The sequence below is a fragment of the Enoplosus armatus genome, chromosome 8 (assembly GCF_043641665.1).
Source record: "Enoplosus armatus isolate fEnoArm2 chromosome 8, fEnoArm2.hap1, whole genome shotgun sequence".
Lineage (NCBI taxonomy): Eukaryota > Metazoa > Chordata > Actinopteri > Centrarchiformes > Enoplosidae > Enoplosus > Enoplosus armatus.
Window position 1 is genome coordinate 24,518,593 of NC_092187.1, and position 71,449 is coordinate 24,590,041.

Genomic DNA, 71,449 nt, shown 5'->3' on the forward strand with positions numbered 1-71,449 from the left:
TTCCAGAAAAGAAAAAACAATAGAAGCTAACTGGGTGTTAAGACGGGGGAAATGCCTCAGGAATATCCAGGAAGTTTGCATAATAGATCCATTACTTTGAAGGTTTATCAGACACCAAAACAATGCACAGTGGTTTATAAAACTACAAGGAATATTTTTACAGCTCTTATTTTGGCCAACACAGCACCTTGGATGACACTGCATTCAGCTGTGTGGCCTGTGTTGTCATGCCAGAGGCCTCTGCGCCGACACAGTGTCCCCTTCAAATGAGTGAAATTAGTCCAGGACTTTATCGTGCTAGTCCGGCATGTTGTATTTTATGAATATATTACAATATTGTCAATAAAAAATGGATTTACAGAGAAAACCATGTGTATACAAGTTTGGTAATTGTCATGTTTTCTGGTAAATTGAGTCCTTTAGGTCAGGTTTCTATCTTGTTAGTATAACAGAGGTGGAAAAGACATTAAAAAAAACGGTGTTAGAGAGACTCACCTGTAATATAAAGTCACAGGTTCAATTCCCAACACAGCCTACAGCCAGGTAGAGGCCCTGCAGGTAACAACAGCAGGCCTCAGAACAGCAAAATACACATGGACAATACAATAGTCCTAATAGGCTTTACTCTATATGCATAGCATGACTACAGCTGTGCTGCAGAACACACATATACACATTTCTCCAGAGCTAATAACATGGACACACTCACCCCCCCGACACACACACACATGTTAACATACAGTATACATTAACATGGTTCGTTGTTAGTGACACACACAGCCGTGCAGTAATGAGCCGCTGTATGTGAAGCTTGTTTATTCATCCTGTGCAGGATGCAGCTTGTTGTTAGCGTGTGACCCGCGCCTGCTGTCAACATACATATTCAGACATTCAACCAACACACACACACTTTGACATATTCAACACCTACATCACCTGTTGGAGCAACTCTTCTTCACTGTTCAAGGGTAAAAACTAATTCTGCCATATTGGAGAGCACACACTACAAATGCCTTCACAAACACACGCACGCACACACACACACACACACACACACACACACACACACAGGATCCCTGTGCATACGCAGTACACACACCCTCCCATACACATTTAATGAGCCTGCGTATGTAAAGCATGTTTGTTCACCTTATGGAGATTGCTTTGCGTTCATGAATGCAGCCCGCTGGTGAAGCGTGACCTGCAACGATTCTCCGCCTGCTATCAACACACACGCAACATACAGAAGGCCTACAAACACGCGTACATACCTACAGTGCACTGCGCTGTTAGTCGAAAGATTTCACAACTAACATCTTTGTTTTGGTCATCTTCCACCTCTGTCATTTTACTCAATGATTCCCAGAAGTCTAGGGACATGGCAGCAGTGTTAGTCACGGCTTTACAACAGACTCCATTGGGACAAATGACCTCCACAAGACCACCTGGTTAATTAAAGTTATGAAACAACAGTCAGGAAACCAGACAGGATTTAAAAGAAATCCCTAATCTACCCATTTTTATGCAGACTACTTATTTGGAAGTGACAATTTAGGTAAACGCACCCAAAATACTGGTTGCTGTACTGAATATAATAGGTCCCAGCTGAACAATGAAGTGGCTAATGGACATTTAAAATTGATCATTTGGGGGAATAACTTTAATCATTACCTTTGTTTTCACTCAAAAAAAATAAAATACTGTCTGCTCATGTGCTCATATGAACTTTATAAACTTCATAAAAAGGTAGAATTCATGGCAGAGCTGTTGTATTGAGTTGCAATATAGAGATAATAAAGTGGCCACTAAGAGTTTCATGATGGCAGATTCATCTTTAAAGACATTTTTCAAACTTAACTAACACTTAACGTCTTTGGCTATTGGACTGTTGGTCAGACAAAACAATTTCAAGAGGTCACCTTGGGCTTTAGGAAAATGGTAAATGGTATTTTTCACAATTTTCTGACATTTTATAAACAATTAATCATTTAATTGAGAAAATGGTCGGCAGATTAATCCTTGGAGAAAATAATTGTTAGTTGCAGCCCTCGTGTACCCTCATACAACACGTTCATTCTCTTTGTGTCAGTGACGCCTGCTGCTGTTATCTTACTTAAACATAATAATTAAATATAATATAAATGAATACATACAAATAAATTAAACATTAATAATCCTTTTTTAAAATTTAATTTAATTTGATATTATTAAACTATTCGCTACTCTGCTGCGACTCAGTTTCCCTGCATCATTCTGGCTTTTAGAGATGCATAAACAGTATTTTCTTAACTCTAAACTGATATTTGGCATTTGCAAATTACTTAAAACTTCATTCATCCATTAAAATCACTTAAACCTGTACAGAATGTTTCCTATAAAGGTTATATTCTTCCCTGCTTTTGTGAGCGTGTGAAAGTCTTTGTTCTGCAACTATAATTGAATGTTTCTCATTAATCAACAGCACCCCCTAGTGGCAGGAGGCATGATGTGGCTCAACTGAAAACCTGTTGCGCCTCCTTTGATTCAGTTTGTTTCAAAGCGTCTTTAATTGTATTTCACCGCAGTTTTAGCTCAAATCATGTGGAAAGCATTCTTTGGTTCTTGCTCTTCTAAGCACTGTAAAAAACTTTCTTTTTTAAACAGGATCTTGAATGAATAATAATTCGCCTCTTACTTGATGACATCACTGTCTAATCCCTCTCAGTTCAGCTGCTGCAGACGGGCAGCAGCGAGTGTTTACATTAAAGTGAACATGAACGGGTCATTTTCTCATTATTCATTCTGTGCTTGTATAAAACAGCATGTGGTGCTGAAAGAGTGTTAGTGTTTATGTTAACGGGTTGGCTGTGAATACATTAGCACCATAGCTGACAGTATGACACACACACACACACACACACACACACACACACACACACACACACACACACACGGTGGAATGCATGCAGTCATTCAGACACACACAAACACACACACACTGAATCACAGCGGTGTGTCTTCAGCTACTGATTGCTCTAAGTCACAATTAACTGGGTCTTTTTTCTTTTTTTTTACAAATGAGAAACAGAATCAGGGAGTGGAAGAAAAGAAGAGGAGGGAGGCGAAGAGGGAGGGGGGGGGCAGATTAAAACAGGCATCGTGGGTGGGTTCGAAACAGGTTTGATTATTAATGAGGTATTAATCCACACACACACACACACACACACACACACACACACACACACACTCACACACACACACACACACACAGAGCAGTATTCTCCACAGGTGAAATGAAGGCTGCGGGTTTCATGGTCAAAAAACAACAACCTGAGGCTGTTAACAGGTGTGTGTGTGTATGTGTGTGTGTGTGTGTGTGTGTGTGTGTGTGTGTGTACACCTTTGTGCAAAGACTCAACCCCTTCCTCCCCACCAGGAGCTGCTGCCGAGTGCTGAGTGGGGGTGGGAGTGTATGTGTGTGTATGTGTGTGTTGGGGAGGTGTGGGGCGTTGGGCACTGGAGGGGGGGAGGGGCTGCCTTGGGATAACGTTATCCCTGTGTGCGTTTGTGTGCGTTTGTGTGTGTGTATCCTTGGGACAGGCCCACTGTGGCTGGATCGCCACACAATGGGATGGGTATGGTTGCCAAGGTAACCCCATCAGCCCAAGCAACCGTGGCAACTGGTAGCTAAGTAACAGGAGCCCAGCAACAAAGTAGAAGAGGGGGGGGGTTAGATAGGTACCTCTGAAGGGGTGAAATTATGGGCTGTGTGTGTGTGTGTGTGTGTGTTTGGGGGGGAAGGGAGGCGTGTTATTGAACTCAGGTTACATTCACATTCTGGATGCATGAAAGCAGGCAGAGGTTCACCTTCACAACACGACCGATTAACATGAACATTAACTGAGCAACGTACAAATGTGGAACGAGCCACCGCAGATCGAAGAGGAGCCTCTGAGAACAAGAGCCTCAACACTCGGTTCCTTGTTCCACCTGACGCACCAGCCACAAGGCTGCAGGTGCGTGAAGTAACAAGTGTACAGCAAAGAGTGAGAGAGATAGAGAAAGACCTACAACGTGGTCCCATAATGAACCGCTCTTTTAAATATCAGTCTGATTTCAGGGGTTGATTTAGCCACATAAAGTCACATTATTCTGTTTCAGGATTTAAACTTCTCGTCGTCATTGTTGCATGACCTCATCATAGCCGTCCACTAAGTAATTAGGCCAATAACACGATACAGGATTCAGAGTTCAACGCAGCCTTGATTTCTTTTTAACTTACAATTTACTATGAATGCAGCAAATTCCATATTTATTCTTACTTATGCATATAATGTGTCCCAATTCTTAGTTTTTACATATAACTTTAAAGAAATTCTCATAGATTGTTTGAAACGAAAATACTACACTGAAAAATAAATAAGCTTGCTTAACAAACATATAATTAAACTGTAGGATTAAAAAACAAAAGTCTAAATAAGAAGAACATCTTCATTAAGAGGTCAAGGACTCTTGAAAGTATATGTTCTGTTTTACAAGGAAAGTAGTGCAAAGGAGGTAGTACAAGGGCGGTTGAGTAAAAAAAGTAAAGTAAACACACTCAGCAACAGGAAGGGCATCAAATCAGAAGGTGCAGAGGCAAGAGGTCAACCGTTTTTAGCAGGATAGAACAGCACTAATGCTACAGCATCATAGCCAGACAAGATGGAAAACTGTTCTCTATATGCACTTAGAGGATGATGAGGGAATGAGGAACAGCTGAGCAGACAGGTGAGTGGAAAACTCACTGAAGGCAAGAGAGAGAAGGCATTCAGTCTGCCTGAAGTTTGGAATTCCACCAGCCGATCCTAATTTGATTTTTAGTAAAATGGTGTTCTACTTTCAATTTCAATTTCTTCCTGTTTCTACTGTACACAGCAAAAGAGAGTTTAATGGCTTTGCACAAGTCATACAGGATCAATACCAGCAATCCATCTTGTTAAACTCTCTCTCTCTCTCTCTCTCTCTGTGCATCTTTATCCTCAAATAATTTGGGTAGGAGCCCCTTCCTCCAGGGCTGAGGCAGCAGTGGAGTGTGTCGGGCCCAGATAACAGCTTCTCTGTCTGGCCTGGCCAACAGCTGGGTGGCCCCCCTGGTCCTTTAGGAAGGCGGTTTTCTCACAGTTTTGGGCAGGAAGACATTAATTACCATCGGCAGAGAGAGAAACCACTTTCTCAGTAAATCCATGTGAGGAAGAACTGAATGAGAGGAAGGCTGCGCTTATCAACAAAAAACATATGCATGACACACATGTACATACACGCACGCCACACACTTCCACAGCCTCCATGAACTTGACATTGCCATTTCCTTCCTCTGACTTTGTACAGGCAGGTGTAGTTCCTCTCCTTCACAGCAGAGGGCACCTCCCACTATTTTCCAAGGTAAAATATGGATGCTCTTCTATTATGTTACATTAATGTGTAATTTTAGAGTAGTGACCCCGTACTGCCCATAACTGTTATCAGAATCACCACATTTCCATCACTAATGTCAGTCCCTCCCTCCCCTCTGAGATCCCAGTTTGCTTCCTGCAGTATTGCATGTTATAATGACAAAATGGGAAATGTACATCATATACATACCTGGAATTTTTACATCTTGGCAGGGCAGGTCCTCCTTGAACATTTTGCAGGGGTTAACATCCATTTGGCCATTTGTGTATATTTGCTGAGAGGCTGTAGATCATTCACCAGGTTGGGAAAGGGTTGGTCTTTGTAGAAGTAATTTAGGACACCTGCCATCACCTACCAAAATAAATGCCATCATGGGTTTGAAATATTCAACGTAGCCTTGCATTGCTCAACTTTATGCTAACTAACAGGAATGTCCTTATTCACTTTTTTTTGTTATAATTAAATGGAAACACCCACAATGATATAAATATCTGCAGCAAAGTACCTTTAAGCCAGCAGGTAGATAGCAGCTAGCATTAGCCTTTAGCTGATGTTATGCTTACGCTTTATGAGCTACCTAACTACATTAACATGTAGCTAGCTTAACGTTTTAAAGCTAACACTAGTTTAGCTAACATTTACTACGTTTCAAATGTTGATGGTCTTTTGCATTAACTTTTGTCAATTTATAAAGTAGCCCAAGACAAAATGTTGAAGGTAACTATATGAAAATATGGATGGACAGTTCATATATATGATAACTTCCTCACTCTTGCTCTTCCTTTTCTCATCTGTTGATTAAACTTCGGTGAAGTAACGTCAGTTACCTGCGTGACGGCGCAGCAAGTGGTGCTTTAAACTGATTGGGTCACAGTACGGAAGAGACTATTTAAAGCGACGCCATTGGTCAGGGCTTATCCAACCCGGTTCCTTGTAGGGGCGGTATCATTTCAACTAAAGATCGGTTGCACCAACTAGTGGTGCGCGATACTGCATGTGGTATCGATCCGATACCAAGTAAATACAGGGCCAGTATCGCCGATACCGATGCCGATACTTTTTAATAATTAAGGTTGATACATCATCAAATTGCTAAATCTGAATGAATTTTCATGACCATTTAAGTGTTTTTGTGATTTTTATCATAACAAAAGTTTTTGTTCAGAAACAATAGAACAGTTACAAAACAATTTTTCCCCATACATTGTCATGTCTGGATGTTTGCTTAAATAAACAAAGTGCACAAAATTATCACTCGAGAACAAATTAAAACAAATTCTTTTTTTGAGGTATAGTGTTCAGAAACTACAATACAAAAATTAAATACAATTTCTCCCTTCATTGCGCTTCTTTTCTGGATTTCTGGACTCTGTGCTGCTGCATTGGTATCGATCAATATCAATACCAACGTTGGTATCGATATTATCGATATTTGGATCAATCCGCCCACCACTAGCACCAACAAGGATTAATTTAATCTGAGATTAGGGACCTAGTAAGAATAAAAAAAGGGGGGAGGGACCGTTAACCTTTGGCTGCTCAAAACGTTACACTGTTAGCTAGCTAACGTTCATTTCTATACAATCTCTGCTAACGTTAGGTACAAGGTTAGTTAGCCTACTCATGATGGCTCAGCAGAGGAGTTCTAATTTCTCCTTTGAGAAGAAATTAATGAAAATAACAGCAGAGTCAGGAAGAAAGAGACTTCCTGGCTGCAGCTGGGAGTCGCAGCATTGGTGGAGCAGCTGCATTTCTTTCACTGCATGTTTGACAGTTGGTCCAATCTTCCTGTTCAGCTCCATAACAGTTTCCTTGCTGAGCCGGTATCTTGAGAAAAATTCAGCAGCATCGTAAAAGTCAGTTGGGTTGAGTTTGTCCCTTAACTTTCTTCTAGGAACGTGATTATTTTTTCAGCCTTTTTAAAAAGTTCATAATGGATCACGTATTAAATTGGAGTTTAAAGTTTTGGTGCAACAGAATTAAATTTATTTAATTTTATTTAATTATATTTAATCAAGGTTTAGAGTAAAAACTAAACTGAGGTTTAAATTAAAATCTTCTTTACAGGTACAGTATGATACAGTATCATACAAATCATTATCAGTCTCTTCATTAAGTCTTAATTAATGCTGCAGCTTAGTTTGACATAAAACCATGATTTATTCCACAAAAGAAACATATACATATAACCCATTTGCATCAAGGCTTAAAGTAAAAACATTAATCATAGCCTAACAGCTACTTGAAGGTTTATTGGCATAAACTCCCACAATGTCACAATTCGGGTTTTCATCATTTACAAATATACACTTTGTTAAAACATTGCATGAAACATGACATATCTGTAGCATGCTTTATTGTTGTTGTGATTTCTGTTTTGTGTGTGGCCATGAGCTCTGTCCATCTACGTTTCTGCATGATGGAGTGTATCTCAGTCCACAGAGGTATTTAGCCGCATCTATCGCCCCTGTCATTATATTGTTGATGAAACAGCTCCAGCATGTGGCTCCTGATTAATATACAGATTATTGGTGGCATTGCGGTAAAAACTGTCTTGTTTATCTCCAGTTTAAGAGCTGCTTTTCACGCACCGTCAGGGAAGCAGCTCCGGGGTTTTGTCTTGTGATGCTGATAAAGATTAGAGTCTTGTTCCTCTGGTTTCTAGCTGTGGGAAAAACGGACGTTCAGGCACACAGATAATAAAACCCTTTATATCCAACCTGATTTAGGTCGACCGGTGGATTACACTGACATAAAACAGTGCCGCCGCCGCTGCTGCTGCATGAAAATGACTTAATGAAGTATCTTCATCACACACACTGTTACATAAGTGAACCAAACACAGCACAAATATTGAACTATAAACTGGAAATTCTGAATGCTAGTGTTGAAGACAACAAAAGTGAGATAAGAAGTAGGAAGTTCCCAAACAAACAAATTGATCTGGTGATTTACAGATCAAGAGACACATCTGTATCAATGCTGGGGTGAAGGGGTCTCTACAAGAAAAGAATATTAATATTAATTGAAACAGTCACTTAGAGATTACTAGGGAGATTTACCTGCAACAAGTGAACCACTTTAAAATGGTATTACAAAGCCATGATATATCAGGCCTTGTGCTGTATGTCATAGAAAAGTTACTACCAGGGCCTACTGCCTATAGGCACCCACCCCGCCCAAACTGGGGACTTAAAATGAGAATTTGTCACCTTGTTTTTGGTCTGCAGGAAGGCAGGTTTCCTACTCCACGACCGGCTAGAAGCCCCTCCACCTTAATAATGTCAGGGGAGTCAGAGATGGACACTTGAACCTGCAGGGGCTGCAGCCAAACAGCCTGCATAAACTTTATGATCTAACTGAGTGCGAGTGATGAACACCTTTATTGCATTGAACTCATCTCTCTTCTCAGGTTTTGCCAGAGACTTGCGGGACGTGGAGAGCCAGGTGGTGGCAGCCGACGTCACGACTGGACGCGTAGCCTCGGCAGTGGGGACAAGAGAAAAGGTCTCTATCCCACATTGTTCCACAAAGATGCACAGATTAAAAGACAATTAGGGTGTTTTTAAGCTGCTTTTAGGGGATGTTTGTTCCCCGTGTGACGACTAGAGCTCCTTATACTTCTGCTGATGAAGCTACTGCTTTACTACTTTAGCTTGTAAAACATGCCCAGGCACAGTCCTCCGTTTACCATGGAGAAAACATGTAGTCCCTTGACCCCAAACTCATGACCTCTGATGAACTGCACCGACAACAAAACATCACTCTGTCTGTCTTCTCCACCCCCTCCCCTCTCTCTCTCTCTCTCTCTATAATACATTATAGTAAATGTGTTGATCAACACCTTAAGAACACAAACACACATGTGGTGAATGTTGCAGGAATGTACACTTCCTGTGTGTTCTCAGCTTGGGGGCACGATGAGAAGGGAAGAACTCACTTCTATCGTTTGACAGCTGTGAGCTATTGGAGTTAGTTCCAATAAACTTCCTCTTCCCTATGTGGGTCCAACGGTAAAACACACACACACACTCTTATCAGGCCATCTATTCAATCTCTTCTTTTTACAAACAGACTCTTTCCCCAAAAAGCCGCTGGTTATTCCCCACTGGGAAAACACAGACGCACAGTAATCTGTATGGAGGCGGGATAAGCTTCTCATCTTCAAATGATTACTTAAATAACTTTAAATTACTTTGACTACACGACCAGGATTTCCACAGATTGACTGGTAGAAATACAGAAAGCTACTAGCTGTGTTTTGAAATGTTTCTTGTCATAGAGAGCAACTGTAGACAGGAAAGACAGATATAGAAGGTTTACACGTATCAAAGCTAGCTGGATTGTCAGGATAATTTCACAACAGAATGGTCTCCCCTCTGCATATAAACATATTGATGAGGTGTTACATATTTAACACCCACCGTGGATCACAAACTGTCAGTCGGACAGATACAGCTGAGGCTGGTGTCATTATATCTTTTTATTATCAACAACAAATCTCCCGAAGAGACTAAAACCAATAATGAAAATAAACATCTGAACTGTCACATCCTTCAGTAATAAACAATTTAACAATTCATTCATTATGGATCCCACATGGGGCAATACAAGTCTCAGTTCAGGGTTCAGTCACTGAGAACGTCCAACAAAACGAGGCGTACAGCCACGCTAGCATCTCTGTGAGGCTGTGTTGAGGCACAGCAGTGCTTTGAGCTAAATGCTAACATGCTCACATGATTAAACACGCTGATGTTTCACAGATATAACATTTACCATCTTAGTTTAGCATGTGAGCATGCTAACATTTGCTAATTAGCACAAAACACAAAGTACGTATTAGTTTTGTAGGTATTTGGACAGATTTTGACCTGACGGTGGCGCTAGAGTAAAATTCAGGGGGTTTACTGAAGTGATTACGGGTCACACTGAGCGGGACATGAGTGTCTGTACACAATTTCATGTAAATCCATCCAAAGGTTCCAACAAATGTTAACCTGCTGGTGGCGCTAGAGAAGTCAGACTGACTTGCATTTCCTTCCCTGGAGCCGTGCTGCTAGCTTAACAGACATCAGTCCATTTGTGTAGTGTAGTGAAGATGTAAACAGCTAAATGTATGAAACTAAAATCAATTTTTTACAATAAAGTGAATTTAAATAACAGACAAAGAATTGAGAGAAACTCAGGAGACCGTTGCTCTTTTCCTGTGTGGAAGAGAACATGCAGCAACATGTTGGGTCACACGATGAGAGGAAGGAGAGGCAGCATGAGCTGAGACAAAGGAGGAGGAGGAGGAGGAGGAGGAGGAGGGGGAGGGGGGGCAAACTGGAGGACAAAGTGAAAGAATGTGAAGGTAAAGATGAGAATTAGACAACAGAGGGGAATCCCTGAGAGGGGAGTCGGAGAGAAACCAGGAGTTTTGTTCCTTTTGTGAGCTCGAAGCTTCACGAGTGCTGCAAAAAAAAAAAGTCAAAATGAGAAAGACATTTTTGAGAAAGGGGATATTTGCTCAGTAAGTGGTTGCAGTATCAAGAAGAGGACCCAAAACAGGAACGTGAAGCAGACGGGTAGAGATATAATAACACTGCAGGTAGAAGAGAGATGAGTCTCGATTATTATTCAAGGTTAAAAACAAGCGGAGTGATCTCAAACCCTCCAGGCTAATAGATTCCTTCGCTGTCAAAAACAGTTTCCCTTGAAAAAACATGCTTTATCTGGAAAGCTGATTTTAAAGGTGTAATTCTATTGCTTGAAAGGTTCACAAAAGAAATAGTCTCAAGTGTAAAAGGGCAAATATCACTGAATATTACTACATTAAATGTTTTGTTCTAACTTTTTCTGTCTGTGTGCAAAAACAGCGTCAGAGATATACGAGTCAGGCGGCTCTTCGATATGGGAATGTGGTGTTTACCATAACTTTCCAATGGTGGGAGGCTTGAGGACATGTTTCAGGAAGACGACATAATGCTGCGCTCGTTTATGGCCGGATGAGGAAATGAGGAAACCATATGTTCAAGCAACCACGGACAAAAAAAACAAAATATGGACACCTGCAGTAGGTTCCCAACTGGGGAACAGGGAACCTTGAGCTCTGACATATATGAAAATAAAGCAGTTAGTTAGCAGTGAGATTTGATGGTACAGTTGCAGACCTCCGTTGGAGCGTGTTCAGACTGATCTCATGACTGCCTGGGGTACGTTTTAATGTTGTACATGGGAAGTTTGAAAGAGCACTTTTTAATAGGACACAATTGTCTGTCTGGATATGTACCTATATATGGCAGGATGTGTAACTAGATACAAGATTTCCTGAGGGGGAAAACTGTTGAGTGAAGTGAAGTCTGGGGCTCCAGACACTTATAATGGTACGCCACAAGGAAGAGCTGTAAGTCTGATCTTGCTCATGGGGGCAGTCTGACGGACAGACAGAAACATCACTCACTCATATCACAACACAACGAGCACTAAATAAAGACTTTCTCTGGAAAATGACATGTTATAAGTGAGGCTACCTGCTAAACATGTAAGCATGCTGTGTGCCTTGTTGTTGAAAGGTGCTATACAAATAAACGTGCCTTTCCTTGGTGTTAGCATTTAGCTCAGAAGTGTTAGCATGGCTGTTGACGGGGATATTTGCGCAGGATTTGCGGCCCTTTTTTAGGCGCTCAATTGTTTGTCCTTCTGAAACTACACTCGTGCAATATTTTAATGCGTTCCTGTTCAGTAGCGTTCGTTATTGGAGAAGGGAATGGAAAGGTACACACAGGTGCCAGTTTATTAGGTACACCGGGCTAAAGATTATTAAGTGGAATACTTAAGGGGCGGCATGGTGGCGCAGTGGTTAGCACAGGGTAGAGCGGGTTGGGGGTTCGATTCCCGGCTCCCCCCCGTTGTGTCGACCTTGCACGGCAGCTCGTCGCCATCAGTGAGGGCAGGCTAATTAACAGAAACACCTCATTGAACATTTATTCATTTAGCAGACTTTTTTGTAAAAAGCAACGTAAAAACGAGGTGCAATAAAAGCCACAGAAGAAGACGAGATACCTCATGATCTAGTGGGCAAACTGCCATGAAATGTGCTGAGCATATTCCTGAGAGTCAGACAGACAGACAGACAGACAGACAGACAGGCCACTGCTGGAACCACTTTACTGTCACAGACGTGTAGAAAACATCCCACAGGGCCAATACCTCTCAGCTAAATGCTGAGCTAATTACTGTACAGTGTAAAAGAATAGAAACGTTGAGGAATGACGAGGACCAGTAGACACACGTACAGCTGAGACGCTCAATGCTTTGAAATCTGCCTCAAGTTATATAAGTAAAAGTGGGTGGTATTTATCGCTATCGAGGCTTTCATCGCCACTCACTTTATCTACTTTCCGTCTATTATTGCTGCTAATTACAGCTGTGTTTTATTTCATTTCTAACAGAGTAATTAACGCTCTTGGGTGGAAAAGGTCAACGTGGTCTATCACATGTATCTGACTGTGTATGTATCCATTGGAATATGTGTTGATGTATGTATGTCGGCAATATCCTCCCGATACATCACACTATTATTCATGCAAAGAAACAACAGGACTGAACTTGATCCAACATGTCTGGGTGAGGTTAACTTTCTCTCTTCATTTTACGGTGTTTGTTTTGGATCAAAATGCAAAAATTTCCCCACAGGGATCACTGAGGTTTCATCTTCATGACAGGGAGGGAGAAAGTATCGATGAAATAACTGAAGCTTCCTCCACATTTCGCTTCTCAAGAAACTCTTAAGCTGCTGTTTAAGCTCAATGACGGGAGCGTACCTCATAAATCAAAGTTGGAAACACACAACAGAGTGTGAGAGTTTTTGTTTTTTTTTATTGGTAGATTTGAGTATAAATGTCTGGCAGTAAATTGTCGTTTTTGTGTTTTGCTTCAGTCACTGGGGGGCCGTCAATGCCACACACCGACACACAAAATGACGTAATGCATACCACACACTGCCCTGCAGCTACAGCCTGACACACACACACACACACACACTCTTACATTCACACACACACACACACTCAGCTGAAACACTCCATGCTGGCCTTGGCTCTCTCCATCTCGTGCAGGAAGTTGTAAAACTGAGGGAGTGTCAACTCTGGAAGAGATGAAGGAAGAAAACAGGGAGCAGTTAGTAGATAAACAGACTGAGATTAACTGTCTCCCATTACACAACAAAAAACAAATCAAAATGTCAGTTTTACTACTCCCTTTCACACTTCTGTATAAACAAGAATGTTTCATCCTGTTTCATTCTCTGTTCTGAAAGTGTCTCTAAAGGGAATCAGTCTCCGGAAGTGAAGAGTTTGTTGGGAATAAACGGATGAAGGGCATCGACCTCATGATGCCATTACAACAGTTAAAATCTGGAGGCAGGATTGCCCAGATTCAGGTCCTTCATTTGATCGGGACTATATCACCACCAGCAAGTTCACGCTAAAGGGTCAGTTCACTCCAATTTAAAATGAACAATCGAGGATGCGTTTTAGCTGAAACCAGAAGACTTTAAAGAGGAGAATTTGAATATGTGAATCATCAGTGTCATCGCTGTCAGTGAACTCATGTGACAGATGGACTTCCAGAGAAAAAAAACAACTACCAGCAGTCATAACAGAGACTGCATGCACAGCTTAAGAGCACAGAGGTCACACAGGTAACGTTAGCATTAAAGTAGCATATCAGATATTCTTGCTGTTTGCCCACACAAGAACACAGAAGTCCCCTCATTCTGGATATTAGTAGCGTTAGCATGAATGAAATCCCAGCTGTTTACCAGACACCAGATATACAGTATGCCAGATGCCTCACGCAGGGTATAAAGGCAACATTTCACTCATAAGACACAGTGTCAATTCAGGGTTTCATATTATTTGTCAGCTGCAGGGGATCACGAAAAGAGACTCTGCACACCTGTTGCCGACTTTTCTTTCTAGAAAGCCTAGAAATGTGTCTATTGTCGCACACTGGAACTCTAAAGGTGCATCAAACAGGTCACCAAAGCATTGATCACAGAGTCTCATTACTTTTGGGCTTTGCGCAGTTTTAGCAGAACAACAACTCGTCATGTTGATCTGCTCGTAAGCTCTCTGTGTCTTTCATCCACCATGTGTGGAAGCGTCTCACGATGACGCTGCTCTGGAACTCGTCTATTTGTATGTCATTTTGCTTTTGGTGCTAAAGCATTGAAAGATTACAGTTGGAAAGCTTTTTCCAAAATGAGCAACAGGAAGAGAAGAATGTGAAATGTGCATTATAGCCTCCGGACTCGGCTACAGTCTCCACCTCCACCTGCTTCTGTTTCTTCAAGCTGTTTCTTCCTGCTGATTATAAATACATGTTGCATGTGTTAAGCAACACAGCAGCAGATAGAGTTGAGGTAAGAAAACATGGGAACATATTTTCTTTAATCTGTTTCAGAGAAGAACCTGATTTACTGATTTGCTTCTGCAAATGGTTTCAAATATTTGAACAACTTCAGGTATGCTTGATATCTCCTGTCAGCAGTATATTTACCACCAGAGTGAACACTTCACTTGCAACATAGAATAAAAGAAGCACTTTCAGTCCATGTGTCTACTGTACTGCACAGCTTGAGATCCAGTCAGGTAGGAGGTTCTTGCCAAATACAATAAATTATATGAGTATAATTAAAAGGCTTTCAGTGCTGTTTGTGTCAGTAATGGCCCAGAGTCACTCACCCATGTAGACGTTTTCGGTGGAATTCCCCTTTCTGACCACCAGTTTCAACTGCAAGAGGACAACGTTTGTGTTACATGAAACTGAACAAAGCGGTGTGTAACTCTGTGTGTGTGTGTGTGTGTGTGTGGTCAGTCGAATGCAGGGTTGAGCGCTTTCACACCTGCAGAAAGATGTTTCCCACTTTCTGTACTTCACTGGTGCCGACAGTCACTGTGGGGAAATCACAGACAAGAACGCATTATTGTTTTTTCTTCAGTTTATCTGCCAGGTTACACTGTGCATCTAAAGTTACATCACGTGGTGTTTGCTCTGTCCTCTTTTGGTGCTTTCAGTTATGATTAATTGTTCAAAATCAATCCGTATAAATATACTGGGGGCTCAGGGGTACAGGTGCCCAGTGTTGCATGTCCTTTCCCATTTCCCTCCTGCGATTTCCTGTCATCTCTCTACTCTCGGTCGTCAAATAAAAGACATAAAATGCCGACCAAAAACAACAGTGAATCAAATGACTACGCGTAAAGTGAAAGGTGTCGCTCATGGTGAGAATCATCATCGACTCTGGTGCCCTGCCGAATTTTTTTGGCGTCTTTTAGCATTCATTTCGGTTTTAAAGCACGTTCACTTTCGGCTTCAGTCTCACCACAGCTGTTTTCAGACAAGACAAGCTCTGATAAACTCACTGTGCACAAAACAGCAGACAGACAAAGGACGCCACGAGCCGGTGATGAAAGTGAAGAATGAAGAAGCTGAAGAGCCACATATTTTTCTCAGGAGTTTGTGGAGAAACAAACACAACTCTCTTTCTAGGAGGTTAATATGGCAGTGCTGCCTCTCTATTAGCCTGTTTTTGAGTTAATCTGCCCTCTAGTGGCCAAAATGTGACTAATGCAGCTTTAAAACTCACTTTTAAATCACTGTAAATGAAGGGTTCCTCTTTTTTTCAGTTTTATTTTCGTTTTTTAAGTAGGCTTTTTGCTTTACTTATATTTCTTACCTGGGACTATAGCTGGGTGATGTACAGCCAAAATACGGATACTTTAAAAACAGTATCAGTATATAAATTATGAGGGACTTTGGTTATGATATTGTGCAATATCAGAAACATTAAATTCTACGTATTTTAGAGGTTGCATTACAGTTACTAAGAGATATTTCCTGAACTCATTTGACTGTTCAAGCTAAGCAAAATAAACCTTTTGATTTTGAAGATGTTTTTTGAAGGTAATGTGCAAGAAATCAAAGGACATGGACTCTTTTTATGCACTTTATGGTCCATTTTCATACCAACCTGTGAGACAAGCGGTGGCCATACTGGCTCTCAGAGCAGTCAAGTCTCCACAGATGCCCGACTGGATACTCGTGGGCAACATGCAGAGACACAGTCTCTTTGCCTGGCTGAAGGTGCTTTGCATGTCAATAACAGTACAGTCAAGTAAAGTTTGAACAGTGGAGTGCAGCACATATGGGCACTCCCCGTCCACCCCCCTCACTAACTGAAGCACAGTGTCTTTGAGCATGAAGATCAGCTCAACAGTAGCTCAACACAATGCTAATGACTCTTCTGCACGGTGAATTAGCATTTTGAATACCTGTGAGTCTAAAGAAGTCATTAGGCTGTATGAATAAACAATGAGGCCTGATAGAGACCCATCAGCTGTGCACATCTGAGGTGTTTAAAAGAGACTGAAGCCAAAACAAAGAGTTAGAGGACATAAGCTATGCTAATGACTGTGTTAGACTAGAGCCTCTGTGTTCATGAATATGTACTGGAGAGACAACTGCAGCCCCCCTGCTGCGTTCAGAAATAGTGAAGTTCAGAAGTGAACCTATAATTTTAAGAGCTAAATATGAAGCGATGTCTGGTTTTGCTTCGTCTTACCTCCAAACTTCCACTCCATGTCGACCAGCTGGTTGACCATCAGAGTCTGTCCGACAGCGAGCCTGGACAGCGCTGCATAGTGCTCCCCCCACTGCAAAACACAGCTACAAGTGTCACAAAGACTACTGTGCTCATAAAATGACATCTGGTGTGATATGAAGGTATCTTAAAGCACAGAAGGAAACATAAGATTCATGTGATTCTAACTGGTTTATATATATATATATATATTTTATCAGGGGTTTATGGAAAGTTACCTGCTGTGAAAAGTGAGCCGCCTTATCTTCGTTGAGTCCTGAGGAATCAACAGATAAAGCAGGTTTGGTTTCGTGTGTAAAATGTTAACAATAATAAGCAGCAATGCCGTGGGAATCAGGTGCCACCTTCATAAGACTTTTCAACATGACAGGTCGTCATATCCAGCAGCTTTACTTAACCCCTGCTTTCAAATGGACCCTGTTAATGATCAACTCTGCGGCGAAGGATTGGGATGTGTACCTAATGTCACCAGGTCTTCTTTAATCTGCTCGGCTGTCAGGTTCTTCTTCAGGGCTCCTGCGGAGAAAACAGGGGAATCACTGAAACCGAGACGGAAACTTTCTTGCAGCTGCAGCTTTTCTGTCACTTTATAGCTGAACTTTCACGAGTATCCAGTTGAGTGTCGTGGGAAAATTCAAAACTAGTTCATTCATGTATGTATCGTCTTGAGAGGAGATAGATGATACTGTAGATAGCAGGAGTTCTGACTACTAAAAGAAGGCAGAGGCACACGGAGTGGACGTCCACAACAGAAATTCCCACCACATCATCTCAGACCGGATCTACTGTGTTTGTCTTCGTCTCTGTTCAACGGACGGATGTGTGCGTTTCCCACCTTGTGGCACCAGGAGGACGCTCTTCATCAGGTTCCTCAGAGGACCGGCACTCATCCCGTGTTCCCCTGCAAACCCACTGAGCTGCTGCATGAACCCCTCCGTCTACACACACACACACACACACACACACACACAATTTTGATGTTAATGGGACTTTGGACTCAGTGATAAGCCTTGATAACTGAACCGAAGTAAAACATAGCCTGTCCTATTGTGTCTGTGTGCAAATGAATGCGTGCATGCATTCATGTGTGTGTGTGTGTGTGTGTGTGTGTGTGTGTGTGTGTGTGTGTGTGTGTGTGCATGCTCACCTCTTTAGGCTCCAGCAAGAACTGGAACAGAATTTCAATCAGACGAAGAAATTGCTGCCCAAAAGTTAAAAGATGAAAGTCTTGGTTAATGTCTGAAGAAAATGTTAAGCTGTGTTCGGTTTGAGAGTTTTATCAACAACTCACAGACCTTTGTTCATTACAGTGAGTATTGTTACTGCGTGAGAGTCCCTGTTTGATGTATCTATATGTATATATGACTTTAAATGACATGTATGTCATCTAATGAAGCTGTTTGTGTTGTAAAAATCTAAATTATATAGAAACTGCTAACTCATTCCAAACCATTACAGAAATGCAGTCTAAAAATCCTTCAGCAAGCTTCTTTCCTGGATCAATAAAGGTTCAATACTATTTAATGAATCTGGATAGTCTTTGGGATGAGACAGTGGAGGTCATGAGGTATTTCTGCAGTTTGAAGAAATACACCCTTCACAAACCACAGCAGTGTGACCTCAGCCAACTCATTTCTATGTCATCTTTCCATAAAAGTTAGAGAATTTTAATTACTAGGTTGTAAGTGAGTGTTGTTTCCTATCCACACCTGGTACATCTGCGGATAGGAAAATGAAATCAGGCAAAAGAAGAAGTATCCCAGCATCCTCCTGTGTCTCTATTATGGCACTTATATACAACTGAATGGCTGACTGGAGGTAACAGGGAAATATACAGAGTTTCTGTCCTGTAAATCTATTTCACACACACACACACACACACACACACACACACTATTCATTTCATTTATTTACAGTGAGCCACATCCGCTGCTGTCACATGACTCCCATGAGCTGCCACTGTCAACTGGTGTGTTCACTGACCGTCTGGACAACGAGCGACACATCCCGCAAATTCATATCCACGCATCTCTTTGTTCAAATTTAAAGCCTCAGCAACAATAGCAGCTATTTGACAGCTGTGCTCAGACTCAGACCCCAGGACACCAGCTGTGCTCAGACTCAGACCCCAGGACACCAGCTGTGCTCAGAAACACCGCGTTAGTTAAAGCAGCTGAACTGGCGTCCTTCGGTAAACCTGCTGTATTTACCTGCTCGTTGAATTTGTTCAGGTTCTGAAAGTCGGTGCTGACAGAATCCGGTAAAACATCTTTAGTGAAGTGAAGCTGCATCTTTTTTTTAATCAGCACAGTTTCTCTGAAGGACCGTCAGAGCTGCTCTGCTCTGTTGTGGAGTCCACTTCCGCGTTCTCCAATGCGCATGCGTTCCAAGTGTCAGTCTAGGAAGTCGATAGAAGGAATAAAGATATTTTATCATCAAATTGCGGTTTAAACGGCAAGCAATCAATTAAAACTGTCAGTATAAGAATATTAGATATTAAGTGACATTTTTCAGGTGCTTGTACTCTACTTGAGTATTTCCATTTACTTTCTACTTCTACTCCGTCTCTCCATCTCAGAGTGAAATATTTTGCTCCATTAAATTTATCTGACAATTTATCTGAATTTTACATACAAAACATATGATGATGCGACACGTTCACAGTGTAAAAACGCACCAGCAGCTGTAGACAATAATATGTCTGTAATAACACAACACGGCTGTATACTAATACTTCTCTAATGTTGCACTTTGAGTACATTTTGATGAGAATACTTCTGTACTTTTGCTTCAGTAAAAGAACCTTTCCTTTTAACGGAGAATTGTACATTTGTACTTTTCCACCACGAGCACATTCTGCTTTTACACAGTAGTATTAGTACTTTTACTTACTAGAAGAGTAGAAGTATCATCAGAAACATGTATTTAAAGTGAAAGTACTCATTACATGGCTCCCTACAGAATGTTATATTTATAGAAATAGATTTTTATGCTGATTAAAACTAAAATTGGCATGCTGATTCCAAAATTGCAGTCAGTTTTCTTCTAGCACGTCAAGTGTTTTCTCCACAGCTTACCCTCCAGATAAGCAAGATTCCACTGAATAGCTGTAGTAAGACTTGCCAGCTGATTACGATTGGACTCATCTACAGCTACGTGGCAACTTGTTTGTGCAGTCACAATTGAGACAGTGCGGTGAGAGGTGTGTGCAGCTCCCAATAGGTCAGTACTATCACACACATATCTGTTAAGTGCAGTATTTTTCATATTTCTTAAGAAAACGGGGATTCTATAGTTCAAAAACTTGACGTGATAGAGAAAAACTGAGCTCAGTTTTGGATTCCGCACCCAAAAATGAGTTAGAAACAGCTGTCAGACCTAACTCAACAAAAACTGTGTTCCCCAGCGTTATTGGATGATCAACTTTAAACAGTGGTGGAAAGTAACTTAGTACATTTACTCAAGTACTGTCCTTAAGTACAATGTTGAGGTACATGTAATTTACTTGAGTATTTCCATTTTCTGCTCCTTTTTACTTTACTCACTACTTACAGAGTATTTCTACGCTGTTGTATTACTACTTTACAAGTAAAAGTCCTGCGTACAAAATGTTAGAATTTTTACTCAAGTAAAAGTACAAAAGTATCAGCATCAAAATATACTTAAAGCAAGTAAAGTAAAAGTACTCATAATGCAGAATGGCCAATAACTTTGTATACTTTATCTGCCGGGGGATCATCAATCAATTTTATCTTAATCTATAATTTTATATCATAATTACATTTTGCATTATTCATTTAATTATGCAAACTAACTCAAGTTATCAAATAAATGCAGTGGAGTAAAACGTGCAATATTTAAAGTTACAAACTTGTAAAGTACAAGTACCTCAAAATTGTAGGCCTACATAAGCACAGCACTTGAGTAAATGTACTTAGTTACTTTCCCCCTCTGAACAGCTGTAAACATCTGGGCTACGCGTAGTTTCGTCTCCCCAGGGAAAAGAGAAAGTGTCAGAGTTTCTCCCTCTTTTGGTTTCTAAGGAAATATGGTGGAGCGAGGTTCACTGAGGGGGGGGGGGGGGGGGGGGGGGTTAAAGAGTAGTTCCTGTTCAGTTCTACCTCCTTGACAGAAAATGGGAGTTGACATTCTTACCTGGGAAAGCCCTGCTGGCTCTGAGCGACCAATCTGCGCCCCCCTCTCTCTGCAGGTCGGCTATAGATGGGCCGAGCCACGGGGAGGGACACTCAGTGTACGGCGGGAGAGAGAGAGAGAGACAGGCAGAGAGACAGACAGGCAGAGAGACAGACAGATCTGCAGCAGCATGCTCACGCACACAGACCGACTCCTGCGAGAGGACTAGACCGACTGCTGGCTCGAGCTCAAGTTCAAAGCTGACTTTTCAACTCTTTTAAAAAACTTTTCCCTCGAGTTTGACTCCAGACGACATCACGCACCCCCCACCCCCACCCCCCTCCTCGTTTTCCTGCCGTGGATGAGTGCAAGAAGCGTGGATGGTCATGTAAGTGTTTCACCGTGGGGAGGGCGGTTAACAGGGTTTATTGCAGACACGTACCGAGCGAACAGTGAAGGCGCTCCTGAGAGGAACGTGTGAGTGTGTGTGTGTGCGGGGTGTCTGTGCGGGGTGTCTGTGCGGGGCCAGGCTCGCGGTGTGCGGGGTGTCTGTGCTGCATCTCATCTTGCACCCAGTTACCGTGAGACAACTGGTTCAGACTAAACCTCATCAACATCATCATAATGATTCCCAGCTCACAGGGACTCGACCGGGACCCGCTTTATCTGGTTGAACGCACAGTTGGGGGTCACAGAGCGCCTCTCCTGCTGAACACAGTTGAAAGTACTTTTTGGCACTTTATGTCTTGTTATCATGCAGCGGGTGTTTCTGCAAAGACTCCGGTTGAAAGCGGTGCGTCGTGCTTCCTCTGATCTCGCGCTACAGGCTCGTTATTACGACTCCAAGCTGCCGGGAAGTGACCGAACACGGATTTCTTGTTATTTAAAAGGCCCCGTGGTGCTCCTGCAGGGGTAGCCGTGCAGCGGTGCTACACCTGGTTTAACCGCCCGAGTTGTTGGGTTTCTGGACTGGTTTCCTGGTTGTGGACGCGCTCCGGTGTTTCGTACCGAACATGTGGAGCTTCACCGGTTTATTGCTCTCTGGCCACTTCGGTGGGTTTATTGGAGAGCTGTCGGTGTGAGACAGGCTGGAGCAAATCTATCAAATAGAAATGATTCTCATTCACGTTGGGCTTCATTAGAAAGTGCAGACAGAAGGCAGAACGTGGAGGGGAGGAGTCGTTTGGGAAGTGAATGACACAGTTTGACTTTATTCAGGTGGTTGAGTCATTTTACCCGCCAGCACGAGCACACTTCAATGCATTTTCATAGCATTTAGTGGTGGAAACCCAAAAAAAGCTCCAAAGACCTGAGTATATTTATAAATATGTAAGAGATTCAGCCTTCAACACATCTCAGTGTCGGTATCAGGACGAGGGCTGCGAGTCTTTTTCATCGTCAGTTCATCTAGATTATTAATCATTTACTGCATAAAGTAACAGATAAGTGAAAGATAGTCAGTTTACAACAGACCCGGAACAAATGGTTGAAACTGATCGCTCACTTGTATCGGAAACAGACAAAAACTCATTGGCCTTTTTCTAAATCTTTCAAGAACATAAGACTTTGGGACTGAATGACTTGTTTTTTGCAGTGAGACATTTGTCTTTGTGGTACTTTACGTCCCTTTTTATAAACCGCAGGACGCCCCCTGCACTTGGTGTCCGGGTTCGCTGGATATTCATACATGAAGACACTCCCTGATGGCCTTTTGTATATTTTAACATCTTACCTTCATTCAGGTTTTGACAGTGTTTGTGATGAGTTTTTGGTTGTTGCTTTAGATTAATCCAGAGGGGATCAGATCTGTCACCACATTATTATTATTATGAAGCACATGAGTCAGTGGTTCTGATAAGATGATGACAGTTATTGATCAAGTTCCAGATCACACCTCACCATCCCTCGTGCAGACTGGATGGACTGGTCCTGACGGGGGCGTACTGGTGGGAATGTAAGTGCGGAGATGCATTTTACCAGTGAGGGGGGACAGCTCCATGTTGTGGTTACATTTGTTCATAGATAGTTAAAGTTAAAGACATTGAGGTAATAACACGAGTTCAGTGAAGTTAGTTAAAGTTATAGAAAAGACCCAGAGGCTGTGATTAACAGAGTTTCTGTGGTTCACCACATTTAGTTTGATGTCTTTTTATTTATGGCTGGACGTATTTCACGCTGTAATCTTCTAATTACTCGCGTGTCAAAGTAAAGTCAGAAGCCAAGTTGTCTTCCGGAGACGTTTTTGAATCATCTTGAACCGGCTGAACTCGGATCTGTGAGGACGTCTCTCTCTCTCTCTCAGCTGGTACCAAACGCAGCTCTTACTGCTACTGAACCCCATGTGAGGAAGACTATGCTGCAGTGACTCTAACAGTAGAATGAACGGAGGGCTGATTCATAACACATTATTCTGCTGCTTGTAATAAATGATCTCTGGTCTAGTTGTGTTTATAGTTCTGGTGTTTGGGCGGCTGAGTGGATGATGTTCTGTATGAGTCCAGTCTGTACAACAGGCGACAAAGTAGACAATGTATAAAGTGTAGGACTCCATCGGAGCTGGAAGGGGCCATAAAGTACATGACAGACAAGGAATGCAGCCCCCAGAGAGAGACCCTGAGGAGCTGACCCCCCCCCCCCCCCTTTAACACACACACACACACATTCATGCTCATACCCTTTGGGGAGCGAACAATCCCCTCTTGCAATGCGGTCCCTAATCTCTCGCCACCATACACAACTTTGATGTGAACACCCCCCCCCCCCCCCCCCTTGTCCTCCGTGTCCCCTTTCCGTGGGCCCCTCACTCTCTGCCCTCCATCCTTCCTCAGTTCTTCTAATTTATTCTGGCTTCCACCTCTCTCTGTTCCTAAAAGCTGAAACGTGTTTCTGCAGAGACGCTGTCCTGAACACCTTCATGCAGGAGGAGGATGATGATGATGATGATGACTTGGATGAATCACAGTCTGATGAGTGAAGCCTCTGATGCTTAATTACACACTTACATCTCATTCGCTGTTGTCCAAAGAGATTTACAGCAACACGTGCATCCAAACCACACAGGAGGAGGATCTCGATTCTTTCAAAAGAAGAACTAAAGTCTTGTTCAGAGCTACAGAACAAGAAACCAGACAAAGTGCTGACAGCAGTCTGAAGAGGTGGGTTTTCAGCCTTCCTCACCTGAGCTACACGTGTCCAACTAATCCACGCCTGAAGCTAAAGCAGAGAAACAGACAGCCAGCAGGTACCTGGCTGATGTGCTGGTTGTGTGTAGGTGAAAGGTCAAAGGCGTCAGCATCCTGTTTGAGTGATGAACCCTCTCACCTCTGAAGGGAGAGTCCCGCTCTGATTAACATTCAGAGACGGTTTACCGACCTCTGCGCGCACTGACTCGCACCGAGCGACACGGCCGCCTCGCTCCCGCCGCCAACGTGTGTGTCTGTGTTCACATTGTGGGGGCAAAACCCAAACTTATCCTTTAAGGGTGGGGTAAGTGCTGGGTGAGGCGTCTGATGGAACTAATGGAAAGGCTGTGTGTGTGTGTGTGTGTGTGTGTGTGTGCAGGATGCACCTGGAGGTCTCACTCTTTTGTGTGCAGTCCAAATATACACACACACCACACAGGTAGTACGTATGCATGTACTTATATACACACACACCACACAGGTAGTACGTATGCATGTACTTATATACACACACCCGAGGATTCTGGTTGTTGTGAGTCTGAACATTTATTGAAAGGAAAATCTCTTAAAACCCCAAAATGTGTCAGAAAGAGTTTAACAGAGAACAGAACAGCCACAGACCTCCTTATGATGACAAGATATTTATTTTATGTATCACTCGAAAACAGTGAAATCTAATCTGTCAACCACTTTGGGAGCCAATCATCATTCAGAGCCTCCCCATCAGTGGATTTTCTAATGCTGAATGCTGTGAGTTTGTGTTTAGACCTGCAGGTAATGTAGCAAAAACACCCAATCTGACGTCTTTTGTCTGATACGAACCCAAATTCAAACCGTTTACAAAGATTTATAACAGGGAAAAGCAACAATCCCACGTTTGAGAAACTGCAACCAGAATATTTTTGAACATTTTTTCTTTGATAAATGACAAAATGGCTGCCAATTAATTTTTAAATCGGTCGATTAATGGATCAATAGTTTCAGCATTATTTGTGTTACAGGCAAGTCAAGCGTATATGTACACATTTATAATGCTATCGTGACGTCTCTCACACAGTGTGAGCAGTGAAACAGAGCTCTGGTCAACGGAACAAACAGGCGTCGCTAATCTTTTTCTCCTTCGTGTGTTTTTTAAAACTGCTTTTCTTCGTGTTATTATTTGATTTCGTTTCTATGCGTCTTCAAACTAACAGACAGACTGACCTGAGGTCTGCCGGTCTCTCTGTACAAGCTTGTCTGACAGAGCTATCGACACCCCGCCTCTTTGAAACACACACACTTAAATCCACATTAAAATATGTATTTATGAGCACCAGCATGGAGGCTCAAAAGAATGTACAGTCACACACTGCAATAAAAGAATGCAGTAACATACATAATGCATGTACAAACGCATACACACTGCCTCATTTTGTTCACACACACACACACACACACACACCCTGACAGGCCGGTGTATCTGTTTACCTCAGGTTTGTATGGACATGTCAGATCTGCTCAGTCATGGAGAACTGGAGAGGCCAGCGTTGTCCTCTCCTGTCCCGGCCCTGTCTCTCTTTTTTCCACCTCTTCTTCTTCTTCTTCTTCTTCTTCTTCTTCTTCTTCTTCTCTGTGTTTCCGAGCAGCAGTCACAAAGCTGTGTGATTATTTCCTTCAGAAAGAAATCTGGGATTAAGTATCTGTTAAAGATGGTCAGATTTCACATCTTTAAATCTGGAGAAATCATACACTACACTCACACAACACACAACAGTAATTAGTGGAGACTAGAGAGATATTTTATACACATTTAAGGAAGCCCAGTTTGAATTGTTGTGCAGTGAAACGTTCAGGAGTTGACTTGACTGAATGACTCTCTTCCTTGTGCTCAACTGGATACTGTTCTTTCTCTGCTGCCTGTGAACTCACCGTTCAACACAAACATGCTGGTGTGAAAGAATGTTCTTATTCTGAGAAGCCAAACTCGGCGTCAGAACTGTAATTGATGATTGACTTTTGGAGCGGCCTCACTTTGAATCAGCTCCTGAGAGTTAGCTGGGAGGTTTCTGGACATCGGACGATTCTGCGCCTCACGATTGGGGTTCATTTTCAGTGAATATTCAGGAAGTAGTCTCTTTTTCTTTTACTGTAACCAAAAAAAACGTTGTCATTGAATGTGAAGTCACGGTCTGAGGAATCGTCGAGTATTGAGCCACAGTCCTGCTCTTCTTCTGGTGTGTTTTCATGTAGATGGTTTTTCATTCATAACACTAGAAACGTGCCTCAGTATATCATCTCTATATAGCCGAGTCCATCTTTAATCCATATTCTTTGCTGAATATATGTATATTTATATGATTATATATAGAGATACATTTTCAAATAAGCAGATGTTACAGCGGTTCTTCCCTTCAGATCTCGTGTCTTGGTCCTGGTATTGGTTCTGATCTCCAAGCAGAATCCCGCTCACTACGTTGTTAAATTTGCGAGATTCAAGACGATGCTGTGATATTGACTGTGGATCATTTTCAAACGGCAGTTTAATTGTTTCTGACTGGTTCCTGGTTTGTGTCTCGTCCAGGTTTGAAAAGGAGTCAGGACAGACACTGGACCAGTCGACCGCGACAGCGATGCCTTCCAACAAATACTCTGCAGCGATCATGGAGGAGAGCAACAACATGACCGCCACTGTGAGTCTCACACACACACACACACACACACACACACACACACACACACACACAGCCAGGAGAGGTCACAGTGTACCTTTTTCCTTTGTGTGTGTGTGTGTGTGTGTGGAAATAAGAGTTAAAGCCAAATCATTTACAAAAAACACAGTCGCCTCATTAACACCCACACACACACACACCCCCACACACACACACACACACACACACACACACACACAAAACCACTCCCCGGAACCCTCTCTGAGCCAGCTCTGTGGCCAGCATGTTATATGGGTCTAATTGAGAATGCATGTTGGCTGTGAGGGTGCATGCATGAGCAACACACACACACACACACACACACACACACCACAGCTGCATCTACGCAAGTAGGAAGTGGAACATGCGGGATAGATAGAAGGATGGAGGAAGGAGAGGAGACGAGGACGGAGGAAGGAAAGAAGGATGGAGGACGTTAGCGCAGCACACTAGCCTCTTTATATTCTCTGAAAATGGTTTCACTTCAAGTATTTAGAGGAGAAAAGACACACACACACACACACTCAAACTTTCACAATCTGTACACACACTCTTTCGCCCTCACACTTTCATAAGTTGCACACACACACACACACTCCTGCCGTCCGTTACTACTTCTTCCTCTTTTTCAGTCTCGTATATCACTCCGTCTGAGGGGGCCGTTTCCTTCCCTCCGCCATCTGCTTTTCTTTTCTTCTCTCATTTGTTCTCTCACCATCTCCTCTCTTTCTCTCCGTCTGTCTTCATTTTCTTCTTCAAAGTCTTCACAGCTTTAATCCCTCCGCTCTGTTTATTGTTTGCTCGTCTCCATGTTAACCGGTTTAGCCGCCGTCTCGTCATGTGTGACACGGAGACCGGAGTCTGGAGGTGTCCTCCTCAAGTTTAGACAGCTTGAAATTACTTATCGCTTTTCAGATCCTGCGCTAACGTTTGCACTTAAAAGTGACATGATCCGGTGGGCCACTTCATCCAGAACACTTCCTGTGTTGTCAGGAGATCCTTGTCATGAGTAGTGTTTAGCTGCTCTGGAGCTTTCGATCATATCACTTGAAATTTAAAGCCAACGTGGAGGACACGACTGGCTCAACTTCATCTCCTGATAAAGATCATGTGATGTGACCGAAAGCTCCAGCACAGCCAACGGAGACGTCAGCAGAAGACAACAGTCAGTAGTTGATATGGTCAATAATCAGCTGGATCATTGTGGAGACTTTTCGTCCCTCTACTCTCCCACATTCCTGAGACATCCTGTCCTCCCACTAAAGGGCTCTCGATGTAGTTTTACACTTCCATTATCTTTACAAAACATTTATTTAGGTTTAGCTTTCAGGCATTTTAAGCAACTAAAGTTCGAACTAACAGAGTTTGGCTGAGCCCCTTTCTCACTCTCTGGTTTGTGTCTGTCCAATCAGAAGCAGTGTTTTAGATCGGGCTTAGCGGTTTAGTTTAAAAGTTTGGACTCGCAGAAAGGTGTTTAGCCTCCAGGGTGGTTTGGGGTCAGACATAAATCCAGGCCTGAGTTGGTTAGACGAACACACATTCTTAGTTTCAGCAGCAGCAGCCTGAGGGCAGAAAGAGGAAACACAGCCTGAATGTGAGAGACGGTGTCAGCAGAAGAAAATAAAACTTTGGTCTGACTGCAGCTTGACATGAACTTTACAGTCCCGATGCCTTCAGTCATCGCCCAAATGCCCCCTTCTTAGGTTAGATTACATTTAGATTCAGGCCACTGAAGAAATACTGATCATCCCGTCTCCCAGACCACATGTGAGGCTGATTAGACACTCGAAAGTATCATGGCGTCATCGTTAATGGTTGGACTCGGGTCTTAGGCTCTGTTATGGTTAGGTGTAGCCGAGATTAATGGTTGGGGCCAGGGACACGGTTGGGTTCAGGATAAAGGGACCCTGTGCACGTTTCTTGTAAACAAACAAAAGTTATGTTTACATTCAGCGTTACTCACCAGTCTTCTTCTTCCCTGTCTTTGTTAGTGCACTGCTACATATTTTGGCACAGTACCGCCACCTGTGGAACAATATCAAACAAAACGGGGGCCGCTCATATAAACGACAAAACTCCGCAGGCTCCTTTAAGGTGGTCGGAGGATTCGACTGCACTGATTTCACTGTCGAAAAGGTGGAAGAAAAGTTGATTTTGTCTTTGAGTTGTGTAACTTTAAAAAATCTCAAACATGGCAGAAATGATCGAAGAGGACGGGGTTAGAAATGAATATTACATTGGAGGCCTGGTCCCACACTCTGAACTACCGCTGAGGCCTGCAGCATATCGGACAAAATGACCGGAGATACAAATTTACAACAAATTGTGGCGTTTTTTTTATTGCGCAGTTCTTTGTGAAGAAAAGATAACACTCTCAGAGCCTTAAACCCTCTCCCCGACCCACCCAACCCCCCAGGTGATGGTTTAGTGCACGCAGTGTCTTGGAACAGACCTGTTCAGATGTTAGCCATAGCCCTGAGTTTCTAATCATTTAGGCTCTGCTAAGATGTTTTGACAGCGCCGTCAGAGCGCCGCAGGGCAGACTGTTGCTCACTGTGGAATGTGTGTGTGTGACGTAGGTCGGCAAAATCCACACAGCATTGGGCTTCACACACTGCTTTAACACACACACACACACACACATAGAGAGCAGCATGCATGAGCTGGATGGGCACATGTTCCACACAGTAGGAGTGGTGATAGAAATAGTAGTAGTGGCAGTATTTTGTATTATAAAAGAGTGCAAAAAGGGAGGCAGAGGGGGGAGAAAGGGATCATTTGTGCTACTTAAATGCTTCATTGGGCATGTTCATGTCTGCCAGCAGCAAAGAGGAGGAGGAGGGGGGGGTGATGGATATCCAGGAAGGCAGGTTAATGGAGGATAATGATGATAGTGTATACAGCTACCTGGCATCATTTTCTGAAACTAGATGCAATTAAACATTTCACACAACAACGAATGTAACTGACGCTCTCAAGCTGGCAATACCTTAGAAGAGGGTGGGGGGGGTACAATGCTTCCAAGACTCAGGATGTGAAGGAAGTTTGAAACCAACAACTTATTTTAGCAGGTTTCTGTGCGTTTGCGTTTTTCAGCTTTTTTACGCTCCAAGAATTTGCGGCCACAAAGCCTCCATCTCGGCTCCTTTTCTCTGCGTTTTCCACTCATCTTTTAGAAAAGCCGACCCGCTCCGAGAGAGAGGGGGGGGAGAGAGGAGTAAGGATTTAAACAAAATGAGTTGAAAGGAGAAAATAAGAGAGGAGGGGTAACAAGAAACTGGGGGGGAGTTAGAAAGAGACGGGGGACAAGAGGGTTTTGTTTCTGCTGTCCGACAGTCCAAAGTGAATTTTAAGTGGATTTTCTGTTGTTGTAAATGATAAAGTTCAGTTTGTTGACATCAGTCTGGTTGGAAACAAATAGAATGAAGCCTTATGTGAGACGTAGTTGCTACAGTTCTTTGCTAATCACTTAATGATTGAAAGAGAGAAATGGATCCAGTCTCCGGACTTTTTATAAACGTGTCTGAAGTCGTTGTACTGCAGCCGGTTAGCTTAGCTTAGCACAAAGACTGGACACAGGGGGAAACAGTTAGACTGGAACAAAATCCACCTACCAGCAGCTCCAAAGCAGACTGATTAACATGTTATAACTTGTTTGTTTAAAGCGTACAAAAAAACAAAGAAAAAAAGCACATGCATATTTTTTTAGCATAGTTCCCAAAATGTCGACCTTTTCCTTTAATGCTGTCTTTCACACAATAAATAAATAGATGATTTGTGTCAGTAAAACAGACAGATATGTTGTAATCTACTCAAAAATCTAAGCGTGTAAACCATCACAAACCACCTCAAACTATATGAATGTATTTCCAGACGGGTTTCGGCCATATGTCATAGTGAGTAAAGACAGAGGCAGAATGTACAGGAGGAGGGGAACATGAGATCTTTTGAAGCAGAGGGACATTGTGGGAGGCGGACAGGTGGAGACGCCCGGAGGTGTGTGCTTGTCTGTCTTTATGTCTTGTCTGTTTGCAGCTCAGAGGACGTTGTGAGTTATGGGTCGTGTAAAAACCTGAAGATGCAAAGTAGACCAGAGAGTCAGTGAACAGCTGTATACACCCAGCTGTGGTAATGATCAGCTCCCAGGTGTGAATGTGTGCGACCTCCCTCTTCTGTCACTACTCCGTCAGGTTCCTAACAGATCGTATGTGTTGGCCAGGAGGAGTCTGCGTTCATTCAATTCCAGAAAGAAAATCTCCAAATACCCTGAGCTCGATTGTCCTGCGTCACCAAAGTTCCTAAAGTTCCTTGATTTGAACTTCTGATCCATTTTACAAAGATGCTGTAAATAAGACAACAACCACCTGATCAGGCAGCACACAGAATTACGACCCTTCGTGCTTCATGTCAAGACAACGTCCCGCATTTTAATTGTCGTGTTCAGTCGCTTATAATTTAACTTGTGAGTCAAAACGTTGCCAGAAGCAGATTTGTGCCTGGAGCCAACAAGAGGACGAGCAAAAGATGAAGCGCTCCGTCTTGTTGTCTTTGGCTTTCTTTCAGCAGCTGTGTGAGACTCTCTTTCACTGGAGTGCACTTGGTTAGATTTACCTGTCAATCAAAGGGGGGGGGGGGGGGGCACGCCTGAAATCAGAAGGACCAAACAACAGATCAACAAACCGACTATTCCTAGAAACGGAACATGAGATGAGTTGTTCTTCCTTTATTTATAACATTATCAGCAGGATGGTGATGCTGCTGATGAAGGGAGACACATGATATCTACATTATCTGTCCCACGTTGTCCTGCAGAAGCATCTTTTCTTGTCCCCCTGCACCTTTGGACTGTTTGTGGTCACTGCAGTGCAGACATCAGCAGGGGAACCCCCCCCCCCCCCCCTCCCCTCCCAGCAGAGTCATTATCAGTACAAGTCTTTTGCTGGGCAGCTGTCAGGTGTCAATGTGTGTAACTAAAACAGGAAGTCGCTGAAATGAGCCTCAAGGTCCGTGTGTCTGCACTTCTATCAGATTAGATGTTTAGATGTGTTATAGGAGCGTGCAACGTGCAGCTGTGCTGCAGATTGTTAATATATAATATAATTTTAGGCTTATGAAGAGACACATGTCCAGCTTTTATGGACTGGAAAGCAACGCATAGACTGCACCGATTTTCACCAGGATTTAAGCTTTTTGACATCAGAACAATTTGATAAATAATTGTACACGTGAATAAAACGAAATGAGCAGCCTTCCTTTCAAACCCGTGTTGTGTCGGAGACGGGGACACTCTGCAGCTCTCTGGACAGATGGACAGACTCTTACTTTACACTTCAGTTGTAATGCAGTACAAACATCTGTGGCGGCTCTTCCAGCAGCTGTTCCTCCCTCTGCTGCTCTTTGCCTCTTTCATCGCTCGCTCCTCACCTCCGCCCACCTCCTGAAGCCCCCACACTCCTTTTCATTTTCACACTTAGTCTCTCTCTGCTGTCTGTCCTCCACTCCCGAAATAGACGACACACTCTCAGCGTTCACGGTTTGTTGAGTTCACGGTTGGATAGAGGAGGCTTGTTGTCGTCGAGAGGTCGCTGGTTTGATTCCTGATGCGTCCAACTCAGCTGACGTACAGTAGATAACATTAGTTTAATACTCTGATGTAATGCAAGAGGCACTTAATGCTGTGTGTTCTAACGTCTGTTCATGTGAAAACAAAAGGAAATTAACAATTAACAGAATTTCATCTGAATTTAAGATGAATTACTGAAATTATTTATTTATTGAAAATGAAGATTTCTGCTTCCAAAAGTGACGGTTTTGAAAACAGTGAATCGATAAGGCGACCCGAACTTATTCAACAATAATGTTCATAGTCAATTATCAAAGCTTCTCAGATGTAAAGATTCGCTGCATTTCTCTGTTTTGTGTCAAAGTAAATTGAACATCTTTGTATTTTGGACAAAAGAACGGATTCATTCATGTTTGAAGATGAAATAAATATTTTAAAATATTAACTGAGGGGTCTCCAGCAGCAGCTCCGTTAGTGGTGGTGTTGGTCAGTGTATCTCACTTTGTAAACTCTTAACTACTTGCCAGATTGCAGTACATTTTTCTTTACGTATTTATGGCCCTCTGGAGATGGTCCCTAATGATTTTTGTGACTCCCGGACCTTTGGTCTCGAGCGGCCGTCAGGTCAGATTTTCTCCTTGACCGGGTCTTTAGTCCACGACGGGGTGCTGCATCTTAAAGACTGCTGTCACGAGCTCCGCGCCGTTTTAATGTCTGTGGTCTCTTGAAGATCATTCTTAATGTTCTTGGTTGACCCCGCTGACCCCCCCCCCGCTCAGTTTCTCTCCCCCTCCGTGTTGCTGTCAGCAGTTCTGACTCGCAGCCATCTTGGCACACACGAGTTCACTGAGTTCATTTGTTATAGGGGAAATTTGGCATCGCAAACACACTCACACACCACACGCATTCCGCCGGGTTTTACGACGTTTAGCAATCACAAACAGCCTCAGATACGCGTAGCTGGGATTTGCCTTAAAAAGTCAGCACAATCTCACAATTTTCCATCTGTTACACAGCTGCTCCGTCTCCCTCCTCCTCTTCCTCCTCCTCCTCCTCCTCCTCCTCCTCTCTGCTTCGTTCCATCTTTGTCTCTTTTGCACCAAATCCACATTATTTGTAAAATAAAGACGGTTTCATGTGAGCGCCCACGTATTCATTCCCTCCAGCTACTCACCACATTGACTTGTGTCCAGTTAGCTTGAGTGCTATTTTTGTAGCATGCCGGCTAACATTATTTAAAGGGTACTTCACATATTTGGAAACCTTTTCTTGGGTTAGATTGACAGGATTTATATTAATTTCATCTATGTTGAGTGGAAACAGGGTTAAACCGCTGTGTTAGTTAAACTACTCTGAAGCCGTTTTATTTATTTAACGTGTGTAATTATAGATCAATTAAAACAACTTTTGTGTTGTGGTTTTAGCAGCAGTTAGAAATATGATTTAATATCTATACATCATCCGAAGAGTTGTGTCCTCGTAGTGAAGTTGACCGTCCTGTCCTTTAATTCATATTTCACATTCAGCAGCTGTGTGTTTCCGTCTGGTTTCACTTGTTAACAAACAGCTACGAACGCGTGAAAGTAAATAAAATAGCTCATTTAAGCCTTTTCTTTTTCTGTTCATCTGGTGTGACTGCAGGGTGGCATCATGGGTAACCAGAGTGGAATAACACACAAACGTACACAAGAGGTTTAACTATCACTTAGACGGTGTGTGCTAACGTGTTAGCATGGAGTTTGGCTTTCTGAACACTCGATGTCGGAGAGCTGGTGTGTTGTTACCTGCGATCTCTTTCTCTCTTACGCCCACACACACACACACAGATGTACGTCACAAACACACACTTGTGCGCACTTATTCAAACACACACGTGTGTAAATCTCCCAGGTGTTACCTAAACACACAAGTACCACGGTTGCCACGGTTTCACGCGGCGGCGTTGAGGTGAGTGATGAAGCCCCGATCTGTCTTTACCTCTCTGATCCCTCGGGCAAACAGATGACTCAGCGCGTATCCTCACTCAGTCATCATCCGCGTCGTCGTTCTTGTTTGCTTCTCGTAGTGTTTGTGTTGAGTCAGGTGCTGCCCGGCGGCCGCCGACGTGCTGCTTTATCTGAATATATTGGCTCCACCGCAGGGTTAGTGTTTGATCCTGTAATCTTCGCACCTTTTCTGTGACTTCTACAAGAGCAGGGCCATGAATGTGTTTCATTAATGAATCCAGCGCCCGGAGGGAAGGGAGGGTTTGGCTCCACGCTGCAGAAGACATTCATGCCCCGGAGCTTTAGGTTTCAAATCATTTGTCTTATCAAGAACGGGTCTGTTGTGATAGCTTTTGTTTGGTCAACAGAAAAACACGACGCTTAAGTTCGTCATGCTTCCTTGTGTTTTCCATGTGAGACTTGCAAGACGCAGCTTGAACAAAATGCTTTGTGTCAGATGGGATTTCATGGACAGAACTCCTTAAAATATCTGTGATCCAGTGGTGAATATTCCTGGTATCTGATGTCAGTGATGCACTAACAGTATACTGTACAATATGCAATACGTGCATGCTAGCTGTTACAATAAGCCAACACGTGGATATTGGAAGTTTCCCAAGAGGTTTTTGGAAACATGTGACCCAGTTGGAAAGCTGTCAAAAGTGAGTCATCTGTTGCGCTTTGGGGATAAGATTTGGGGTGTTGAGCTCTCTGAGCCGTGACTCAACAGGCTTCATACCTGTGCAGCCGGTGGCTCCGGTGTTCGCTTCACATGCATCGTGGACGGCTGGCGGTCTTTATCTGAGGCTTTGGGGAATGTTGAGCGTTGATGTCAGCTCTCTCTCTCAGGTACTGAGTGTGCAGCCAGCACATCAAACACAACGTCAGCGCCCTCAGCTGTGGGGGGCCGGCAGGTGAAGCCTGTGTGCAGGTGTGTTGTCACTGGCAACACTTCCTGTTTGTCTCTGACTGATAATCCTTCAAGTCTTTATTCTTCATTGGCTTCTATAGAGTGGTTTGCGAAAGGAGCAATCATTTCAAATTCTTGTTTTAATAAGATGCTCAATGTTTCCTGCATAATTCTGTATATTTCACAATGTTAAATATTTAGTTTAGTCAGGAAGTTTTAAGCTGTTTGGTTTCTCACTGAACGCAGGTTTGTACTTGTAACTTAATATTAGTGAACTTCGTGTTTTCTCAAACGGTTGTTCATCCTTTGTACTGCTGATTTAGCCGGGAGAGTTTCACGTCCGTCCAAGCTGCAGAGGTGCTCCAGCTGTGTGTCACTTATCATCGTCAGTGCAGAAAACAAACTTTCAGATCCAGGGGTGTCTGAAATTTCTCCTCCCACTTAGCAACTCTATTTAACAACCATTTAAAACAATCACTGAGAGAGAGAGAACAGTTAAAAACAGTGATTTTGCCCATAACAAGGCCCAAACATCCTCCTCCTCCTCACATCAATCAATCAATCTGAAGTCGGGCCTCTCTTCGGTCAGCTGGCCGTTTATGGATCACCGTCCCTGACGCTGTTCTCCCTCCCTCCTCAGGCTCCGGTGAACGGAGACACGCCTCCGGCCGAGGGCCTATCAGAGAACGACAGCGGCGTGGAGCTGACCAATGAGAACAGCCCCCTGACCGCGGCCGAACCGCCCTCCCCCTTCAGCCCCAAGCAGAACGGAGACGCTGCCTCCCCTCAAGGTAACAGTGGCTGTGTGTTGAGGATAAACTGATTCCTACACTGTTCATTCAAACACCTTCATGGCTGAAACTTAAAACTCCAGCCTCCTCGTTTCTTGTGTGCTGCATTACAGACAGAAAAACAACAGAGAAGAAGTTTCTGTCTGCACTTTGTCTCGTGAAAATATTGAATTTCTCTTCTGCCATCTGTCTGACCTTCTGTTGGTGTCCTGCTGCGTCTCTTCCCAGATGGTAACCAGTGTTCGGGGGGGAGCAGGAAGAGAGGCAGGAAGAAGTCCGAGGAGGAAGAAAGTACCTGGGACTCCTACAGCGAGGTACGACCACACACGTGCTTTCATGGAAGCGTGTTCATAAATCGTCATGAACGTGACAGTCAGCCCACTGAGTGTGTGTTTATGTGTGTGTGTGTTTCCAGGACAAGTCTTCAGGAGCGTCTCAGTTGGGTTTGAGACAGACACCTCGACCCAGAACCATCTTCCAGGCCGGTCTGACGCCGCGCACACACAACAAACCTCGCCGACAGAACCGCAAACAGGAGCACAGCATGTTACTGGTAAACACACACACACATCAGCAGGTTTCTGTGCCCCGTGCAGAGATGTGTAATGATTACAAACATTGAACCATGTGTGTTTTCCATTTGGCTGCTAAAATACATTTTAATCTGCTAGTTCCTCTCCTTGTTTGTGCTTCTGTATCTGAATCTCTTTCCTCAGGCAAAACTATCTAAATCAGCTGTTGTCCCTCCTGCTTGTCACCACATGCCAGGATAAACACAAGCCTAGCCACGTGTCATTTTGACCCTCAGCACTTGCTGTAGTTTTTGGTGCACAGTTTTGCAATCCAGTGGAAAGTCATAGCAGACAGTTGAGTCAGTTCAGCTTTGTTTTTACTCCCCCCCCACATCCTGAAGTGAAGTCCAAAAATACTCATGTTTCCCTCCACAGGTCGTGCAAATCATAAGGAGCTTTGCATCACTTCTGAAAAAGAAAAGGCAGCAAATGAAAGTGTTTTTATAGCACATATATGTTTTACTACTTATGTATAAAAAATAATTCAGAGTAAATTCTCTCCATGGATACACAAACTTTTCCACCTCACCATAAAAGCTTAAGAACTTTTTGTGATATTTTGCCTTTTATTTCAAATTCCTGCCGTTTCCATTCACGCGTTTTTACGCTTTGGGTTTTTACATTTGATAAAAAGTCTCGTTCACACACTCACTCCCTCTCTGTCTGTCCATACACTGACTCAACCGGGCTGACGTCCCGGTTAGACACGTTAACTGAAAATCCTGCGAAGTGAAGCCGCAGTGATTTATAGCGTTGACATGGGTCGTTTGTGTGTGTGTGTGTGTGTGTGTGTGTGTCACACCTAACATCGGTATGACGGGGATAATGACGGCTGAGGGAACAGAAATGCAGCATAATTGTTGGTGCTGGTGTACCATCATGCTGTTTCCTCTGACCTCAGTTCATTTATAAATACATTGTTTTTATTGCTGTTAACATGCAGAACGTCTTTCTCTCTTGTTTCCTCTCGCACAAACTTTCCTGTGTAATAAACCTCTCTCTGTTTATCTCTCTCTCTCTCTCCGTCAGTGTGGCGGTGGTCCTCGGGCAGCTGTGGTTGTGTCCGGCGGGGTCCCCGAGGCCCCCCGTCTGGAGCTGATGGAACAGGACTCCAAGGACTCGGCCCAGAGCACCAGCACCTCATCCAGCTCCGAAATCCAGCCAGAGTACAATGTAAGATGTGTGTGTGTGTGTGATCACTGACAAACGAGTGTATGGAGGAGAAAGAAAAATAACAGGACCCGTCATCATGGGTTTGAGGCATCCTGCAATAACTCAGTAGCCATAGCAACGTTGTTCCTGGACAGGATTTAGGTCTGACTGACGTCTGATGATCTGTCCTCATGCCCGCTATGAAATGAATGCAGTAAATGTAAAGGACTTGGAGTGTTCGAGGCCTCGATGGTCTTTCTCCTTTGCACGGTTGGTCAGATATTCTATAAAAGTTCAGAATTTAACTCACAGACATCAGAAAAACACCTTGAGTGTGTGAAGAGTTAAGGATGAGGACAGACGGAGAGTCGGACAGCTAAATATTTTAAAAAGAGGAAGTGGAGGTTTGGCAGGAGGCGGGTAACTCCCTTCACTGACCACAGAACCCCCTCCACCTGGCCTTGTGTTAGTGCAGGTGGCCTCACGCACACACACACACACACACACACACACACACACACACACACACAGAGTCGGGCTGTGCTCTGTATCAATAGTTTCATTCAGGTCATGATGACCACCAGTCTGCACAGCAGAGCCGCTGTGTGTGTGTGTGTGTGTGTGTGTGTGTGTGTGTGTGTGTGTGTGTGTGTGTGTGTGTGTGTGTGTGTGTGTGTGTGTGTGTGTGTGTGTGTGTGTGTGTTTGGAGACACACTCAGACATACACACCATCTCACCGTGTGTGTGTGCTGTTGTGTACGTTGATGCGTCTCTTGTGTTTTTGTGTGTTTTCACTGGAGCCCGGCTGAACTCGGCGGAGCGCAGCATCCTCTAATGGAGTCAGACTCCATTACAAAGCCTAATGGCTTTTCTCTCTTAAGGCGGACTGAAGGATCTCATGGCCTGGGCTCAACTGGGATTTGTTTGCAAGCATAGAAATCCCACCTGCTCATAAACAAGCACACGTAACTTTCAAAAGGAAGAAGAATGGGCCAATTATGGTATTATCGGGGAGGCTGGATGTTTTCTTGAAGGGTCTGCCCACAAAAAGACTGACGTGCAAAGCTAACAGCAGAAATAAAGGAAACACCTGAGCAAATAAGGAAATCAGAGTGCACACACACAACACTGCTATTACTAAACTATGTGTTTTCAGACAGGTGTAGAGTGATGCCAAGGTGGACAAACACTTTTCACTTTATGTTCTGATGCTTTAAAGATGTGGAGTAAAACTCTAAAACCTCCTGATGCATGCAGGGAGACTCGCTGCTGCTCGTCTCTCTGCCACATGGAGGTCAAAAGTCAGAAAACTCCAGGCTGTTATTTTCATTTTCCCTCTTCTTCTCTTTCTTCTATTTTCTTTTCTATAACTGGAGTAGGGGTTTTCAGCTTTTGCATGATACAAATATCATTAACTATCTTTCCGTTATCTTCATTCTTCCTCTTTTCCGCCCTCCACTCATGTTTCCTCCTCTTCATCAAGACAAGAAGACATTTCTGCCAAAGCGTCCTGTTTTCTCTCCTCTGCAGTATCGGGGAAAGAAAAGTGTCAAATCCGTAACTTGACTCTTGAATCGCTCTACTCTCTCCTCTACACCCCCAAACCTTTTGTTTCCCGTTTCATCATGTTAAATCAAACCTTTTCTTAATGTCCTTCTTAATGTCGACATGTGTTGCTTTGGTAAAATAGTCCAAAGTACCGCGACCTTATCCTCTCTCTCCTCTGTAATCTCCCTCCGCCCAGGACAACAAGGGGTTTGGCATCGGCGAGCTGGTTTGGGGGAAGATCAAGGGCTTTTCCTGGTGGCCCGGCATCGTGGTGACGTGGCGCGCCACCGGCAAACGGCAGGCCAGCCACGGCATGAGGTGGCTGCAGTGGTTTGGAGACGGCAAGTTCTCTGAGGTGAGGAAGGAAGAAGAAACAGGCAGACTGAAGGAGGGATGGAGAGCGAAACCAAACAGTAGTTGTAGCTCTCGTTCTTTGTCTGATGCCACTTTTTTTTTTCCTCTCCAGGTTTCAGCAGACAAACTGGACTCCATCGTCGCCTTCCCCAAGTTCTTCAGCCAGGCCTCCTACACCAAGCTGGCCTCCTACCGCAGGGCCATCTTCCAAGCACTGGAGGTAAGCGTCAACGTGTATCAGGTGCAGCTTATTGAAATTAATTAAGCAGTTTTCTGTCAAAGAAAAGAATCAGCTTCTGATCGATTGAAATCACATTGGCAGAAAAGTATGAATCAACATAAGCTAGATGCTAGGTGCTAGCATGATTTAAAGCTGGTCTGGTGGTGCTTTCCCTGCCAAGAACACGCTGCTTCACTTGAAGTGCAGTTATGCATGTTCACACCATCAGTAGTCAAGTAAAACAAACACAGATGTGGGTCTGAAAGGGATTCCTCCACGCTATCTCCTCCACCTCATCCCGTCAATAAAATAAGAGCCAACAAGCGTCAGGCAGGATGACAAGATGGAGGAGAGACGGACAGGAAACACTGCAGTAAATATGTGATAATACCACAGATACTACATGTACTGTCTGTTAGAAAGTGTGGTCTGCTGTCCTAAATAGTCAAATGATACCTTTTGAAATAGTTTTACTCTTAAAAGTCTTCGCACCAATTTACAGAAAGACATCAAACAGAGAAATTGCATTTTTTTTCAAGATTTTTTTTACCCCCCTCGACTAAATCGCCATCATTTAGAAACGACTGGGATGAGCAGTGGTGAGGTGTGTTGTTTTTAGACATTTTGTCCAAATCCCGTGAAAAAACATACAGTATATATGAGGTCCAAGCTTTCCTCCACGTCATGAGCAAAATAGAAACGTGGGACCAGACTGACGGGCAGACGTCCTCACTTGTTGGCTGGTGAAAATACTTCTTTCTTTCTTTCTTCCGTCTCCTTAAAGACGACCAGCAGACAGATGTTTGTCTGCATGTGTGTTAGACAGATGTGTGAGTCGGACTGCAGGCCTCCTCATGCTGCTGTTCTCTCTCTCTCTCTCTCTCTCTCTCTCCTTGTGGCTACTGTGCTTTGTCTGCCTCGTTCGCCCCGTCGGCATCCTGTCATCCCTCTGTGGCGACTCGGCCCTTGACTGTCACTCAAGCGTCTCTTCAAGATAACAACTTCCTCTGTCTTCTTCTTCTCTGCCTGTCAACCTCTCGTCTCCGTATTTAAAGGATTAGAAAACCAGGAGGAGGTCTAACTGTTTGGCTTGGATTTAATTATAATGGAGTCTTTTCACAGTGTGCTTTGTCTACTTGTGCTGAAGTAAAGGGTCTGATTACTTCCTCTTTCATCTATTTTATTATTAATATTTTTGTCACATCTCTTTGTCTCTGCCTCTCACAGATGTCCAGTATCCGGGCGGAGAAGACGTTTTCTCCCTGCGAGTCCGACAGTCCAGAAGACCAGGTCAAACCCATGCTGGACTGGGCCAACGGCGGCTTCCTGCCCAAAGGGGAGGAGGGACTCAAACCTACGCACACCGCCGGTGAGCAAGGCAGCAGAAACCAGACTGTCGTATGCTGTTCGTCACAAAAAGCCGCAAGTGTTCTGCCTCCAAACGCACCATTTAGCTGGGAAATAATCCGTGTTTGTGTCCCCCTGCAGATAGTAACCCTCTGGACCACCAGGTCCTCGATGTTTCCCTGCCTGAGTATTTCCCCAGTGCGAAGCGGCCCAGAGTCAGCCTCTGTAAGACCAAGGCGGCCCCCGAGGAGTCCTACAGCAGAGGTACAGGTCAAAGACTCGCTGGACGCTGGATTTATATGTAGTTAAATAGGGTCTCTGTAAATGCTGGAACTGGAGTTATGTTGTGTGTATTTGTATTACTACTGTTATCAAATATATTTATGATATACAATTTTATTTTGAATTTTAATTTGTGCAATTATTATTATTAAGATCTTACTTTTTAAAATGATATAAATATTATTGTATAAATAGAGACATTTTTCCTTTTGAGACCCAGTTTCCATTCAGATTTTGGTGATGACATTAGACTGATAAAATAATATTACTATTAATGAATACTATTAAAGACTTGAAAATGCTGCAGGGATATGCAGGTTTTAGTTTCAATGCTTTTTGTTTGTTGAAGATATAAAAAGAAACTAAAATGAAGTGTTTGGTGTTTGTTCTGTTAGTTTCATTATCATTAGTTTTATATACAGTATGTATATATAGAGGAGGGTGTTTATTAACACAATGTGTTTCATGCTTTTGAACATTGTCCTCCTTTTCCTCTCAGAACAAATGGTGAATGAAGTTCTGAAGAATAAAAGAAGTATAGAAGGTAAAGACTGACACCTTCACTGTGTGTGTGAATCACTAATGTGAATTCATTTGTGAATGATCCACCGCCTCGTTTCACTTTGACCTTTCCGACTGTTGATTGATCCGTGGGTGTGTTTTTGCAGAGTTCTGTCTCTCCTGTGGAAAGATGAGAGCAGCAACCTTCCACCCGCTGTTTGAAGGAGGCCTGTGCCAAACATGCAAGGTAACATAAGATAAAACTTAATTCAACCCGAGGGAAACTGCCTCAGGAAAGAGTGCAAAAATATAAAACATCAATTAACAGATATCCAAAATCCACATAATCCCAATATACACAATGCCAGTGAGTGAGAAGTGGCAGAGAGCTGTGAGATGTGTAAACAGGATGAGGATGATGGTTTATGTTTCCAGAGGCTGATATTAATGCCAGACTCCCAGAATAATGACATTCACCACCACACACACACGCTCACACACACCTGTACAATATCAGCAGGTGAGCATATGATTGGCTTCAAGCCAGTAAAAAGGAAGTTATTTTGTTTTTAGTCGAGCATAAAGACACACAATACAGTAACAGAACGGACCAGGTCTCACATGTTAAGGGTTACATACCTGATGTTCACTGTGAAAATGACTATACAAGTTTATTAAACACTTCCTGCTCCTCCAGATTCAGCTTTTAACTGCTCGTATGTTTGAAGATGATTTTTTTTTTAAATGTCAACAGATGTGCTGTTGTGTTCGAGGGTTTCTCTGAAGCCAGATGTGTGAAGTCGTGTCAGTAAGTGTTTTGTTTTTCTCTGTGTGGTCAGGACGTGTACCTGGAGATGTCCTACATGTACGATGACGACGGTTACCAGTCGTACTGCACCGTTTGCTGCGGAGGTCGAGAGGTTCTGCTCTGCGGCAACGCCAACTGCTGCAGGTCCGACACACACACACACACACACACACACACACAGTACATACAATACATGAACTCCTCCTTCTCCGCCGAGGTGTCTGTCTGTCCGTTCACCTCCTCCCCTCTCCTCCCTCCTCCTCCAGGTGTTTCTGCGTGGACTGTCTGGACATCCTGGTTGATCCCGGAGCGTCTAACAACGCTCGGTATCTGGACCCGTGGCGATGCTACATGTGCCAGCCGCTGCTGCAGTACGGCGTCCTGAAACAGCGGCATGACTGGAGCCTCAAGCTGCAGGAGTTCTTCGCCAACGACAACGGACAGGAGTTTGTGAGTCCCTTTTGGTTTCTTTAAAGATGTTTTGTATAAAATCTGGCAATGGTTTAAGGATCTGGGATGTCAGAAACATATACTTATACTCTGTATCAGTGGTTTCCAGCCTGGGGGGTTGCAGGGAATAATTAAAAAGATGCTAATCTCTGCTAATTAATGAATGTAAGCAGAATTCAGGAAATACTGATTTTTGTTTGATCACTTGCCAGGAGCAGCTGGGTCAGGTCACATGAGAAAAACTGAAACTGCACCTGAACAAGCTAATGCTATCCAGTACAACAGCCGTGCAAAAAACACTTTGTGAGACCTTTGGAGTTGAATATTTGTAGTGAAATGTAGTTTATTCAGAGTTTTCTTCTTTATTGGATTGCATCATAATGTCACATTCAGAAGTGTTGTTTGTAATGTGGTGCATTTTACCATGAAACCACCTTCTGCCTAGTTAAGAACGAGCCTCCTAGATGCCTAAAATATGATTTGTCTTCTTCTGTTTTTCTTCCAGGAGAAACCAAAGATTTACCCAGCAGTCCCTGCAGAGCAGAGGCGACCAATCAGAGTCCTCTCCCTGTTTGACGGCATCGCCACTGGTGAGTGTGAGTGTGTGTGTGTGAAAAGAGACACTCAGTGAAATCATGTATTTGTACTGATGTCCTGATGTTTCATTCACCTAAAACGCAGCAGGTCATCATACAGAACTGTGTCTGTGTGTGTGTTTGTGGTTCCAGGCTACCTGGTTCTAAGGGACCTGGGTTTTAAGGTGGACCAGTACGTGGCGTCAGAGGTGTGTGAGGACTCCATCTCAGTGGGTGTTGTCAGACATGAAGGAAAGATCCAGTACGTCCATGATGTCAGGGACATCACAAAGAAAAACGTAAGAAAGAAAATCTGGGTTTCACTTTGTATTTTCCTTTGTGTGAAAAACTAAACTGTAGTGAAAACCGTTGAAGTGTCTGTCGCAAGAGACACTTCAACACAAACAAATGTAAAATGGTTTATAATCGGGTTGAAATATAAAGGGTTTAGGAAATTCATGTACTGACAAGTATATCAGAAGACTGCGTGTTCGTGAAGCTTTGGGGGAAATGTAATGGCTCTCGTATCTCAACACAAACAACGTCTGAGTGATTTATTACCTTTGAAAGCTGCTCAGGTGTCAGGGGAGATTAAATCAAGCGCACCTCAAGCGCTCATGTGTCAGCAGAGCGGCCTTTGTTTGTTTCTCTATTTCAGCTCCACGTCTCAGTTTCAGTTGTGTGTCTCTGTTAGACGGACGGTTGTGGTGCACGCCTCTATATTTTGACTACTTATAGATTATCATACCTGCACAGAATATTTATTGTGCAAAATTAAAGAAGTCCCATTGTGGAAAACATGCTTACTTTTTTCGTAGCGATCCCACTCTCATGTCTGAGTGTTAAGTCTGGAGCTAGAGCCAGGAGGCGATTAGCCTAGCTTAGCATAAAGACTGGAAACGGTGGGTAACAGCTAGCCTCAAAGTTCTCTAAAACTCACTTATCAACGAGTAGCATCTTGTGTCTTTTATCCGTACACAAACAGAGATTTAAAAACAACGATGCACAGTTTTATTTTGTGGTGAACAACAGTTTGTCCGCCCAGTACTTCTGTGCAGCATCTCCTCTGGTTGCCTGGCAACCTCACTGATAAAATGCTGGTGTCAAAAGGGGTAAAAGGGTACAAACAGCCTGAAAAGCTACAAATTGTTGTTGTTTATAAACGGATGCTAGCTAGCTAGGCTATGTCACAGACATTAGAGTCAATCTAAGTAATCTGATTGTATTATAACATGACACACACACACACACACACACACACACACAGCAAACAGAGGCGGGCAGCTGCAGTGACGTGGTTCAGGGCGGAGGACAAAGAGCAGCTTCAACCTCTGTAAATCCCCTCAGGAAGTCTTTCACTTGTTAGTCACGCTGTGTGTGTGTGTGTGTGTGTGTGTGTGTGTGTGTGTGTGTGTGTGTGTGTGTGTGTGCGTGTTTAGGGGTTCATGTCCCTTCTCCCTATTAGCTGTTATGTAAGAGATTAAGAGCACCCCACCTCCACCTCCTGTTCTCTTTCTCTCTGTTCCTTAATTCCTTTTTCTTTCTTTCCTCTCCTTCCTCTTTGTCCGCTGTAAAAGGACTCTTGTGTTCAGGGAAAGAAGGGGAAGGATGGGTTTGTGGGTGTGAAAGGGTTGAAGAGGACAAAGGGGTGAGCAGATGTTGGAGTTTAGACGGTGGGTTAAATCATTAGTCTTGTGCCTGTTGCTGGTTAAATGGATAAATTACATTTAGAGCTGAGTGGATTCATTGATTAGTCAGGCAACAGAAAATGAATCAGCACCTGTTTAGTTTATTGAATAATCGTCAAAGTAATAAAGTTAAAATGCCCAAAACTCACTGGTTCAAGCATCTTAAATATGAGTATTTGCTGTTTTTCTGATTTGTTTAGTCTTGAAAATAATCAGCAGATTAATGAAAGTAAGTGTTAATTGCAGCCCTAAAGATGTTTACATCTTCATTGAAGCAGAAATGTGAATTTTCTATCCTCATCATCACGTTGCTCCTTTTGGCAACACATTTGATGTGAGAGCCAGTGAGTTATTGAGAGCATACACCCACCAATCATTAAACATTAGTGAGGAAACATCTGCAAACATAAAAAAGTGTAGTCACCCTGAGTATTGGATGATTCTTGGTATTAAAATCTCACTGTTTTGTAAGTAAATGTTGTAGAAGATACACGTAACGCAGGAAATCTGTTAATCAGTCAGTTTTTTGTGCCAGTGTCATTTTGTTGTTTTATTCATGCAGTAGCTGTCGCTCCCTCAGTGTAACACTTGGTGGTGCTGTTTGTCTCTCTCAGCTGATGGAGTGGGGTCCTTTTGACCTGGTGATCGGAGGAAGTCCCTGCAACGACCTGTCCATCGTCAACCCTGCGAGGAAAGGCCTGTATGGTAAGTACCTGAGACTGTGATGTGTTTTTAACGCTTAATTTGGATTTAATCATACAAATGGGTTTGGTGACACTTATATGGCATATTTAAAGTTTGTTTTGGTTAATTACTCTTAATTTAAAGGCACCAATGTATCCAAGAGATGAGCAGTAATCCACCCCCCCGGTTTAACCTGAAAATTAAAGTCTGTTGGAAACCAAGTAATAAATGAGTTTAGGTGAACCCCTGGGAGATGGTTATAAGCACTGGAGCTGCAGGTTGGTGATGTTTTCTTGGGTTTCTGACGGTGTTTTGTTGCTCCAGAAGGTACAGGGAGGCTGTTCTTTGAGTTTTACCGTCTGCTGAGCGAGGCCAAGCCCAAAGAAGGAGAGGACCGGCCGTTCTTCTGGATGTTCGAGAACGTGGTCGCCATGGGCGTCAATGACAAAAGGGACATCTCACGCTTCCTGGAGGTGAGTTACAGGGACTGCAGAGTGTCAACAGCTGTAAATATCCCAAACATGAGCCAGAGACGCCCTAACCCCTGCAACCATTTACATTTAAACAAATAATGTTCGTTGTTAGACTAAATTTCTGCATAGAGGGATTTCACCTTTCATCCCCTGGTATTCGTTTGGTTTCCTGTGAAAGAAAGAATTATTAAAAACCAGAAAGTGCCTGAGGATCATTTTGAATGCCTTGCATTTATGATTTATTTTTTTTCTGCAGTGTAATCCAGTGATGATTGACGCTATCGAGGTCTCTGCTGCTCACCGTGCCCGATACTTCTGGGGAAACCTGCCGGGCATGAACAGGTTAGGAAAACACACTCAACTCAGAAACATATCTGAGTTCTGATTTCTCAAAGAAACAAAACAGACTCCTCAACTCTTAACATTGTTTATGTGACTTTTCTGTGGCGGTCAACATGTTACGACACAGCATCTAAGGCTAACTTACTGTCATTTACTCAAAAGACCAGTTTTATATTGTGTGTGAGTTTTGCATACGACAGCAGATATATACAGTATATAAATGTGATTACTCGTCTCTGTTTCAGGCCTCTTTGTGCCTCTGGGATGGACAAGCTGGAGCTGCAGGACTGTCTGGACCACGGCAGAGTTGCAAAGGTTTGATATAAACAGAATAAAGTCAGTTATGAGGGCGCATGTTTTTTGTGTGCAAAATGGTTTCTTGGTTGCACTTGTTTGACTGTGTATTTGTTGTTTCATAGTTTGGGAAGGTGCGCACCATCACTACCCGCTCCAACTCCATCAAACAAGGGAAGGATCAACACTTCCCTGTCCTGATGAACGGGAAGGAGGACATACTGTGGTGCACTGAGCTGGAGAGGTGAGCAGGAAACACACACACACACACACATTTAATGATGCTGACAAACGTTTGAACTTTTAAAATCAAATGTATGAGTGATTTATTTGGATGATAGAAATGTACATCGTGTCCTCCTGCTTCAGCACCACTGTGACACTGACTGTAATGGTGGCTGTGTGTTTGTCACCCTGCAGGATCTTTGGCTTCCCTGTCCACTACACAGACGTGTCCAACATGGGTCGCGGTGCCAGACAGAAACTCCTGGGCCGGTCCTGGAGCGTCCCCGTCATCAGGCATCTGTTCGCACCGCTGAAAGACTACTTTGCCTGTGAATAGACGCCACGCATCACCAGCAAACAGAAGCCACTCGTGAATAAACACCAGCTTTTCTATTGTGATGCTGGCTCTTTGTAAAGAGCTGGACGTTTTCTGGCCACTTTGGCGGGCAAATAGCCAGTTTCACTAAAAATCACTGTAGCTGGGAAATAGTGAAAGTAGCTGTTAGTTTCTAGATCCTGGTGATGATGCACTGCAGCCTTAAACACACATTACACACACTAACACAGAGATACAATGCAGCATAGGTGAGCACCTTTGGCTGTGGTTTATCACTACCGCATTGGGTGAGAAAGAGAGGCAGGGTCAAAGGTCAGGAGTGATTCATGGAAGAGCAGTGAAACCTTGTGACCCCTCTGCCTCGTTTATTAACATTAGGTCTTACAATGATTTTAATAGGATTTCTTTTTCTTTGTATTGTTCTTAAGTTGACAACACTTAGTAGTTGTAGAAAATAGAGAACAACATGGCACCTACGGTACAACTTCTCTAAGTGGCTCCGTATCAAACTGTGTCGGAGCAGCCTGCTGACACAGGCTGTTGATCTAAGGAAAAACACTTTTAAGCTCACTTGAACCAAAGTCTTAAGATGGACAGCTGAAGTCCTGCTCCCTGTTTGGTCGACCTGCTGTTCCACTAGCCTCGGCCTGAATGTATTTTCTCATTCATCGGCCTGTCTAGAAGAGCTGAAACATGATGCTTGAGTTTTCTGTCCAAATTCTAAGATAATGAACACATACAAATGTACGATGAAAGACGAGCATCTGTTCATTTTAACCTGAGATAAAACGCAGATTATTTTGTTAGCATTCACCAACAACATACCCCACGAGTCTTAGCCAGACAGGTACTGCGACAACAAGACAATCTACCTACACAGATTCAAATGTGGGATGAAACCCTTAGTACCATGTTTGAGGTTTTCACAAGACCAATGAAAGGAAGATATATTCAGCAATGGAAGCTAGTGGAGCGGAAGATAACCTGGAAATCAAGCAGGAGTTTGGCTTTATATTTAGATGAGTTCATATTCATAGTTTGTTGTGAGAAAAACAACATTTTTTACTTTCTGTCTTTTGCTTTGAGATGAGTTCATATGAACAAAATAGCTTCCTTAAAAAAAGAAAAAAAAACTTTTATTAGAGATTATATGAACATGTTTTTGTATAGATAGTGTAAAACGTTGAGTTATACTGTTGTAAGGTCACATCTCCCTGATAGCTACATACAAATACTTGAAACAAGCCAATGCAAAAACAGAGATATAGAGAATGGGTTTTTGTCTTTTGCCAACCATTCCAGACAGCTAAGAGTTATCCTACTGTAGATGTTTAGAGAATTGTTGTAGTTTACTGTAATGGTTGAATCGTCTCCATGTGTGGATGATCCTGGTTAAAATAAGTTCATTTGAATCCAGGAGTGTCACTGTGTGTAAATGTGGCTTTACAGCTGTTTCTGTTGCAGAAACAAACAAACAAAATGGTGGGAAACACTGGTGAACACGCAATATTATTTGTAAACTAGCACTGACTACTTAAACGTACTGTTTAAAGGAGTTTTTCCAAAACAAATCTGACAAGGGGACGGCCATGAAAATCATCTCCATGATGCTGGTTGATTCTGTGCTTTGTCCTGTGTGGTGCACATGCTGTGGTATACAGTCTGGATAAATACAGTCATTTAAGTATTTACCCTCAAAGTGAGAAAACGAGTCGTGCAAGTTATTGCAATAATGTTTAATACTCCTTAATAATGACAGGTTGGTAACAGTCTGTGCTATTTCTGAATTGTTAATGGATTGGATAGTAGAAGGTGTTTTGCCTTCAGTTACTAATACAATACTGTATTCTTCAGCATTAGCATGTTCACCAGACGCAGGGGTTTACTGGACAGTTTATTTTGGTACCAGTTCTCAAAAACTTGGTGTCGTCCTTTGAAATATCGTTTTGCTTTGATAACTGGAAGATTTTTAAATGCTGTTGGCTGTCACCAAATCATACTAAACGGGCATTACCTCAGACAAAGGGGCAACTGTACATCACTCCTCCTATAGGATCTCTGTTCTGTGAATATATACTGTAGCTTTCTGCTCCCATGTGCCCTGTATATATATATAGCTTGTATTTTATCACTGGAACTTTTTTACACAATGTTTTGCGTACTGTATCGATAGAAAGGTTTACAAGTGTTTTAACTCTCTTGTTTGACCAAGAACTACATTTTTTTTTTTTTTTTACACAAAATGCACAAGCCTTCATAAAGAACTTTTTACTTTCATGTTTAAGTGACCAGTTCCTTTGGAAATGACTCCTCTGTGGTGCTCAAAAGGTCCATTAACATGCCAGGAACCTGAGTTTTCAAGTCCTTTAAAGACCAAAAAGTAATTGTTTACATGCTTCATTAATACTGCTGAACTTGTTGAATGTTTTGCTTGAAAACAGTACGCAAATAATCCTAGTTTTTTTTCTTTTTGTAACTGCTCTTTAAGACTTCTTATACTGAGAACACATACGATATACTGTATATGAACAGTATAAAGCTTTCTTGAAATTTGTGTTATAGCACGATATAGGGCATATTAATCAATAGCTTTTTGATATATTTTATTATTTAGATGTAAACCATTAGAGTGTGATGTCTGAGAACAGTTTTAACCTTTTTATGCTGCATCATTTATCAGAATCACATTTTAGCATTTTATTTTCTTTGCTTTATTTGCCTTTTTATGAATCTACAGTGCAAAAGCATTTCAAAAGAACAGATTCTGTGCTATTTTTATACTTCATTTGATGTATTTTTTTTATGTTTGTGTACTTTCTATAGCAACCTATATATAATTTTTACTCAATAAAAAGCAGCTTGGCTGCTAAAAACCACTGCCTGTGTCCTGTGTGAAATGCTCATCAATTTGTGTACATTTATCTTTTTCTTTTTTTATGTTCCTCTCAGAGGTGAAAGGTCTGCAAGGGTCAATAAGGTTGCAAGTAAGGATTCTGTTCATTATTGGTTAATCCACTAATTATCATCACAATAATGACAAACTCAGATAGCTAACTTAAAAGCTTGTCTGAGCAACTGGCCCAAATCCCAAAAGTATTAAAAAGCACTTGAAAATGATTGGATTTTACATTATAAATAACTTTAATGGTTTATCAGTTGTCAATATCAGCATTTTATTTATCAACTAGTCCAATAATTGTTCCAGTATTAGTCTAATTGTGAATGTGAAATATATAGCAAAGTGTATGTTTTATTTACAGCAATAATAAAATAAAATAAAATAAATAAAACAAACAACATTTGAACAAACAACCAGTTATACATTAATTAATAAGGGCACATAAAAAGGTTTTCTCTTAAAAAAATCTCAATATCTTCTGGTCTAATCTGGTCGCCTCTGATCGAGTGAATTTATTCCACAAAAAAAGGAGCCTGATATGAAAAAGCGCTTCTGTCAAAAACTATTTATATTTGGGTTAATAGCCTGCATTTTGTCATCTGAGCTTAAGTGAGAAAGTATAAGGATTGAATAGTTCTGACATATAAGAAGGTGCTTTCCATGACAAATGTATATGTAATAAACAACAATTTTACAGTCTGGCCTGAATGAAACAGGGAGCCATTGAAATAATGACAGAATTTGTGTTTGTGGTCAAAAGTACAAAATGGCTGTACTTTGGACTACTGTTAATGTTGGACTGTGGAAGAACTGAGAGCAGGACATTACAGTGGGCAAGTCTGGATGTATGAAATAAATACATGAATTTCTGCACCTGATTGCGTTAGAAACAGAGGAATCTGGTCGATGTGATGGAGATGGGAGAAACATCCTTTTTTAATATTAATGTGTTTTTCCAATTAAGGTGAAGCGTCATCCAGGTTTTTGACTGTTGGCTTTGGAAGAATGTTCCTGCCGTCAAAGCTGAGGGTGGTGTTAGAAGAAACATTGGGCCCAACACTTGTTTAAACAAAGTTTAAACAGATAATCAGTATCTCCAGGCAGAATAGGAATGTAAAATCTGAGTGTTGTTGGCATAGAAATTGAACTTGAATTTCGCTGAAGACTGCCAATTGAGAACATATACAGTAAAGAAATGAAGTGGTCCTGATACAGAGCCTTGTGGTACGCCACAAGACAAAATGTGCCAATCAGAGACCTGCGTTCTGTCAAACTATTATGAGTACAATCACAACAGGAGTACAGTAAGTGATGTATTGTTGTGGTCAGTAGTGTCAAGCAGAACAAGAACTGAAGAAAAACATTGGCTACCCTCACTAGCTTCTGTAGAATCTATGGCAAAACCAGAATGAAGGTGATGTAATTAAGGAAATGACTGAATGAAACAAACCCAAATTGTCTGTGTGCGTTTTTTTTTTTGGTGAAGAAAATAATTACACATTAAAATATTTCAATTAAACACTGTAATAGTCACCTAAATGTTTAACTGGTGCATTACCAGCTGTACGGCGCTGTGTGTGTCGGCTAACGTGTTAATAAAGGACAGGCGTGAGGTTAGCCACAGTTGAGTACGCTAAAGTTAGCTACAAAAGCTATCCAGGTAATCTTGCTAACCTTGCTAGCTCAGCATGCTAACACAATTGTTTAAATGTGACTTTCGTAGCATAGTTGTTAGCAAAGTACATACGCTAACTGTTACGTGACGTTATTTTCTGATCACTATCAGATTAATGAGCGCAGATTGGTATTTTTTTAAATATTTCTAGCTATTTATACTACGTTAGATTGTCAATCACTCATTTTAGAAATACTGAACTGGCGGAGCGGTAACGTTAGCCGAGCCGGGAGCGAGGGGTGGGTTTAGGGTTTGGAGGTCTTGTCGAGCTGATTACTGTTTAAATACCCACAAGAAACTACATGGAGAGGGTGAGTAGACGGTGTTTTTCTCAACCGCATACTGAAAATATTTCCCAAAGATTAAACTCAAAGTTAACGCAACCATACGTCATAGCTAAGTCACGCTAAATCCGCGGTGTTCTATCGTAACGCACGTTGTAGCGCTGTGAAGTTAAGTTAGCTCACGTTTTAGCTTGCGTTAAGTTATGTAGCCTCACCGGCTAATGTCTTTACTTGTTTCATCCATTACGCGTTTAACTAAACTCGTTCTCTAAATGAAGTAATTTGGCTCAATCGCAGGACTGTTATATAAACTAGCTAGCTTCCGTAAGCATTTGATTAAACTTTTAGTTGGGTTTTGTTAAGTTAACGCTATGTTAACGTTACTTGCGGACTGACTCGGGTAGTTAAGTCGCAGCGAACAGTTGATTAATAGTGTTAAACTGTTATTGTCATTTGGCAAAATTTGGAAATTTGGTTTAGAACATTATGTGTCATTTTGTGTTATGTTAACTTATATGGCTATTTTACTTTATCTGTCAAAGCTAACGCCTGGGTAGGGACTATAGCCAGAGCTCTCGGTTCATAGCTAAGGTGGTATTGTTTGGACCCTGACATTAACGTTACATGCCCCCCCCCCCCCCCCCCGCCCCGTAAAGTGTTCCATCATGGCCTCTCTTTCGGCCAAAGTTGTAGTGCTTGTTGACCCGACCGTACTGTAAACAACTGATCTGAGTTCCGCATCAGTTTCCGGTTACATCCTCTGCGTTCTTCTGCGCGGACTCCATTGATTCTATTGGTCCGGATGCTACCCGCTCTAATCTGATTGGCGTAGAGACAAAAACATCTTGCTGCATTGGACACAAATGGTTGTCGGGGGGGGGGGGGTCACACAATAAAAATAAAGCAGAAAGTAAGAAAAATAAGAAAAGTAAGAAAACAAACAGGAGTGACAGGCTGCATGCACTGTCGGCGCATGCGCACTACGTCTGCCGTCTACGTCGACCATTGAAAAATAAAGTTCATTCGTTTACTTCATTTGGAAACGCAGTTCGCAGTGTTTCAGTTGTTTCATACTTTGTTTGAACTGTTTACAAGCAAGGCAAACATTCCATTGTAAACTACAAATGATAAGTAGCAGTTGCTGACTTGGTCATTCGTAAACACAAACAAAATGACAACTTGAATTATAGGTTGTAGACTAAACGGAGTCAAGCAAATTGGAGCAGAAAATCCCGAATTCCTTAGCGCTATTTTACTTTTCATCTATTGAATCTAAGATGAACGGCGCGTTAACGCGACTTGAATGCAGCATTTTCGCGCGAAAAGCCACAAGTAGTCGTCTTTGTGATCGTGTGGAGGCACGAAACAACTGACAATTAAGAACATAGTTTTATGTGACTGTATCATGGGCTGTTATTTTTCCCTGGATGTATGCTGGAAGAAAAGTTGTCCAGAAGCCATGTCAAAAGCCTGGGAACCACTTTTTTCATTTATTTATTTTATAAATACACACTATAATTATAGCACCTGTGCTGAAGGTTTCCTGCATTTTATTCCACATCATAAAATGTAAGGAACACCATTTAATTGTTGTGACAGGTTCAGGAATGTGACTTCTAAGTTGTTGATTTGCTTAGTAAAGGATCAGTGCTTATGTTTGACTCTTATGTAAAGACATATTTACGTGGTGTTTTTGCAGGTCCATCTCTTATAGGAGATGGCAGTGAATGTAGCTGTGAGTTCAGAGCTACCGAACCGATATGAGCTGCTGGCTTGGCTCAATGAAACTTTACAGACAGGCTTCACCAAGGTGGAGCAGATATGGGCAGGTAGGTCAGCATGCATGTGTGTTTTTAATGTGTGAATGAAACTTCAACAAACGTCATGCCTCATGCTGTTATAGTGCATATGTATCACTCAGTTAGCAAAGGTCGGTTTTACTTGGCAAATTCTCTGCCTCTGAGACGTTTGTGGCTACATTTACCTCGAAATTCTAGTGAAACAAATTAGATCAACTTCCTCTGCACATCCGCTTGTCTTGTCTTGGCTTGTGTATATCTCCTAATAATTTCCCATGAAGTTCTTATTGGCTCAATAACATAATTAAACCTGAAGATTGCACTATTTAAGTTTTATGAGTGAACCTAAAGCCAAAGTTAATGTTTCGGAACGATCATGACATTTTCTGAGAGTAATGATCTCAGGCCCCAGAGCTGATTGCGCAATGTGCTGCTGCCTCAGTAAATCAGGCGCTAAACACCCTGCCTTTGTCTTAGTTAATCTGGCCCTTATTGTTTGGACTTGAATCAAATACTTTCAAAGCAGGCCTACTTGTCATCAGATCCTTGTCAGTAACTTGTGTGTGTGTGTGTGTTTCTATGAATATCCAGGTGCAGCCTATTGCCAGCTGATGGATTGGTTGTTTCCTGGGTCCCTGGACCTTTCCAGGGTCCGGTTCCAAAGCAATAACATGGTGGACTCTATTCACAACTACAGTTTACTACAAGCTGCATTCAGAAAAGTCGGAGTGGTCAGAGTGAGTATTGTAACAAAAGTGTTGAACGACCAGTTAATCTGAAAACATTTAACATTTGCTTGGTCTACAGAGTTGATTCCCTTTTGAGAGCCTTTTCATTTTTTGGTGAAAATATTTTCTGATTTAAGTACCAGCAGATAGAAACACACCGTAAACATCTTTTATTGATAGGTAAACACAAGTATGAGACTTAACCCCGCCTCTTTCCTCTCTCCAGTACATCCCCATGGAGGGGCTGATGAAGAGGAACTCTATAGTGGCTCTGACCTTCCTGCATTGGTTTAAGATGTTCTTTGACGAGAATAACCGTGGCAGGGAGTACCATGCCTTGGAGGCCAGAGGCGGACAGAGTATGGTTCCTGACTCAGGTGGGAGCAGTGTTTGTGGCACACAGGTGTTACACAGATATCCTACTAACAGTTGTCTATTTGTCACACCTGCATAACGCTCAGACTTTGTTAAATTTGGACTGTTTTAGGTGTGATTCTTCCAATGTCTTACTTTGAGAGCGCACACATCTTGTCTTTATCGTGGTGGTGCTTCCGGTTTCCTCTCACATGATTTGAAATACATTAGTTACCTGGGTTATTGTGGTACATGTGATAAAGCGCCTCACTGTCTTTTTTTTCTCCCATTATAGATGCTCATTCCTCCCAGGCCACTCATCAGAAACTGGAAATTATTGTGAAGATGGGGGGCCAAACAGTGGAAGAGCCAAGGAAAGAAAACCCAAGGGAGGACTTGAACAGGAATGCAGATGTGATAGTATTGATATCTGATGATGAGGATGATGTGGTGGATGTGACAAAGGAGAAAACAGAGAAGATGGAGACAGGAGTGAAAGAAGAGGCGCAGCAGATGAAGAGGGTGGAACTCGCAGAAGCAGCAGTGGACAACGGGAATCAAGGGAGTAGTTCCCACAGCAGGGATACTTTATTGCGCTTCATCAGAAGATACTGTAGTGACACAAACTCAAACTTCAATCCAGGTATAGACACTCTGGTTTGTGGCCCTTCAGTTCCTGCCATCTTGAGTCCAGCCCACCCCAGAGACATCATTCAGGCCTGCTGTCACACGCCGTACTGCCTCTACCTCTATGTGGGGGTAGAGCTGGGTGGAGGACGGCGCACAAGTGTCGTCCTGATTGGCTACTTCGACCTGAGCTCGGGGGTCAGTGTGGTGAGGCTGCTGCACACTCTGCAGATGACTGTTGACACCTCTGATCCACAAAGCCCAGCGGACATGAACTCTGACGCTGTCACAGACAGACACGCCGATGCACAATCTCTGATTGAGACGCTGAAGAAATTTGGCCTCCCTCTGTCCAACCTTGCTGTGTTTTACTGCAACGCTCCTCACCCAGGGGTGAGCCAGGTGTTTGTCTCCCCGCTCCAGGCTTTCAACCCTGGGTTAGTATCACTCTGTGGCCTCTCTGGGGTAGCAGGAAGAGCCTGCCAGGCCGGACTCAGGGCTTCCTTTGGTTGCGTGGTTGACCTGATTAGAGACCTCCACCATCACTACTCCACCTGCCCCTCTGTCAATGACAGTCTGAAAGAGCTATTTACTGATGCAGAGTCTTACAACCCATCCTGTTCAATCTCTACACAGTGTTTATTTATCATCAACACTGTGCAGAAGATGGTCAGCAGCTGGAGGGATTTGGTGGAGTATTTTAAGTCACTGAGGCAAGCAGAGGACACTGACAGGATCAGAACCCAGCTGATGGATCATAAAGTGAAGCTGCACTTCCTGTTCCTCTCTCATGCTTTGGAGCCCCTCCGAGCTCTCCAAGAATTGCAGCAGTATGGCACAGCGGACGTGGCTGTGGAGCTCCAGCTGACCTCCATGCTGGTTCACTCCTACGCAGCCAGTCTCCTCCGGCCCTCCGTCGCAGAGAGCTTTCTCAGGAGGCGAGACCTGCGTCTCCTCAGCAGTGTGAAGGAGCTGCTCCCCACAGAAGAGGTGAATGTAGGTCCTCGAGCCAGAGACTTCCTGTGGGCCACCGCTGTCGTGGATCTGGGGGAGCAGGAGAGGAGGGACTTCCTGAAGGATGCAGCGACTTTCTATGAAGCGGCACTACAGAGTTTAGTGGAGAGTATTCCTAAGCAGCTTGGAGACGTGGCACTAAGGAATATCGGCAAAGTGCTGAAACATCCTGAAAATATCGATGTAAGAAGATTTCTTTCTCTTACACCTTGTGTACACCTGTTGCCTTGTGTAACTTTAATTACTTCTTTTATTTACAAAATATGAACATTTCAGAGTTGCTGGGTACAGTATCGTATGTAACTATTTAAAATGACTTTCTACTTAATCAAATGCTCCTACCAATCTGTGTATGATATCTGTGTTTCCCCTTCAGGATAGTACGTTGTCCAGGTGTGTGCTGTTAGAGTTGGGGGTTCAGCTGGGTCTGTGTAAGGCTGGGTCTCCAGAACAACATCAACTAGCATACGACTATCTCCGTGTCATTAAGACCACAAAGGAGGAGCAGGCGAGCGGGACAGGAGAAGGTCACTGCTGGATGAAGGTATACAGACAACACGACTAACGGTTATTGAATGGAATGTATAAATATCGGGTTACTGGAATCAACACCTGTGTTGACTGGAAAATCCTTGTAATTATGATTTTTTTTAATACTGGTGAAAAGAACTCCATGTAGATAAAGTGCTAGGTCAGCAGCTGCTGTAGAAACATTGCTATTGAATATCAAATGTCATTACAAGAGTTCCTGTGTTGTCTGTACAGATGTTGCATGGCATTAGACCACACTCTATTCTGCGGAGACTCCTCCTGACCCTCCTGGCCCTGCCGAGCTCTCTATGCAGGACGCAGGTGTTTGCTAAGGTGAGTGTTAAAAGAGAAATCTATTCAGGAAGCTCACCAACCAAATCAGGCGCTGTATTCCAAAGGATCTTATGTCACCACTAGGGGTCCTCCTAAATGGCACTAAAAGTAAAGAGTTCCTTCTTAAGACAAAGCTGCTGAGAGCAACTTTTAGCGACGGCCATGAAATCGGCTTTATTTATGTATTTATAGCAGTTGGTGATTATTTAACGTGCACTTAATGAACTGTCGAACAACATTTTGTAAAACTGTATTTTATCAGTGTCCAAGTGTTATTGGATTGTTTCGATTCGTGTTAAAATATGGATTAAAAGTTCGTTATCATTAAATTTTTATTAATCACCTTACCTGCAATTACTAATAAAACGTTAAAACGTAAAAGTTAGGACTTATTTTCGGGAGTTAATCCACCAGTTAGGAGCTCCTTGTAGCCCCAGGATGTTTTGTGAATATGGCCCCAGATCCAGATTTCAAAAACAGGTTGAAAGTGGCAGGCTGAACACTGAGGAGGCTTGTACACCTGACAAGCTTAGCAGACTGCCTTTTTACGAGTGACAGCAACCTTAAAAGGTCATTTTTTTAGTCATTGTGTCACTTTTTCAAAAAAATCAAATTGATTTGCTTGTAACCCACATAGTCTATCCTTTATGAGAGTTTTGAACTCAGATGATTACAGATTGGATATTTTAATTTTCTTTCATATTTTAATGGTAGTCTGAATTTCAAATAGAAAGTGACATCTGTATGTCATTGCCTGTATACTTTGTGTTACACACCAGGATCTGGAAAAGTCATCCAGCTGCATATGTGTTGTTTGTGTTCTTTCATTTTCTAGTTATGTGTATTTGCTCCTGTCTCAAGGTGTTCAACAGCACCAACAGACTTCCCGACAGCAAGGAAACCTCCAAAGCCTCACCTCAAGCAGGCAGGTGGGCAGGAAGACCACGCAGCCGCAGAAGAAAACTGCCCGTTCAGACAGATTATGGTGGCAAGAAGAAAGAAGAGGAGGCTGGAGAGACTTCATCAGAGGATAATGAGGGTTTTGTGGCCAAACCCAGTCTACATATTCCTGCCAAACACTACAGCAGTCCTGAGGAGTCAGACTACACGGACAATTCCTCTGGTAAGACTGTCAGGTGTGCACTGTGCAGGTAGATCTGTTACCAGCTTCATCACCATGAACATTTTACTATAATAACCGGCGTGGCTGTTTGTTCTGTTTTTATCAGATGTGGTAGATATCACCGAAGAGTCCAAGATGTGTGGGACCAGCAGACTAATGAAGGCAGAAAGTAAGAATTGTGCGAAAAGGGCTAGTTTATTAACATGATACATGGTCTTAATTAATTAGTGAATAGCATTAGCAACACGGTGACAAGGCCAGGTGTTCACACCACAGGGAGTCGCTTCAAGATGAACAGGAGCAGAATTTCCAGTTCAGTAGATTCAGTAGCTCATTGTCATTGTTTTGCAGGTCAAAGAACTCCACAGGCAGAGTCTGTATTCGTTGTGGGCGACGACGACGATGATGATGACGTCATGGTTTCAACCAGCACACCATCGAACTCAGCAGAACTGCTGGTAAAATCTGCTGTAAGGTTATTCAGAGAAGCCTCGTGTTATTTATTGTGTACATATATACATACATAGCTTTATGTATAATATTTTAAACATAATGGTTTAGTCTCAGCTGAGCCAACTAGGAAATGTTTCTAGCGGCTAACAATGTTTAAAAAAGTGTTGTAGCTCTAAAATCAAACTTGCATTTATCTTCAAACATTCTCATTCGAATAAGTATAAAAACTCTTTGATCCTTAAGATCTGACCATCACAATTGTTTGGTGGCATTTCAGGGTGTTTTCACACGAATCTGTTTGGTTTCGTTTAAACGAACTCTGTCGTATATGCCAGTTGAGTTTAGTTTAGTTAATTTGTGCTGGTCTGAAAGCTGTCACTCAAAGTCACTCACACTAAACAACCGGAGAGAATCCGCCTGAAAGGAGAATCTCGGTCCTGGACTTCATTTGTAGTGTGAATGCAAAGCAGACCAACTACAGGATTTTGTGAGAGCAGATATGTGATTTTAGCATGAATTCAAGACTATTGAATCATCGTGTACATATGTAGAGCTGCAACAAGTAGTCAATGAATCATTTAGTTGAAAAGAAATGTAATTGGCCACTATTTTGATAATCAATGAATCCTTTCAGTCATTTATCAAATATGCCAAACATTTGCTGGTTCCAGCCTCTCACATGTGAGGATGTATATGATAGTGAAATATCTTTGGGTGTTGGACTGTTCCAATATCACATTTAAAAACATCACTTATGGCAGTTTTCACTATTTTTCTACTATTTTCTAAACACACTAGTGACTAAACGATGAATGGATTAATCAAGAAAATGACTGGCAGATTTATCGATATTGAAAACAATCATTAGTTGCAGCCTTATATATTAATGCAAGATCATTTGGTCACCATGGTAACACCTGTGCACGTGCGTCTCGACTAGTGACAGTTATTTGTTTTTGAGCTCTAAATAGACAGATAGTTCTGTAAAGTGCTGCATGAGTCTGTTACTGGACGTTGATTTTTGTGTGTGTGTGTGTGTGTGTTGTGCAGGATGCGACTGGGGAGCTGGTCTGGGGTCAGGTGGAGGGCTTCTCTCACTGGCCAGCCGTCATCGTGCCCTGCAGGGGAGAGAATCAACTTCCTGGGGAGGCGATGGTGGAGTGGTACGGACAGAGAATGTCCTCTCAGGTGAGTCAGTTACTGACTATGACTTCATATGTACATAATCATGTACATACATGCTTCATATACATCGTGACGGCACAAGAATATTGCCACATTTTCACCCCTGGTTCCAGATCAGTTTCTCTACAGGTCCCCAGCAAACAAACTGACAACGCCTGCCAAGTTACTGATATATATTATTATTTATATCTGTTTCCATTCTCTGCACTGGTTTCTTGGCTCTGATTCCAGGTCAGTATGGAGGCTCTGAAACCATTCGCCTCCTTCACCCAGCACTTCAGTGCCAGCTCCTTCGCCGTCCTCGTCACCTACCGAGAAGCCATCTTCTTGTCCCTGCAGGTCTGTGTGTCTCTGTGTGTTTATATACGTAAAGAGGAGTTAAAAGAAAAGTGGGTGTTGCCCAGACAACATACCTGTCCGTGGGATCGGATTCACTCCAACACATCAAATCTCACCAGGTCCGGCTCCATTAACAAATTCAGACCTGAACGTGAAGTGTGGATGTGTGACGCATGTTCATGTCTGTCTGTCAGGAGGCAGCTCTACGTTGTAAGAAGCAGTTTCCTGCATGTCTTGAGGACGGAGACGAGCTGCTGAGACGGATGTTAAACTGGGCCTTTGGAGGTTTTCAACCCACGGGGCCAGACGGACTCAAACCAGGGGCTGCCATAGATGGTATGAATTATTATGATTAAGAGCCTGAAGAGATTTTGTTTTATATTAAATACACATTTTAATTGCATCATTAAGAGTGCTGGACATCAGGTATTGTAATTTAATGAAATCTCTCATTTTTTTTCATCTGCCATTTCTTTTTTTTTCAGTTTCTTTTAGTAATTTGGCATTATTACAAATGAGATTTTTGAAGTTTTCTCACTTATGGAAGAATACTCACGAGTTATGGTTTCCCTTCGGCTCTCTATAGTTTTCCCAGAGTCCCAACTTTCAGCTCAAGCTCACAGTTAATTTTTGAATACACATGAAAAGCTGCCGTTGGTGAAAAAGAGTTCAAACGTAAGAACTTGAGTTCACAGCTTAGCATGCACAGCCAACCCTTCACAGATAAAACTACAGTCAAAATGAAGCAGCTAATAATCTGAAGCCTGCAGGAAAAGAGCCACACAGACTAATATGGAAGTAAGACAGGAGGTGATCTGACTCAAGCATGTACAGTAGGTTCATACTACTAATATGATTCAGCAGATTGTACATGTCATGGTAACTTCTTTATTGTTGTGTAAAATATCTGATGTTCACATCTGATTGTCTTCTGTCCAGGTGTCACTAAAACAAACTACAGACCGAAGGTGAAGAAGAAACTCTTCCTGAAAGCCAGATCTTCTCATCCCTTCCTCAGCCCCTCCACCCCGATGAGCAGCAAGAGCAGCGATACTGAGCTGAAAGATGTGGCCGTCTCCTTGAACAAACTGTCGTGCAACTCCACAGAGAAGCCCCCCCGCAGAGATGGAGGTGGAAAAACTGCATGGGAGGAAGGATTTGATTTGGCTGGGAAAGGCACTCAAGGAGTCATGAAGGAGAAGGGATCCAGAGGAGGATGGGCAGCAGAGACGGGGAAACAAGGGAAGGGAGGATGGGAGGGAGAGAAAGATGACTGGGGAGAAGGATGGGGACGAGGGAAGGGTAAGGGAGGGTGGAAAGGAGGGAAGGCCCAGAAGAAGAAAAGCAGTCTGATTGATGGATTTGATAACGACATGTCACCAGACTTTGTGCCGTACAAGAAGAGGACCTCCAACAAAGCTTACAACAAGGTCAACCAGGCGACCAGCGTTTACACCCAGCCGGACCAAAAACTCAGAGGTACGAACGCAATTTAAGTCTTCTTATATGCAACACTTTCAAAGATTTAGTGAAATGTAATTTAAAATCCACATTTACAACATTATAAACAGGTCAGACATGTCGACCATGTTCTGTTACCTCTTCAGTGTAAATGGGTCGTACGTTAGCTTTCTCAGTTGGTTACTGGCTGCAAATATTTAGTACCAACTTAGTCTATTTATAACGTATGTGTTTAGAGATACGTTTGAACAGCTGGTGAACAACTGGCCCCCCCACCTTTAATGGGCTCTATGATATTCTAGTGAGTCAGCTGCAACAGTCCTTTTTATTATGATTAACAATAATAACATTAAACTTTATTCGTACAGCACCTCTCCTGCGTTAAATGTGTGCTTTACATGAAATTGCCAAGTGCGTTTGAGTTATTGATCCTACAGCGTTTATTATTAGACAGTTATTGGTCTCTCTTCTTGCAGAGGAGACCATTCGTATGATCATGGACATGAAACTGGACATCGAAGGTGAGTGTTTGGGCATCTTGAATGTCCTTTTAATTCTAAATTTCTCACCTTTTTTATGCATAAATACTTGATTTTGTAGGTAAACAGTGAAATGATCTTGTCCACGCACATCATATCCGTCAGTTGATTAGTGGCTTTGTTTACATGTGCACAGTATTGTAAGAATTGCTAATACTCCAGTGAGTCTCTTATTAAGCTTTCATTGATTCTTGAAGTATGTCACATTTGTTATGGATAACATACTGGTTTATGTATCTATAGTTGCATTTTTTGCATCCATATAGATCATTACACTCACTCAGTCACTCATTCGTTGCTCACTTGCTTCCTCCTATTTCTTTCTGTCTCTGTATTGTGTCTGCAGGCGTCTGTTTGTGTTGTGGAACTGAAGACGTTGAGATATTCCACCCTCTGTTCAAAGGCAGCCTCTGCTTGGAGTGTAAAGTAAGGCAGCATCATCATCATCTTCTCTTTATGTTACAACCAGTAAGGGCTCCTCAGTGCACTGTGAATGTGTGTTAATGTGTGAAACCGTGAACCGAAGCTCAACGCTGTGTATAAGTGTGTTATAATGTCTCTAACCTCTGGCTCTGATGCTGTCTGCGTCCCTGCAGGACAACTTAACAGAAACTCTGTATCGTTATGATGAAGATGGATATCAGTCCTACTGCACCATCTGCTGCTATGGACTGGAGGTCATACTGTGCGGCAACGACAGCTGCTGCAGGTTGGTCTGTTCGTCTCTTTCTCTACATTTCAATAGCTATTAAGGTAAGAAGTCGAGGCCGGTGGTTTCCATCGTTTATTAATCGTTCTACCTCTCTCCTCGTTCTCCTCTACATTTGCAGATCTTATTGTGCGGACTGTCTGAACATCCTCGTCGGTTCAGGGACGTTTGATTCGTTGACGCTGCTGGACCCGTGGATCTGCTTCTTGTGCCAGCCTCATCGACCCCACGGTGCCCTGATCCCCCGAGAGGACTGGAGCATCCGTGTTCAGGGGTTATTCGCCAACAACAGCGCCATGGAGTTTGTGAGTGACCCGCACGTCTTTTTTTTTAAATTTTTTTTTATAACTGTGCAAACTCACCTGCGCTCTGAATACCTTCAAATATTTTCACTGTGTTACACACACTAAATGTCTGTGTAAATATTAATTCTTCACTATGCAATGACAGGAGAAGCTGCGCATGGTTTCCATTCTTCGTAATAAAAACAGAGTTAGGAGAGTTGAATTACATTAAAATAAATGTATCTTTAGGGCTGCAACTAACAATTATTTTCATTATCAATTAATCTGCATGTTCAACACAGTTCTATATTATACAAATATATTCAGTTTACAATGAAATACAACTGACAAAATTATTTTTTTTGTTTGAAAAATGACTTCATTGAAAATAGTAGCAGATTCATTTTCTGTAGATTGATGAATTGACGTTTCAGCTTTATGAAACAGGACTTAATTTCACTTTCACAATTCTGTTCTTGGTACTCGTGCTCTTATTTTGTTCTTGTCTTTGCTTGAGCTCTAGTAATAATAGTAATTATATTTTTTTTTAAGATAAACTTTGTTGATTGAGTGACATGCAGGAAGTGTCACAGCAGCAAAAGGAAGTACAAGAACAATAAAGAAAAGTACACTATGTGTGTACACTGTACACACGCGTTAATCACTGTGTGTATTCAGACAAAATGTCACAAATTGACAAAATGAGGAAGTTACAATAAATGACTAAATGCACAAATTCCCTTTTTTTTCTAAAATGCAGGTTTCTTTTCGTTAATGAGGAATCACTCTGTCTCTCATTATTTTGACCTCTTTACTTTGTAGGAACCTCACCGTGTTTACCCGTCCATCCCTGCCAACCTGCGCAGACCAGTTCGAGTTCTTTCCCTGTTCGATGGCATAGCAACAGGCGAGTACACACACCTGGGCCCCGTCTCCCAACACTGAGCGATTTGTGTTTCTACCAGCGCTGTTAAACTTCTATATTCTATATGTCTTCCCAAAGAGCGAGGGCACGCACATGACGTTAAGACCGTCTTCTCTCCTGATGTCTGTCAGAAGCTTACATTCTGTATTCTTTCAGGCCACCTGGTGCTGAAGGATCTTGGCTTCAAAGTAGAGAAATACGTTGCCTCAGAGGTTTGCGATGATTCAATTGCCGTGGCGGCCGTCAACCACGATGGCAAGGTCATCCATGTTGGTGACGCCCGGTTCATCACCCAGGAACATGTATGTTCTCTTGCGCTGCTTGTTTTTCTTAATATTCACATCTTTACACACAGTCGATAATGTTAATATAATCGTCTTTCTTCCGACCATATTTCTGTTTGATATCTGACACATTTGAATCCTTTGGTTTTTATTTGACGTCCGCTCATACAGCTCGACTGATGTCACTGAAGTGACGGTTACCTCAGTGCTGAATTAAACCAGCTCCTTGTTCCTCTTCACATCCAGCTCGAGCAGTGGGGTCCGTTTGATTTGCTGATCGGTGGCAGCCCCTGTAATGACCTCTCCATCGTCAACCCAATCAGAAAAGGCCTCTATGGTACGAAACTGTGTTGTATTCATGTCCGCTTTAAATAAATTGTGTTTCTAATCACCAAGTTAAGAAGCCAAAAAGTTGTTTTATTCGGACAAAATGGAGCAAAATATTGTTTAACTTAACGTCTCTCAGTTGAAGAGAATTACCGAAAGGAGATTAAAGAATATTTCTGGCCTCTGCAATGCTTTGATCATATCGATCATTTTGTTATGCAGATGCTGTATATGAGTGTGGCTTTCTTTCTTCTTTGCTGTAATTCCCTCCTCTCTCCGGCAGAGGGCACCGGCAGGCTGTTCTTCGAGTACTACCGCGTCCTTCAGCTGCTGAAGCCCAAAGAGGAAGACCCCCGGCCGTTCTTCTGGCTGTTTGAGAACGTAGTCTTCATGAACACACATGACAAAGTCAACATCTGCCGCTTCCTCGAGGTTCGTTCCATCGGGTTCTGTCTGGTTTCTGGTGGCTCCTTGAGTGCTCTTGTATAGGTTCTATTTTTATATCTATTTTTATTTTACTTGATTTAAAAAAAAAATGTTCTCTGTTTATCTGTACTTATTTCTGAGCTGCTGCAATACAGGCATATCTTATCTTACCTTCCTCTTTTCTACTTTTCTCTTCTTTTCTTCCCTCTCTTTACTTTTTCCTCTCTTCCTTCCTTCCTTCCTTCCTTCCTTCCTTCCTTCCTTCCTCGTTGCACTGCTGTTTTTCTCAAAATAACTTGTTCTAAACTCAGAGAGAATGACTGTTGCTGCTCTCTGATTCTTCGACAGTGCAACCCGGTGCTGGTGGATGCAGTCAAAGTTAGCCCTGCACACAGAGCTCGTTACTTCTGGGGAAACATCCCGGGGATGAGCAGGTAAGACGTTCAATTAATCGTGAATTATAAGGGTTAAATTACTCAAAACGAATGCTTTCAGACTATGTTCTTGACTGTAGTAATATCTTAGTGTCCAGTAGCAGTAGTGGTATCAGTAGAAGTAACAGTTTTATCTCATAATCTTCATAGATGATGTTTGACTTCATATTTTATGGTTTGTACACTTTCTTCTTCTTGTATTTATAGTTTTCTTCACTCGGTCTTGTTTCTTCATCTTGTAAAGCACTTTGTAACTTCTTCTTTAAATGTCATATAAATAAAGTTTTCTCACTTGTTTGCTGCTTATCTCCCATCAGGCCCATTATAGCCTCCCAGAAGGACAAGCTGAGTCTCCAGGACTGTTTAGAGATCGGCAGAGAAGCCAGGGTCAGTGACTGAACCTCTGCTTCAGTTTAATTCATATTTTTGTTTTATGTACAGTCCCTTTTCTTTTTTTTCTTTTAAGCAGTTATGATTACAGTGTTCATGAAGGCACAAATAATCACTACTGTGTGTTGTTTTTGTTCCAGGTCACTAAGGTGAGGACGATCACCACTAATGCAAACTCTCTGAAGCAGGGCAAAGGTGTCCCTCTGCTGCCTGTCCTCCAGAACGGCAGAGAGGACATCCTCTGGATCACCGAACTAGAAAAGTAGGCATGTTTAAGAGTGTGTGTGTGTGTGTGTGTGTGTGTGTGTGTGTGTGTGTGTATACACAGGGGAAGGTGTTGATGGATCCCTTGCTGGTTGTGTTTGTTTTCCCTGCTGCCGCTCGGCTCTCAACACTTGCTGTTTTTACTTTTAGTTTCAAGGCTGGTTTTATGTGTTGACTCTGTCACTCTGCTCTGTGACTTTTAATGCTGTGGACTGCTAGCCCTTTATTGTTGGATCCTGCACTTTGTGCGGTTGTGGCTAGGTGTCTCTGGGCTGAAAACATCAGTAGGCAGAGAAGAGAGGGCGTAACGTACAAACAGACATGGTACTCTTACGCGGCAGCAGCAGCAGCTCCCAACTTGCTGTACTGGAACCTGCTAACAATAGCCAGGTTCCCGCTGTGGTGAAGCTGCTGGGTAGCAACCCAACAAAAACACTAAAAACAGTATGGACACAATGAACAGTTATAGGATGATTTGTTTTGACATATGAAAATACAGGTATACTATGAAAATACAGGTATACTGGAGAGCAGTTCAACAGAAGAAAGAAAACCTTTTTCTCACAGAGTCCCAGTGACTCACCTTATTTCTGAGATTTAACTGGGGCTATTTTTTATTATCAATTAATGTGGCAAATCTTTTCTCAATTAATAGATTGATCATTTGGTCTATAAAACATCAGAAAACAGTGAAACATTTCTGTTGCAATGTCCTATAGCTTAAGCAGACGTCTTCAGATGTCGTGTTTTGTCCAAAGAACAGGTCAGAACCTTAAGATATCATGAACGACTAAGAAAACCAGCAAATATGCACTTTTAAAAAGCTGGAACCAGAGAGGATTTGGCATTTTTGCTTGAAAAATGACTTAAATTACTTGTCAATTATCAAAGTAGTTGGTGATTTTCTGTTTTTTTTTTTTTTTATTTTCTGTCTGATCTCTACATTGAACACATTGAGACTTCAGCTAACGCATATGACCGTCTCCCTTATTGTTCACCAGAATCTTTGGTTTCCCCAAACATTACACCGACGTGAGGAACATGAACCGGCAGCAGAGGCAGAAGGTGTTGGGGAAGGCGTGGAGTGTGCCGGTCATCCGTCACCTCTTCGCTCCCCTGAAGGACTATTTTGCCTGTGAGGAGCTGCCTCCTTTGACCACATCCACCACCTCCAGCTCCTCCACCTCCCCGTCCTCCCCTGCTTCTCCAGAACTGCAGCAACTCAGTTAAGGGAGGTTGGTCATGTTTTTTATTGTGTGTGTGTGTGTGTGTGTGTGTGTGTGTGTGTGTGTGTGTGTGTGTGTGTGTGTGTGTGTGTGTGGAGGGTCTTTCCCCACCACATGTTCTATAAGAACTAGATGGAACATAAAGGGTCTATGCAGCAGCCTCCTACTAAGCAGCGCTCACAGACGGGCTTTTGTGGATCACTGCCACAGGGTCCCCTCTGCACTTGAGTCTCTTGCATTTTGTCACACGTGCAGTTTGCATGCACGGCAGTCACTTCGGCCTCCAAAGCCACTCTTGAAAATGGCAGATCAAGCTCCCTCCAGTTCTTGGTTTAACTCTGTGTTTCCTCCTGAACCTCTCCGGCTACAGGAGTTCAAAGACACCACCAATGCTTCCTTTTTTCCTCGAATGCTCAGTGACTGTCAATAGTGCTACTAGCCTCACACATTTCAGCTTGGAAGCGTAAAAACAGTTGAAAAGCAGAGGCAGACTGTCCTGAATGGTGATATATTATTACTGTTTTTTACACCCTCATATGGTTAATTCTGTCCAAGAAACAGGAGGAGAGAATCAATGGTGCTGTACGCTGATGATGTTATATCAAATTCAGCTGATTTTCCTCCAGGGCTGTTGAGTCAAAAACCATCTAAACCTTTTTGTTTGTATTGTTTGTATTTAACACCCTATGGTTATACATGCGTCTACATACGGCGTACACCCTGAGATTTTTACCCATTTTTGAATAAATAGATAAGAAATAATGTTCGACCTGGTGGACGTTTATACAAAGAGGCATTTTTAATCTGTCGAATCATGTTGGTCTGGGAGCTGCCTCGCTGCTTTACTGTGACGTTTTAATCATGTTTGTTGTTTCCTGTTGCATTACTTTTTCTTAAGATTTACATCTGCTGTGGTTTTAAAAACGTTATATTCTGCATCAACATTGCTTTTCTTGCCTGTTTCCTGTACCAAAACTAACTAACTGAATCAGTGTTGATAAAAGTATTCAGATATTTGAGAAGTCTTTGAGGCTTCCCATCCACAGCTCACTGAGAATCAGTTTTTAACTTTTTTTCTATCTTTGTATCTTTTGCTGTGTTTTTTTTAACTCTGGGAAATAGAAAGTAATTCAGTATAATCTTAATTATATTATTGTTGCATTGGAGCTGTGTGTGTGTGTGTGTGTGTGTGTGTGTGTGTGTGTGTGTGTGTGTGTGTGTGTGTGTGTGTGTGTGTGTGTGTGTGTGTGTGTGTGTGTGTGTGTGTGTGTGTGTGTGTGTGTGTGTGTACAGGTGTGTGTGCACTGCCACTTTTACAGCAACTAAACTGTGATGGACACAAAGGCACTAAAGAGTCTTTATGCTGCCTGTGGAGGTAATAATAAGAGCCATACTGATACAGTTACCTGCTGCTTAATAATCACCTGTGTCGAGACATTTGTAAGGCTTTACTCTCTTATTACCCAAAGTTAATCATTCTGTATCTTTACACTAAGGAAGTCTATGAATTATCCTTTTTTTATTTGTTGTTAAAAAGTTCCCTTTCTTTGTCAAGAGAACTGAACTTAAATCATTCAAACAGAATCATTACTGTCATGTTTTATTGTCTAACTATGCTGCCATTTTTAACATAAGCTGTAACTGACAATATTGTTCAATACTGACAAATTACTGAATCAATGCCAAATGTTTATATTGTATACTTTTAGTTTTTTACTGATAAAGTGTTTGTCATGAATAATTCTGGACCACTGAGGCACATTGGCCTAATTGACTGATTATTGTATACAGTATAAGACACAATACAGAGTACTGTGATCTATTCTGACTGATGATTGTATTGTTTTGAAAACTGTTTGTGGATTTGGGGGGGTAAGTGTAGTGTAGCGGCTGTACAGTATTTTTGCACATTAACACCAGGTGAATGGATTTAGAGGTGTGAAGGTGTGTATGACAGTGTTTGAATCTGCCCTTGATCATCTCTGTACTGTACCACATACTGTGTTTTATTGATAGTTTTTTAATGAGGGACATGCAGTATTTTTACATGTATAAATATTGCCTGTGTTTAACTCATTTTGATCTTGCATATTGTATATTTGGATCAATGATGGAATGAAAATAAGGGATTTTTATTTGTCTCGTCTTTGGACCGTTGGCGAGACCAATAAAAGAAAAAACAATGATCCCAGGGATGGCTCCTTTATTTCACTTGTGTCCCGTAGCTGATGTTTGTTATCTGTTGTTGAGGTTTTTAACATAGAAGCAGGGCTGTAGCTAGCTGTATTTTTTTTTTTCTCAGGATTTTGGAAACCTAGTTCTTCCCCATACCATAATTGAATTCCTGGCAGTATAGAGAAGGCTTTAAAACAGGATTTATGTGTGAAAATTTGATTCACAGAAAATTGAATGGGTAACTGAATAAATGTGAAAATCCCAATACTTAATTCTTAGGATTTATTGTCATTTATTTAAACCGCAGTATTTCTAAAATCCTGCCTACGACCATGCTAACCCTGATAAATCCCTATTCTCCTGGTTTGCATTCAAAAACACAGCAATTCATCCAAGTCTTTTGTTGTCTGTAACAAAAGCCACAATGTGGTTCTCAGGTGAAAAAGGCTGCCATAAATATATAAAATACCATAAAGTATTTTTGTGAGTGAAATG

The 71,449-nt window shown here is 42.5% G+C and overlaps 3 protein-coding genes across 3 annotated transcripts; 2 read left to right on the forward strand and 1 right to left on the reverse strand.

Annotated features, from left to right (window-relative positions):
• Window positions 1-13,255: 13,255 nt before the first annotated feature.
• On the reverse strand, window positions 13,256-20,984 carry commd7 (COMM domain containing 7). Its single transcript, XM_070910498.1, has 10 exons — window positions 20,951-20,984; window positions 19,273-19,460; window positions 18,210-18,263; window positions 17,898-18,000; window positions 17,522-17,578; window positions 17,281-17,318; window positions 17,024-17,114; window positions 15,305-15,354; window positions 15,144-15,192; window positions 13,256-13,543 (listed from the first exon to the last, which is right to left on the reverse strand). Exons 2-10 carry the CDS (start codon window positions 19,351-19,353, stop codon window positions 13,467-13,469), a joined length of 600 nt encoding a protein of 199 aa, XP_070766599.1. The 5' UTR covers window positions 19,354-19,460; window positions 20,951-20,984; the 3' UTR covers window positions 13,256-13,466.
• A 583-nt stretch (window positions 20,985-21,567) lies between these two features.
• On the forward strand, window positions 21,568-48,208 carry dnmt3bb.1 (DNA (cytosine-5-)-methyltransferase 3 beta, duplicate b.1). The gene is made up of 22 exons (XM_070910790.1): window positions 21,568-21,584; window positions 26,939-27,047; window positions 36,164-36,314; window positions 36,543-36,628; window positions 36,730-36,867; window positions 37,916-38,059; window positions 39,783-39,941; window positions 40,053-40,160; window positions 41,388-41,529; window positions 41,649-41,771; window positions 42,289-42,333; window positions 42,458-42,537; window positions 43,130-43,242; window positions 43,365-43,548; window positions 44,054-44,138; window positions 44,277-44,422; window positions 46,426-46,516; window positions 46,820-46,968; window positions 47,225-47,310; window positions 47,556-47,625; window positions 47,730-47,848; window positions 48,025-48,208. Exons 1-22 carry the CDS (start codon window positions 21,577-21,579, stop codon window positions 48,164-48,166), a joined length of 2,478 nt encoding a protein of 825 aa, XP_070766891.1. The 5' UTR covers window positions 21,568-21,576; the 3' UTR covers window positions 48,167-48,208.
• A 6,533-nt stretch (window positions 48,209-54,741) lies between these two features.
• Window positions 54,742-68,783, forward strand: LOC139288585 (uncharacterized). Its single transcript, XM_070909905.1, has 25 exons — window positions 54,742-54,853; window positions 55,415-55,560; window positions 55,778-55,928; window positions 56,201-57,729; window positions 57,923-58,090; window positions 58,312-58,410; window positions 59,272-59,533; window positions 59,640-59,702; window positions 59,885-59,991; window positions 61,037-61,174; window positions 61,403-61,510; window positions 61,705-61,846; window positions 62,450-62,989; window positions 63,448-63,492; window positions 63,857-63,936; window positions 64,107-64,219; window positions 64,341-64,524; window positions 65,326-65,410; window positions 65,585-65,730; window positions 65,959-66,049; window positions 66,323-66,471; window positions 66,814-66,899; window positions 67,217-67,286; window positions 67,430-67,551; window positions 68,555-68,783. The coding sequence occupies exons 1-25, from the start codon at window positions 54,742-54,744 to the stop codon at window positions 68,781-68,783; spliced, it is 4,965 nt and encodes a 1,654-aa protein (XP_070766006.1).
• The last annotated feature ends 2,666 nt before the right edge of the window (window positions 68,784-71,449 follow it).

Coding starts and splice junctions, on each gene's coding strand:
- dnmt3bb.1 (XM_070910790.1), top strand. Junction 39,942..40,052: donor GAGACGGCAAGTTCTCTGAG/GTGAGGAAGGAA, acceptor TTTCCTCTCCAG/GTTTCAGCAGACAAACTGGA. Junction 44,423..46,425: donor GGGACATCACAAAGAAAAAC/GTAAGAAAGAAA, acceptor TGTCTCTCTCAG/CTGATGGAGTGGGGTCCTTT.
- commd7 (XM_070910498.1), bottom strand. CDS start 19,353: ATGCAGCTTCACTTCACTAAAGATGTTTTACCGGATTCTGTCAGCACC. Junction 17,579..17,897: donor CGTCCTCCTGGTGCCACAAG/GTGGGAAACGCA, acceptor TTTTCTCCGCAG/GAGCCCTGAAGAAGAACCTG. Junction 17,319..17,521: donor AGAAGACCTGGTGACATTAG/GTACACATCCCA, acceptor TTGATTCCTCAG/GACTCAACGAAGATAAGGCG.
- LOC139288585 (XM_070909905.1), top strand. CDS start 54,742: ATGGCAGTGAATGTAGCTGTGAGTTCAGAGCTACCGAACCGATATGAG. Junction 62,990..63,447: donor GCCGGACCAAAAACTCAGAG/GTACGAACGCAA, acceptor CTCTTCTTGCAG/AGGAGACCATTCGTATGATC. Junction 66,472..66,813: donor ACATCTGCCGCTTCCTCGAG/GTTCGTTCCATC, acceptor ATTCTTCGACAG/TGCAACCCGGTGCTGGTGGA.